The sequence below is a fragment of the Lithobates pipiens genome, unplaced genomic scaffold, assembly GCF_037356315.1.
Source record: "Lithobates pipiens isolate NorthernLeopardFrog02 unplaced genomic scaffold, aLitPip1_a1.2 Scaffold_23, whole genome shotgun sequence".
NCBI lineage: Eukaryota > Metazoa > Chordata > Amphibia > Anura > Ranidae > Lithobates > Lithobates pipiens.
The window spans coordinates 64,816,362-64,888,450 of NW_027507785.1; the positions used below are offsets into that span (position 1 = coordinate 64,816,362).

At 45.1% G+C, this 72,089-nt stretch overlaps 1 protein-coding gene across 1 annotated transcript; it reads right to left on the minus strand.

Moving 5' to 3' along the window:
• Nucleotides 1-14,578: 14,578 nt before the first annotated feature.
• Nucleotides 14,579-56,153, minus strand: LOC143927602 (IgGFc-binding protein-like). Its single transcript, XM_077451760.1, has 8 exons — nucleotides 56,022-56,153; nucleotides 47,551-47,724; nucleotides 35,725-35,898; nucleotides 33,972-34,145; nucleotides 26,391-26,564; nucleotides 24,041-24,088; nucleotides 20,115-21,299; nucleotides 14,579-14,868 (listed from the first exon to the last, which is right to left on the minus strand). The coding sequence occupies exons 1-8, from the start codon at nucleotides 56,089-56,091 to the stop codon at nucleotides 14,801-14,803; spliced, it is 2,067 nt and encodes a 688-aa protein (XP_077307886.1). The 5' UTR covers nucleotides 56,092-56,153; the 3' UTR covers nucleotides 14,579-14,800.
• Between the last annotated feature and the right edge of the window lie 15,936 nt (nucleotides 56,154-72,089).

The following is a 72,089-nucleotide window of genomic DNA, read 5'->3' on the forward strand; positions in this document are numbered from 1 at the left end:
TGACCAGTAAATTCATTCATCAGTGACCGTGACCAGTAAATTCATTCATCAGTGACAGTGACCAGTGCAGGACATTAATACAAAAATTACTGTGACCAGTGTAGGACATTTACCCCCTCCCCCCCCCTCCACCGCCATGCTGCATATTAGAAAAATCAGTCAAACTCACAGACAGTTCAGAATGCAGTCTGGCCCCATCACTGCATCAGCTTAATTTAGTTTGTACGGTACCTCTGGAACTGTAGTCTGCAAATTCTGCAATTAAGTGAGGGCATTGATTGGTTCCTCCTCGGCGGTGCTGCCTGGCTCCTCTTGTATGCAGGCTGCAGTAGCTCAGCAGTAGCTCAGCATAGCATAGCTCAGTAGCTCCGCCCATCGAGCCTCCGGCCGAGTGACGTCACGACGCTGGGACGGGGCTGACGCCGGTGTTCTAGGCAGCCAGAAGCTTGCCAATACCGAGCCCCGGACTACTCGGCAGCGGGTTCTGGCTGAGGGCCCCATTCGGCAGCGGGTTCTGGCTGAGGGCCCCATTCGGCAGCGGTCCCCACTAGGCTGCGGGCCCTATAGTGACTGCGGGCCCCATAGCGACCGCGTGGGTTGCTATGGCGGTAGTTCCGCCACTGATTGTTCCAACTACCACTGCTTTGTCATTCTTTGGGATAAAAGGGATGAGTCTGCGAAGCATCCGCAGTAGATGGTGAGATCGACTGACTACAGATCCTATTTGCGCATCCATTGACATTTGTGCGTCTAAAATAACCCCGAGACTCTTCGCTTTGGTCTTTGGGGAGATAGTCTGCCCAAAGACGGTTGGTGGAGACCAGGAGGTTTTGGTTGCGGGCTTATGATTTGGGTGTAAGATAAGAAGCTCTGTCTTTGATTGGTTCAGCTGGAAGGAGTTGGTGGTCATCCAGTCCTCTATTGATTTGAGGCAGTTTTCAAGTTGTTGTTGGTGATCTTTTTTTCCATAGATCCGGAAATAAAGTTGTGTGTCGTCAGCGTAAGAGTGGAAGCAGAGATCTGAGCATCTGATGATTTGAAGGAGTGGGCGAATGTAAATGTTGAAGAGAACGGGTGACAATGGAGAGCCTTGAGGGACTCCGCAGGTGACTGCCCGAGTTTCGGAGAGGAATTTTCCTAGTTTCACTGTCTGTGACCGATTTCCTAGGAAGGACGCGAACCAATGGAGATCTATGTCTTGGACTCCGGCTACTTCTGTGAGGCGGACGAGTAGAGTATTGTGATCTACTGTATCAAACGCTGCACTTAGGTCTAGCAGTACGAGGAGACACGGCTCTCCGTCATCTGCTGCTTCGAGGGCGTCATCCCAAATCTTGAGGAGAGCTGTTTCTGTTCCATGACCCGGGCGGAAGCCTGATTGCAGCGGGTCCAGGAGTTTGTGAGTATCCAGGTGAAGTTGTAGCTGATGTACTACAGCTTTCTCCATGATCTTAGAAATGGTGTTGAGGCTTGTAATCGGCCTACGGTTGTTTGGATCCTGAGGGTCCAGGTTTGGTTTCTTGAGTAGAGGTTTGACAATGCCTTGTTTGAGGATGCTGGGAACAATCCCTTCGTGGAATGATCGGTTTATGAGGTGGGTTATGGTTGGAGCCACGATGTCGGAGCATTCTTTCAGTAGTTTTGTGGGGATGATGTCAATAGGTGAGGTACTGTCACGCAGTTTATTAATGAAGTTTTTTTGCGGTGTCTACGGTAATTGGGGATAGTGAAAATTTTGGCGGTTGCAGTATGTTGGTGCGGACATCCTCTTTATGTTTTTGCTGGCTGAGGTTGGATGTTTTCTTCTGACAAATTGTTTCCCTGATGGTTTTGACTTTATCGATGAAAAAATCCGACAGTTTGTCACAGTAATCCTGGGATTCGCTTTCTGGGGGTTCTAGACAAACCGGATTCATTGATTGATTAACCAGTTTAAACAGTTCCCGTGGTTGGTTTGCGGCCGTTGAGATTGTATATGAGAAGTGGTCCTTTTTGGCTTTGAAGATTGCTTTCCGATAATTCTCTGTCAGACCTTTGTAGTTAAATAGGTTTTCCTCGGTGGGATTTCTTCTCCATGTTCTTTCCGCTCTTCTGCGTTCTTGCTTTAGTACGGAGAGGGAGCTATTAAACCATCCAGCATTTTTCTTCCTGATGAGAGCCCTGCGTTTTGGTGCTACCGAGTCTGCTGATTGCAGTAATGCCTTGTTCAGGGAGTTGAGTGTTTCCTCCGTAGAGTGGTTTAAGGTTATTGTAGATATTTTTTTGGACAGAGTGGTTTTGAAGGCTTCGGAGTACAGTTTTTTATGCGATCTGGTCCAGTGCGTTGTTACAGGTTTCCGTTTTGCGTTGGTGATGTTGGTAGCGATTTTGAATTTGATGGCGTGGTGATCCGTCCATGGCAGAGTTATGTTGTCGAGTATGTTGACGTCGATGTTCTGTTTGAAAATGAGGTCCAGGGTGTGTCCTGACCCATGCGTGGGAGTCTTTATCAGTTGCTGTAGACCCAGTTCTTCTAGTTGATTGATGCAGGCAGTCGCGAGGGGGTCTTTAGGCTCGTTTGCCCAAAGGTTGAAATCTCTGAGTGCCAGGAAATTTTTGAATTTTAGGGTGTGCATTGCAAAGGATTCCGTGAGGGGTGAAAGAAGATTGGACTTTGGTCCCGGTGGTCTGTAGCACAGTAGAATATGAGTGGTGTCATGGGGTGTTGGTTGAAAATGTAGCGTCAGGGTTTCCATAAAAGACACTGGGTTCTGAGCTGATGGTTTAGTGAGATCAAGGTGACCTTTAAAGATCACTGCTAGGCCTCCTCCTTTTTTCCCTATCCGGTGTTCAGGTTGGGATCCTGTAGTTTTCCGGCACCAATTCGGTGAGGATGGTGTTGCAGTCAGAGGTTAACCAGCTTTCGGTGATGAAGAGGCAGTCTACATTGTTCTCGATGATGAAGTCGTGTACTTCCAGTCTATGTTTGACTGCAGACCTGGCGTTAATCAAGGCGCAATCTAATTGTAGGGGTCGAGTAGATGTCTTCCTGTGGTTGGGAGCTGGTTGTCGTCCGGTTTTTAATAGTTGTTCTCTTTGAAGTATTTTTTGTATGGAAGATGGCAATGTGGTGTTGATGTTCCTTAGTCTGTGCAGAACTTCAGCTGAGTATTTGAAGTAGCACATGGTTTGTGGATGCTGTTGATGGTACTATGGGCCTAAGATGATGATCCTGATCAGGGTATTGATCCTGAGGTGGGGCTAGGTATCAGACTTGCCGCCGTGCTTGAGGCTATTAGCTCGCAAGTTGATCAGGGGATGCCTATATGGATGCGGAAGGAGTTGTTGTATTCGGTTGCTGGCTGTATTCGGTTGCTGGCTTTTCCAGCTGCCTTTACTTAAGGTTGAGGTCTCCGCTTAGAAAAGAAGTCTGGCTGTGATCTGGAATAGTCGTCCTAGGATAGCGTAAAAAATGGAAAGGAGGCCGGAGGTAGGGGTATGCTAACCTATGGTTGTTCCAGAGGAAGGCGAAAAACCCCCTGACAGTAGCAGCCAAATGCACCAGTGGGGCAAAAATTCCTTCCTGACCCCCATAGGCGGTCGGACGGAGTCCCTGGAACAATCACTGGGGGGGGGGGGGGGGGGGGAGTGGAGGTGCGAGCTTACCTGGCTGCGGTTGTCCCCTTTAAACACTCTGGTTCCGGTGAATCTGGCTTGCTGTCAGCCTGATGTTTCTGGAAAGCTGTCTGGTTGCCCCTTGCAGTGGGATCTTTAAAATGGAGGGGAGGATGGAGGTTAGAGACTCCTGTCTTAACTCCTGTTTTCAACTCCTGGTTATTAACTCTCCACTTAGTTCAAAAAATCCACTTGTGTTCAGAAAATCCACATGCAAGCCACAATCAGGGAGCAACATTTTATCCGGCTATGCGCAAGCAGCAAAAAAAATATAAATAAAAGATTTTCCGGCATCTTCTGGAGCAATGCCTTTGGAACGCATATGTCCTATATAGAGCACAGAGTCGCAAGCCTCTTATTCATGCTGATTTTACCTGGAAGGTGGCTGAGCAGATTTTCCTCCAACACCAGACACCATCAGGATCTGGGATCAGACCTGGACGACATGCTGTTGACGTTGTCAACCCAGAACGCCTAAGGCCGCGTACACACGCGCGGACTGTTCGCCCAACCTTGTTCGGCAAACAGTTTGTCAAACAGTCCGCTCAAAATTTGCATGAGCGGACTTGCCCACACACGAGCGGACTGTTTGACGAACAAGGTTGGGCAAACAGTTCGCTCAACTTTTGAAATGAACGGACTCGCCCACGTAAGGCGGAGGCAAGTCCGCCCATTTCGAGCGCGTGTACAGGTAGGCGGGGCCCGCGAAGGAGACGTCGCGGGCTCCGCCGCCTGGAATGGGCTTAAAGGGGAACCCCAACGCCGAAAAAAATCGGCGTGGGGGTTCCCCCCCAAGTCCACACCAGACCCTTGTCCGAGCACGCTACCCGGCCGGCCAGGAAAGGGGGGCGAGCGAGCGCGCCCCCCCTCCTGAGCCTTACCAGGCCGCGTGCCCTCAACATGGGGGGGTGCCTTGGGGAAGGGGGGGGCCGCGTGGCCCCCCCCACCCCAAAGCACCTTGTCCCCATGTTGATGAGGACAAGGGCCTCTTCCCGACAACCCTGGCCGTTGGTTGTCGGGGTCTGCGGGCGGGGGGCTTATCGGAATCCGGGAGCCCCCTTTAAGAAGGGGGCCCCCGGATACTGGCCCCCCACCCTATGTGAATGAGTATGGGGTACAATGTACCCCTACCCATTCACCTGTGAAATAAAGTACAAATAAAAACACAACACAGGGGGAAAAAATATTTTATTGCACAGCCGGGGGTCTTCCGTCTTCGGGGGTCTTCTCGCCGGACTCCTCCGCTATGTGTGTGTAGCTCTTTTGCCAGCGGAGGAGTCCGGCTTTCTTCCTCCCCGCCGCCGGCCTCTTCTCCCGACTTCGGGGGTCTTGTCCCCCTCTTCGGTTCTTCTGCCGGGCCACCGCGCCTGGTCCGGTGGCCCGGTCTTCTGTCGCCGTCTTCCGTTCTTCTGTCGCCGCCTTCGGTTCTTCTGCCGGGCCACCGCGCCTTCTTGTAGCTCTTTTACAGGCGGTGGCCCGGTCTTCTGTCGCCGTCGCCGCCTTCCGTTCGTGTTCTTCTTCTTGTTCTTCTTGTTCTTCTCCAGGCGATGTTGACACGTCGCTCCCTCCGGCCGGAATGCCAGAGCCGCCCTGCGCTGTGACTTATATAGTGACAATGGGGCGGGGTCACATGGTATATGTCACATGGTGACCCCGCCCCCTTACAATGTCATAGTCCCCATGTGACATCAACCCATGTGACCAACCCATGTGACATATACCATGTGACCCCGCCCCATTGTCACTATATAAGTGACCGCACAGCGCGTCCCCGGCATTCCGGCCGGAGAGCTCGTCGAGTCAACATCTCCAGGAGAAGAACAAGAAGAACAAGAAGAAGAACAAGAACGGAAGGCGGCGACGGCGACAGAAGACCGGGCCACCGCCTGTAAAAGAGCTACAAGAAGGCGCGGTGGCCCGGCAGAAGAACCGAAGGCGGCGACAGAAGAACGGAAGACGGCGACAGAAGACCGGGCCACCGGACCAGGCGCGGTGGCCCGGCAGAAGAACCGAAGAGGGGGACAAGACCCCCGAAGTCGGGAGAAGAGGCCGGCGGCGGGGAGGAAGAAAGCCGGACTCCTCCGCTGGCAAAAGAGCTACACACACATAGCGGAGGAGTCCGGCGAGAAGACCCCCGAAGACGGAAGACCCCCGGCTGTGCAATAAAATATTTTTTCCCCCTGTGTTGTGTTTTTATTTGTACTTTATTTCACAGGTGAATGGGTAGGGGTACATTGTACCCCATACTCATTCACATAGGGTGGGGGGCCGGTATCCGGGGGCCCCCTTCTTAAAGGGGGCTCCCGGATTCCGATAAGCCCCCCGCCCGCAGACCCCGACAACCAACGGCCAGGGTTGTCGGGAAGAGGCCCTTGTCCTCATCAACATGGGGACAAGGTGCTTTGGGGTGGGGGGGGGCCACGCGGCCCCCCCTTCCCCAAGGCACCCCCCATGTTGAGGGCACGCGGCCTGGTACGGCTCAGGAGGGGGGGCGCGCTCGCTCGCCCCCCTTTCCTGGCCGGCCGGGTAGCGTGCTCGGACAAGGGTCTGGTGTGGACTTGGGGGGAACCCCCACGCCGATTTTTTTCGGCGTTGGGGTTCCCCTTTAAGCCCATTCCAGGCGGCGGAGCCCGCGACGTCTCCTTCGCGGGCCCCGCCTGCCTGTACACGCGCTCGAAATGGGCGGACTTTCCGAGCGGGAACAGTCCGCTCATTTCGAAAGTACAGCGGACAGGCCCACACACGGGCGGACTGTTCGCTCAAACACAGTTTCAGCGGACAGTTTTTCGGAATTTCCGAAAGACTTTGTCCGTCCAACTGTCCGCTGAAACTGTCCGCTGAAAGCCCACACACGAGCGGACTGTCCGCCCAAACACTGTTCAGCGGACAAGGTTGGGCGAACAGTCCGCCCGTGTGTACGCGGCCTAACAGGTCGTCACTTTGTGGACTACATACCACCAACCGCAAAAAAGGCAGCACCTACCAGGATGTGCGTGGTTTGCTGCTCAAAGAGAGATAGCAGTGGGAAAAAAGTCCGAAAAGAAAGTCGGTTCTATTGTCCGGATTGTGATGTTGGACTGTGTGCTGTACCCTGCTTCAAAGTGTATCACACTCAGGATGTTTATTGAATTTTCTTTGTTTGACAAATTTCATTATTTCACATTACATTATTGAATAAAATTATATTATTTATAAGATTATAATTCATGATTTTGTGTTTCTAACTTTATCACATCTGGGATGTCTACTAGAGCCTTGTTTGGTCAGGTTTTAGTAAGTAATTACTAAGAATTACAGGCCTATGATACATAACACCAAATTTTCATGCAAAAGAATTGTACCGCTTTTGGAATAGAATTCCTGACAGAATCATACCGCCAGGGAGGTTAATATGTGGGTCTTATTATGAGATCAAATAAGAATAGAGAATCAGTGTTTGGGCTCTACACGTAGCAGAACAACAGTTGAAACAATTACTCTCATTTTAAGATCATAAGTACACACTTTTCTGTTTTTTTTGCCTGGGACCCCCCTTAAAATCAATACTCGTCCCTCATCCAGGATGAGGGTCTAGAATGAATTTCTAGAGAGAGCCCCACACCACGTTTTTATAAAATATTTTTTAGTGGGGGGTTCCAGTTTTAAATTCACATTGGACCCTAATTAATGATAAAGATCTGGTATTGATGTTCAGGGAAATCGCTAGCAAAACAGAACAAAGTCAGCAGGAAAGTTTCATTAAGGCCGGGTTCACACTGGTATGACAAACACTCCAACATTGGGAGCTCATCTCGCATGGGAGCCGTCTTAACTGGTTTGACACAAGTCGGTCCAACATTGAAAATGCTCCCTGCACCACTTTCGTCCGACTTTGATCCTACTTCAGCCCATTAAATATCACTGAAGTCGGATTAAAGTCGGACCGCTGTCTTAACTAATCCGACTTTGGCATGTGACTTGTGGTCTGAGGATCTTGAGGGGGTACTCCATGCCAAATAAAAACGGCATGGGTTCCCCCTCCAAGAGCATACCAGGACATTCGGTCTGGTATGGATTTTCAGGGAAATCCCCACATTGAAAAAAATGGCATTGGGGTCCCCCCAAGACCCCATACTAGACCCTTATCCGAGCACACACCCTGGCAGCTCAGGAAAGGGGTGGGGACAAGCGAGCCCCCCCCTGAACCGTACCAGGCCGCATGCCCTCAACATAGGGGGGGTGGGTGCTTTGGGGCAGGGGGCCTCCGTGTCTTCTCCGCTCTCCTCTGATGTCTTCTAGCCCTCTCCAGTTCTTTTCCCTCTGTCCACTATCTTCTCCACTGTCCAGGTCTTCTCCGCTATCTTCTTGCTCTTTTGCTGGGTCTTCTCCGCTGTCTTCTCCCTCTATTCTTCTTCCGATATTGACACAACATTCTCTCCTGCTCTAATGCTGGGTGTGCGGTGTGCCACTACTTATATTGGCATGGGGCGGGGTCACCATGTGATGTCATCCGGAGGCCCCACCCCTTTTGATGTTACTGCCCGGAGGATGATGAGGTCATAACGAGCGAGCCTCTGCTGACCCCGCCTCATGCCAATATAAGTAGTGGCACACCGCGCACCCAGCATTAGAGCAAGAGAGAATGTTGTGTCAATATCGGAAGAAGAATAGAGGGAGAAGACAGCATTAGGCCGCGTACACACGGGCGGACTGTTCGCCCAACCTTGTCCGCTGAACAGTGTTTGGGCGGACAGTCCGCTCGTGTGTGGGCTTTCAGCGGACAGTTTCAGCGGACAGTTGGACGGACAAAGTCTTTCGGAAATTCCGAAAAACTGTCCGCTGAAACTGTGTTTGAGCGAACAGTCCGCCCGTGTGTGGGCCTGTCCGCTGTACTTTCGAAATGAGCGGACTGTTCCCGCTCGGAAAGTCCGCCCATTTCGAGCGCGTGTACAGGTAGGCGGGGCCCGCGAAGGAGACGTCGCGGGCTCCGCCGCCTGGAATGGGCTTAAAGGGGAACCCCAACGCCGAAAAAAATCGGCGTGGGGGTTCCCCCCAAGTCCACACCAGACCCTTGTCCGAGCACGCTACCCGGCCGGCCAGGAAAGGGGGGCGAGCGAGCGCGCCCCCCCTCCTGAGCCGTACCAGGCCGCGTGCCCTCAACATGGGGGGGTGCCTTGGGGAAGGGGGGGGCCGCGCGGCCCCCCCACCCCAAAGCACCTTGTCCCCATGTTGATGAGGACAAGGGCCTCTTCCCGACAACCCTGGCCGTTGGTTGTCGGGGTCTGCGGGCGGGGGGCTTATCGGAATCCGGGAGCCCCCTTTAAGAAGGGGGCCCCCGGATACCGGCCCCCCACCCTATGTGAATGAGTATGGGGGTACAATGTACCCCTACCCATTCACCTGTGAAATAAAGTACAAATAAAAACACAACACAGGGGGAAAAAATATTTTATTGCACAGCCGGGGGTCTTCCGTCTTCGGGGGTCTTCTCGCCGGACTCCTCCGCTATGTGTGTGTAGCTCTTTTGCCAGCGGAGGAGTCCGGCTTTCTTCCTCCCCGCCGCCGGCCTCTTCTCCCGACTTCGGGGGTCTTGTCCCCCTCTTCGGTTCTTCTGCCGGGCCACCGCGCCTGGTCCGGTGGCCCGGTCTTCTGTCGCCGTCTTCCGTTCTTCTGTCGCCGCCTTCGGTTCTTCTGCCGGGCCACCGCGCCTTCTTGTAGCTCTTTTACAGGCGGTGGCCCGGTCTTCTGTCGCCGTCGCCGCCTTCCGTTCGTGTTCTTCTTCTTGTTCTTCTTGTTCTTCTCCTGGAGATGTTGACTCGACGAGCTCTCCGGCCGGAATGCCGGGGACGCGCTGTGCGGTCACTTATATAGTGACAATGGGGCGGGGTCACATGGTATATGTCACATGGGTTGGTCACATGGGTTGATGTCACATGGGGACTATGACATCGTAAGGGGGCGGGGTCACCATGTGACATCAACCCATGTGACATATACCATGTGACCCCGCCCCATTGTCACTATATAAGTGACCGCACAGCGCGTCCCCGGCATTCCGGCCGGAGAGCTCGTCGAGTCAACATCTCCAGGAGAAGAACAAGAAGAACAAGAAGAAGAACACGAACGGAAGGCGGCGACGGCGACAGAAGACCGGGCCACCGCCTGTAAAAGAGCTACAAGAAGGCGCGGTGGCCCGGCAGAAGAACCGAAGGCGGCGACAGAAGAACGGAAGACGGCGACAGAAGACCGGGCCACCGGACCAGGCGCGGTGGCCCGGCAGAAGAACCGAAGAGGGGGACAAGACCCCCGAAGTCGGGAGAAGAGGCCGGCGGCGGGGAGGAAGAAAGCCGGACTCCTCCGCTGGCAAAAGAGCTACACACACATAGCGGAGGAGTCCGGCGAGAAGACCCCCGAAGACGGAAGACCCCCGGCTGTGCAATAAAATATTTTTTCCCCCTGTGTTGTGTTTTTATTTGTACTTTATTTCACAGGTGAATGGGTAGGGGTACATTGTACCCCCATACTCATTCACATAGGGTGGGGGGCCGGTATCCGGGGGCCCCCTTCTTAAAGGGGGCTCCCGGATTCCGATAAGCCCCCCGCCCGCAGACCCCGACAACCAACGGCCAGGGTTGTCGGGAAGAGGCCCTTGTCCTCATCAACATGGGGACAAGGTGCTTTGGGGTGGGGGGGCCGCGCGGCCCCCCCCTTCCCCAAGGCACCCCCCCATGTTGAGGGCACGCGGCCTGGTACGGCTCAGGAGGGGGGGCGCGCTCGCTCGCCCCCCTTTCCTGGCCGGCCGGGTAGCGTGCTCGGACAAGGGTCTGGTGTGGACTTGGGGGGAACCCCCACGCCGATTTTTTTCGGCGTTGGGGTTCCCCTTTAAGCCCATTCCAGGCGGCGGAGCCCGCGACGTCTCCTTCGCGGGCCCCGCCTACCTGTACACGCGCTCGAAATGGGCGGACTTGCCTCCGCCTTACGTGGGCGAGTCCGTTCATTTCAAAAGTTGAGCGAACTGTTTGCCCAGCCTTGTTCGTCAAACAGTCCGCTCGTGTGTGGGCAAGTCCGCTCATGCAAATTTTGAGCGGACTGTTTGACAAACTGTTTGCCGAACAAGGTTGGGCGAACAGTCCGCGCGTGTGTACGCGGCCTAAGAGTGGGAGAGAGCGTCATTATTGGAGGAAGAATAGAGGGAGAAGACAAAATAGCGAGAAAATAGTGAAGAAGACCCGGACAGCGGAGAAGACAGCGGACAGAGGGAGAAGAACCAGAGAGTGCTAGAAGACATCAGAGGAGAGCAGAGAAGACCCGGAGAGGGGAGAAGAACCAGCAGAGGCAGAAGATGTCAGTGGAGGAGACAGAAGAGCTGGAGAGGGGAGAAGAAATCAGAAGAGATGACGGAGCTCTCTTAATAAATTACTTTTAAAACCTGTTTAATGTGTTTTATGTTTGACATTTTATACAATGTACCCCATACTCATTCACATAGGATGGGGGGCCAGAATCTGGGGGCAGCCTTGTTAAAAGGGGCTTCCAGATTCGGATAAGCTTCCCAACCGCAGCCTTGGTTGTCGGGAAGAGGCCCTTGTCCTCATCAACATAAGGACCTGGTGCTTTGGGGTGCCCCAAAGCAGCCCCAAAGCATCCACTCTCCCATGTTGAGAGCATGCGGCCTGGTACGGTTTAGGAGGGGGCGCTTACTCGTTCCCACCCCCTTTCCTGACCTGCAGGGCTGTGTGCTTGGATATGGGTCTGGTATAGATTTTGGGGGAACCCCAACACCGTTATTTCGGCATGGGGGTTCCCCTGAAAATCCATACCAGACCGAAGGGGAACCCATGCTGTTTTTTTTTTTTGTTTTTTTTTTGTTTTTGTTTTTTTTTTTACATTTTGCATGGAGTTCTCCCTAAAGTTTTATACCAGACATAGTACCTGGTATTGTCGAGGATCAAAGTCGGATCCCTGTTCATTGAAGTTAGACGCGTGACTTCAAGTCGCAGGGGAAAGTTGGATCCAAAGTGGTACCACTGTTGTGTCATACCAGTGTGAAGCCAGCCTAAGGTCCAGCCTGTGGATTGTGTAGCTGATTTTTGAGGTCTCAGCTGTGGCAGACCTAAGGGTCTGAAGTGATCTTTTGAGGAGCTGGCTATAGGACTTCACCATAAGGGATCTGGTCTGGAGATGTTGTCTCCCTCACTGGACTGTGTCCGGACGAGGCTGGAAGGTGTGCCGCTGTCTTGGGGACTTGTGAGTGCTGGCCATGAATTGTGATCCCTGGTGACTGTGGGCTTTTGGGATATAAGTGCCAGAGGTAGCTATGGACTGAGACAGCTTTCATAGGGAGAATTTCCTGTTTACAGGCGGCCTCTGTAATAGGAAGTCCCGCCTCCTGTGCTGCCATTGGACAACTGTTCTATCCATCACAAGAGGCGGGACTTTATATAAAAGAGGCCGCTGAGGAAAAACGATTCTCCTGTATGTAATATGTCGGCATTCATCCCGCCCCCTCCCTGTCCACTCCGAGGCTGCAGAAGGGCATGCATCAGAGGGCACTGGTAGAAATGGTGAGTCTGCATTCATGGCAATGGGGGTGATGTATTCATGGTAATGGTGGGGCTGCATTCATAGCATTGGGGGTGCTACATTCATGGCAATGGTGGGGCTGCATTCATGGCAATGGTGGGACTGCATCCTTGGCAATGGGTGTGCAGTATTCATGGCAAGGGGGGTGCTGCATTCATGGCAATGGTGGGGCTGCATTCATGGCACTTGCAAGGCTGCATTGATGGGCACTGACCCTTATTTTGCTTCACAGTTCTTTATTTAAAATTTTTGTTTTTCTCCTGAAACTTCCCTCTTAAAGGGAATGTGCGTGTTATATGCCGATAAATACGGTATATCCAAATAACACACCCAGGCTCATTTCTTCACCACCCACAGCCACAAAGGCAAGAGAATTCTTGTTGGGCAGTGTATTAGTGCTCGAACGAACAAACTTAGCCCAAATTTTAAAGGTTCAAAGAATGTCAGGCAAAATGGTCGGCCCTCACGCATGTTCACTTCATTAAATCTGTCCCTCTTTGAAAAAAGTTTGGACACCACTGCCCTAGACAGAGTTATTGGAGCCGGTGTGTATGTACTGGTGCTTGTGAAGACAGGCAGCCTCTGTTCTATATGAGAAGAAGCACATATTACCAGTGGACCTTATGGGGACAGCGCTACATGTAGATGCAATATTGATCAATTTTGTGTTTTGACACAGTGAAATGTCCTGAGTATTAATTCTAATATTTTCTTTCCTCAGGCTCATTTTTAGTGACCCTCAACCTTGCAACTAACAACTATTTGATCACCTAGAAGTGTAAGAGGATGAGAGAACCATGAAATTAAAGATGCGGCCATGCTTTCTTTTATGGAGGCGATGTCGGCATTCTGAAGAGAGAGCTCCAGTCAGGAGGATCCAAGTAACCCAACCCAGTGGCGTAACTAGAACCTTCAGGGCCCCGATGCAAGAAAACATGAAGGGCCCCCCTGAACCCCAGCCAGGGCCCTTCCCTCCGAGTCCGGTGGTGGAACTCCAGGGCGTGGTCACAGGTATGTGAGCCCTGTAGTTCCACCACTGGTATCAGTAGTTTTTTTTTTATAATTTATTTTTTTATTTTTAGGTGCCCCATTGGGGGACTGTCCCTGGGCAGGATGGGGTCCCCGTCCCCAGAAGAGATGAGGTACTTTTCTCCAGGGCAGATGAAGTTACTGCCCCCAGGTGAGAAGGGGTCCCTGTCCCCAGGGGAGATGGGGGTCCCTGTCCCCACGTGAGAAGGGGTCCCTGTCCCCAGGGGGAGATGGAGGGGGTATGTAATGGTGTGTGGGGGATGTGGTCCTCTAACTCACCATGACCAAGCTGTAGGCCACACACTCATCCATGTTGTCCTGGACTCCATCCAGTGTGCTGGACGGGTGATCAGCATATCTCCCAGAAAGACCTTTCATCATCTGTGTATGACGGGGGAGGAGGGGGGCTGGCAGACAAGCCTGCAGTGTCCTCCGGGGAGCCGGCTCTCATAGGGCTGCACTGTATCTGTGTGCTTAAAGTTTGTTTACCCGGGAGAGGTATGCAGTGCAGTGTGGTCCGGACTCGGGGGGTGGGACTCTGGCTGGGGAGAACAGACATCGGACTGAGCGGCAATGCATGGAACAGGAGAGGGGTACTCTGAGGAGCCGGCCGAAGACACAGGTCATGCGGGGAATGCACAACTAAAGAGCAGCCAGTGCGATAGTCGAGCATGGAGCTCTGCTAGTCACCCTCCACCTCCAGCCACCCGTGTGCATGGTGCACTGGTACCCCTAGCTGCCTATGCTGCTGCCGGCTATATGTAGAGGGGGCTGCATGGGCCCCCTGCATCATAGGGCCCAGTTGCGGTCGCGACTGCTGCACCCCCTATAGTTACGCCCCTGACCCAACCACAACCTTTCTCTAGAAATTTTACTATGTTCTGACAGAGACATCCAACATAGGACGATGGATGTTTAGCTGTTTTTTTGCAATTACTCATCAGCTTGTAAAAAGCTGCCAAAGTTGAACATCCATCAGCCTGTGTTTATTGTGGGGGATCCTGCACAGGGAGCAACTGTCCATTTTTTCCTTTACCAACCACTATCTCCCCTGGCTCCATCTTCATGCCATAGACGGCAACATTATCCTCCCCAGAGCCACCACCTGCAACAGCAGGACCAGCCTGCTCCCTTTCTCTCCCAATCCAGTGTCCCAACCCCTTACATTCCCTCCCAGTCCTCCTAGCCTACTTCCTTTTAACTCTGTTCCCAGTATTCCTCCTCTACCCTACTCCCTATTATTACAACTTCTCAGAAAATGTGATTTCAAATGTGCTTTAAATACTGTAAATAAATAAAAAAAATCAATTTGGATAACAATTTTTGTGCTGTGTATTGATTTACTTAAATCAAAGTAATTTTTTAAAAATGGATGTAACATCAGTAACATATTCAGCGATATAGGTAAAACAACAATTGCACACAATGTGCACAACATGAAGATTAGTAGATAAGAGTATAACAAACTGACAAAAGTAAATATATTTTCAATATTGATCCTATGCCACTGTATATGTAACAAATCAGGCGCTGTGGTTCCATGAAATGTTTTTTGTCAGCCAGCATTTTCAAACCATCTTCTAGCATTCTCCTCCTCCTGGTTGACTGTAGTCCCTTGGGCCCCTATATTGATAAAGATAAACTTGTAATTGCTGTGCTAAATGACCATTATTACAAGGAGAAATATTTCTTATAATTAAAGGACCTTGAGCTGCATACATTTAATCAATATAAATTTGTATTTCTATAGCATTTTTCTCACTGGGAACTCAATGCACCCAGGGGCGGGCTGACCATTGGGGCACTCGGGCACTACCTGTGGGCCCCATGACACTAGGGGGCCCCATCAGGGTTGCCAGCCTCAATAAAACCAGTGACAGTATGTAAAAATCTCAGTTTTTTTAAAAATACCAAGATTATAGCTGCCCCCCCTCTCCAGTACATTTTCAGTGTGTATGTGTATTATGTGTGTATACTGTATGTGTGTGTGTACTGTGTGGCCCCATAATCTCCTATTGCCGGGGGCCCCATAATCTCCTATTGCCGGGGGCCCCATAATCTCCTATTGCCCGGGGGCCCCATAATCTCCTATTGCCCGGGGGCCCCATAATCTCCTACTGCCCAGGGCCCCATGAGTTGTCAGTCCGCCCCTGAATGCACCTAAAAGGTAAGGAAGCCACACTCAACTGAGGAAAACAGAGGTAACCCACACAAGCTATGCCGTTAGTGTCCTGGTCTGGATTTGAAATGAGGACCCTACTGCTGCAAGGGAGAAGTGCTACCATCTAAGTTACTGTGTTGCCCTGTTTGGCCCCTTTCACATGGGCAAGATCTGTTTTTCTCAGCAACGGGTCCATCCGCTGATCCCCTGCTGAGCGGAGTGGGTGGATGACAGGTCCGTGTCTATTTTGCTTATGCAGAGTGGACACAGACATAGCCTGTTCTGCTCTATGGGCAGTCGGATGTAAACGGACCAGCTGCCCATTTACACTCGACTGCTCTCTGATCTAGCCAGACAGAGAGGAACGGATCCCCTTCTGTTTGTTTTTGCTGGATCGGATTGGATTGTAGGTAGGCAAATCTAAAACAAGTCCATTTATGTCCGCTGCAACTTAGCGGAGAATGGAGGATCTGATCGGGTCCGCCTGAAAAACTGATAGGTGGACCTGATTGGACCACTCATGTGAAAGGGGCCTTTAGTGTCTAGGGCTCTCATGCAATTTAGAAAGTTGCCAAAATCCTCCTGAGATTGCGTTAATCATGAGCACATCTGATATTGACACTGTGGATGCATGCAGTTCCTCCCCTATATCTTTAATTTAGTCATGCATTAACCCACATGTAGCATAATACATATTGGTCTAAATTGATGAAGAAATTAGATTTTTTTTTATTTTTTTTATTGGGTATGTTTTACAGCAGAAAGTAAAAAATACTGTTTTTGTTTTCAAAATTGTCTGTCTTTTTTTTTTTTTTATACTGCAAAAAATAAAAATCGTAGAGGTGATCAAATACCACCAAAAGAGAGCTCTATTTGTAGGGAAAAAAAGGACAAACATTTTATTTGTGTACAGTGTCACATGACCGTGCAATTATCAGTTAAAGTAACACAGTGGTGTATCGCAAAAAAAAAAAATGGCCTGGTCATGAGGGAGGGTAAATCTTCCGGAGCTGAAGTGGTTAATTTACTGATGTATGCTATGTATGTTCTCTACAGTCTGTGTCTGATCAGCCCTGATTGGTGCTGTGCCGGTCAGGTGACTTAAAAAAAAAAACAAGTTCAGAAGAGCAATTCAAATATCAAACAATTGTTTTGTAGCTCCCAAAAAATATGTATTGAACATCAAATGTGTATTTTTTCATGCCCTTATCTGTAGTTAGTGGAGTCAAAGATGTTTGACACTAACTTTCACTTTGCTCAGACGGCATCTGCATCCAAGGCTCTTTTTTCACTTTTCACAGCAATTTAATTGATATATTTAATACTGATTTATATTAAAACAAAGCTTTTGTGAGTTTATCAGTGAATTTAATCAATCAGTATATACTATACCCGACCCTAAATTGTTTAGCATTAGGAGGGCATGGAGGAAGAGGGGAGTGTCCTTTACCACTGTTTACACCCACATGTGTGACTCTATAGTCATGTAGACTGCACAGGGAGAAAAAAAAAGGAGAAAATTAGGAGCTTAGAAGAGAACTGAAATTAGAGCATGCTCCGTAGAGGACACCAGCTGGTTTACACAATATCTGCACAAAACAAATGTTTTAGTGGCTTTGTATGAACACTCTGTTATATAACATGTAATGAGAGTTTTTCATAGTCTGGGGTTAATGGCCCTTTAATTTTTATGATAATTTTCATTATTTACAACCTTGCTTGTATTGATTGCATATGCGGTAATCAAGTTTTATGAATTGAGTTAAGTCTGTTTTTAAGTATGTTGATGAAATTTACTGTAATGTCGAATTTGTAATTTTCCATATGCTGGTTTTTGCAGTCCACGTTGCCTTATCACACAACAACTGTGCAAGGCCTTGCTGCTCACTCTTTTTCTCCCCGACTGTTTCAGTCCACTGTGTTATAAGCCAGAACTTTCTCAGGCTAGCTTGACAAAGAGGATGGTGCCCCTGAAATGTGTTGCTGCCTGCCCACCTCTTGACATTGCTCTACCTCTAGTGAGTGAGTTACAGCCTAGAAGCCACTGGCTATCTTTCCATTCAGCGGGGCTGACGCCATTGCACAGCAGCTGTCTGATAGGCAAATTGGAACTTGATTCTGGGACTGCCCTTTCCATCATGCATGGCACTCTGGCCTGGGCATGAGCTTCTCACATGAAAGTATGCTATATTTTAATAAAACTATGCTACATTGCTTTTACTAACGCCTGCACATTGCTGATATGCTTTCTTTCGTGTGCTTCTGAGTGGATCCATCCTAGATCACCATACCAAGAGCTGCAGGATACTCCTGGATTTGTTGCATCCTTATTTTAACCTTCTATCGTGGACTTTATGGACATTTATTTATTTATTTGTGGTTTCTGGAGCACTTAACATAAGAAGTGAAAAAAAAAAAAGTCACTCGCTGATATCATAAAGTAGCATTTGAAGCACAACACACACTAGGTGAAAGCCTTGAATAATGGGAATGTCATCAAAGCAAAAGCATCTGGCTAAAAAGTAGGACAATTGAGGAGGACAGATTTTTGGTTTGGAACGAAGGACAATGCCTTCAAATGAGGATCAGTTGAGAGCTGTGCTCAAACACAGCCCACACAAGTATAAAAGTTATTATTTTTTGTTCTTAACAACTAGACATGATTCATAGAACTTTGCAGTTTGTCTTAAAATACCAATTTCAATCCAGAAAGTTGTCTGGAAACAGCATTGGCTAACAGCTATACCATTAAACTAAAGAATATCCTTTGGGAAGGAGAAGACAAGGCAGACAATTTGCATTTCTGATGTTGTATGAAGAAGAACTTTCCTGCCATCCCTAGATCTACTGGCCTCATTCTTTTAAAAAGAGGAAACGGGCCTGGGAGCAGATCTACAGTACGGGGTCCTCAACTAGTGGCCTGCCACCTCAAACCAAGGAAGAGCATGCCCATGCTCTGGGATGGTGGGACTGCAAGCCAGTATTACAATCAACGCCCTCCCAGAGCATCAGAGTGCATAGAGCCGGCACAGGCCACTTATGGAGCAGGAGCTCAGTAGCACTGGCTCCTATCCCAGGTGGAGGGACACCAAGTGCACTTTGCCTGAAACTTTTATAGTAGCCTGCAGAGCAATGCCAGCAGAAGCTGGAAGAGAAAAAGACAACACATACACTGCACTTTTGCAATGGGCATATTAGCGCCTATAAAAAAAAAAGGATATTAGGCTGCTTTCACACTGATCTGCAGGTGCAGTTTCTGAGAGCAGTTTTGGTGCGCTTTCAGAATGTGCACCACACTCGCAAGATGAAGTCTATGGCTCAGTGCAGCTAACCCCCCAGGAAAGTCGGAGGTGCACTGCATTGCACCCCTGATGCTGGTAAACTGCAGTACATCAGTGTAAAAGCACCCTTTTAGGAGCTCAGGACAGCAAGGGCTCATCTACATTTGCAGTTTGAGGAGGCAGTAAAACCCTATTTTTCATTGTGGCCCACAGTCAGTCACCAAATCACTTAAGGTGCTCTTTAAAATGTTGAGCACCCCTAATCTAGAGGAATTCTGTTATGCATATTTACTGATGTGACTACTCTTTAATCAGTGTAGTTGGCAACACCATTAAATCCTTCAATGGAGAAAAATATAAACATTTAAATTTACAGACGTGTTTTATGTTTTTGGATAGTTAAAGGAGCTAATGCTGGCAAACATATGTAGGCAGGTATAGTATGCTTTTCCACTGCAGGTGGAGTTCAACCGTGGCGGCATTGCAGAGGGTAAAGAAGTAAAGAGCAACTTAGTTCCTCTATGGCAGGGGTGCTCAACCTGTGGCTCTCCAGCTGTTGCAGAACTACAAGTCCCATCATGCTTCTGCTTTCGGGAGTCAGGCTTGTGTAACTGTCAGCCTGGCAATGCCTCATGAGACTTGTAGTTCCTCAACAGCTGGAGAGCCACAGGTTGAGCACCCCTGCTCTATGGTTTCCTGGGTCACAGGGGGCAGTTATCCGATTGAATGCTGGCGCACCATTTGTGATTATGGTGGCCATTTTTGGTCAGACTGAGACTATTTAAGATCCTGGCTCCAAGGCTTGGTGCGCATTTCACGTGTGGCTAGAGTAGGGACAAGTCATCTGTCTGGCAGGGACAGTGTTTAGCATCAGGAAGAGGTTCCAGAGGAGTAGGGAAAGTGCAGAGACATCCCATCCTATCTGGAAGCCTACCCACTGGGGTACAGACCGGCCAAGCTGAATTCCACTCCTTGAGACTGTGGTTGGTAGTGCCTGCAAGCAGTGCAGCTGGGATGAGTTTTACACAAGGAGAGAATACACCCCTGCATGCAGTTTTCCCAAAGTTTTATGCTATTTCCAAGAGGGGCTGGGAGCTCCTAGTCTGTAATGGAATTTTCCTTCTAAATCCACTAAGGACTGTGTGTATATACAGGAGAGAAAACAGATATTGGATATTTTTTTGTACAGATGAAGGAAGTTGTCCCCTGTTGTTCTTGGTTCAAGTTGGGCATCCCATAAAGCCCTTCACTTTGAAGTTGTTACCACTAATAAAACATGAAAAAACAAAAAGGGAATGAGTTCTTGTGTTTCCATGCAAGCGGAGAATGCGGTGTGCCTAGCTGTGCAGGAGTAGGAGAGCCAGTTACCAGCAGCCCCTCATGGACAGCGCTACACTTATATTAGTAAAGAATATACAATTTATTACCTGGATTCTTGGGTTGCAGCCCACTTGTTGTATATCCATAGGAAACTGAAGCTTCAAATCCATAAACATATACGTTGAATGGCAAGCTTTTGTGAAATATTTCATGTACTCCATGAACTTTGCCTAAAGAGACTTCCCAAATTCTGAATCCATTCATCTCTTTGGTGAAGAAGCTGTATTGACTCAAAGGCTTTTGGTCCAGGAAAAACTCTGCGGGTGAAGATGCCTGAGACACAATCATGATATAATTGTCAAAGAAAGAGTCTGTAACAAATTTGTAGTGCTGACTCGTCATTTGGAGTGGTAGAACAGTTGTAAGAAACGGGTCATTTTTGTCTTGAGAGAGATATGAAACCCAAACAGGTTTTGATGAATTTAGAAGAATGCTTTTGTCTACTGTAAGGTGGATGTGAGAACCTGGCTGAAGAGTGTACTCTTTCTGATTTACTTTCACTGTAGTATCTGCATACGCTGCCATTATATCGATGATATCTTTGGTGTGATTAGCGAGTGGAACCACAATAAAGGATTTCCCCCAGTCCCTCACAGGATATAGCTGCTGAAACAGGACATCACATTTTGTATCTGGACCGGCATAACAGACATGACCAGTGAAAACAGCCACTGGTGCTGAGGCCACGATTCTGGTGCCAGTTAAATCGGTGGAACTTTGAAACTGGATGACTTGATGGGGTGCAAGAGAAAAGGAAAAAGTGTCTCCAGTACTGTAGGACTTTCCGTTGTATGTGAGAGATCCTGAGACTGTAACATTTACCCATTCTATTCTGTTCACACCTGTGGCTACAGCAAACTGCTTTTTATATCCTGATCCAGGGGTGAATATGAAATATTCTGTGCCCAGGTCTTCTACAGGGAGAATGGAACTGGCATCAGCAGTTAAGTCAACTATGTTGAACCCAAATACAGATATGTCAACATCTGATTTAACTGTCACAACTTTACCAGTTGCCAATCCATTACCAGTGGCCATGTATTGGTTGCTCAAGGACAACATGGTGGAGTTATTACTTCCAACATATACTGTTTGATGGAATTTTGAGTTTTCGATAGTGACATCGATTTTGGCTGCTTCACTGTAAGCAACAAGATGGAGCTGAAATGTTGAAGCAGATTCTGGGAAATAATTTTCCATAAATACCACAATGAAGGTTTTCTGAGCTCCACCTGTAAAATGTATAAGACAGTTCCATAATAGATAGATTCCAGAAAATTATCTCTCATTATTTTATAAAAAATAAGTAAAATAAAAAGTTTAAACCAACAGTACACAGATAAGATCAACAAAAAAAAACAATTAAAAAAGAAAAAAAAAACATAAATTCAAAGAAAACTAAATAAGCTATACTAAACTACCTAAGTAGACCACCTACACTCCTCAAAAAAAAAACATATCCCACTAAACAAAAAGAACATTTTTATTCAAGGACATTTCATAGTTACATAGTTACATATTTAGTCAGGTTGAAATAAGACACAAGTCCATCTGGTTGAACCAATAAAAAATAAATAAATCATACAATCCCATATACACAAGCCGAAAAACACCCCAGCAAAGCATGTTCCAATTTGCTACAGTAGGGAAAAAAATGTCCTTCCTCATCCCCCCAGAGGCAATTCCCTGGATCAACTTTACCTATAAATGCTAGTACCCAGTTATATCCAGGGCCGGATTAACATAGGGGCAATTGGAGCTGCAGCACTCCTCTCATGTACATAGTGCCCACTGTGTGGACTAGACCATCCACATTCCCCTCCCTCACCTGCACATACTTCCCACTTTTATACCATTCATACTCCTCCCCTATGCCTCTTACCCACAAAAACTGTTCTTTAAAATTATACTGAATATCCTCAATGTTACCAGCTCTAAAATGGGCCCACTTTTGTCAATTCAACTAAAGGAAATCTCACAGTCCTCATATTTGTTCTGCCCCATTATTAGTACTTATTTAATTTTACAATTCTGGAGGGTTTACACATACAGGGGGCTGCACATACAGGGGGTTCTTCCAAAGAAGTGGGGTTCTTTAAATAAGTGGCACTTCTGCTCTTGCAAGATCCATCTGAACATTTTCTTCTCTCTTCACAGGTAAATCTGCGTTTATACCCCCATCTACTTCAAACTGAACATTGACTCTACTACTCACATGCTTATTTGGTAAATCTGTTTGTCACTGCTGTTTCAATCTCAGTCTGTAGGCATGCTCACATTATTTCAATGTTTATTTAGCTATTACCGTATATACTCGAGTATAGGCCGACCCGAATATAAGCCGAGGCCCCCAATTTACCCCCAAAAAACTGGAAAAAATTATTGACTCGTGTATAAGCCGAGGGTGAGACATGCCTGTCCATCCCTGTGTGTCCGTCCATCCCTGTGGGTCCATCCATCCCTGTGTGTGTCCATGCATCCGTGTGTGTGTGTGTGTGTCCATGCATCCGTGTGTGTGTGTGTGTGTGTGTCCATGCATCCGTGTGTGTGTGTGTGTGTGTGTGTGTGTGTGTGTGTGTGTCCATGCATCCGTGTGTGTGTGTGTCCATCCATCCCTGTGTGTGTGTGTGTGTGTGCATGCATCCGTGTGTGTGTGTGTGTGTGTGTGTGTGTGTGTGTGTGTGTGTGTCCGTGCAGCCTACCTGTGTCCAGCCTGCCTGTGTCCGTCCAGCCTGCGTCCGTCCAGCCTGTGTCCCGTCCAGCCTGCGTCCCGTCCAGCCTGCGTCCCGTCCAGCCTGCGTCCCGTCCAGCCTGCGTCCCGTCCCGGCCCGTCCCGAGCCGAGCCTCCGTCCTTCAGCTCTTCGTCGGCGGCCATTCTAGGATTCAAAAGCCGCGCCTCCGTCGGTGATAGGCGGAACACTCAATTTCCCACTGACTGCTGGGAAATTGAGTGTTCCGCCTATCGGATGTCCGTGATAGGCGGAACACTCAATTTCCCAGCAGTCAGTGGTCCGCCTATCATGGACGTCCGCTCATCCTCATACTACGGACGAGGATGAGAGGATGTCCGTGATAGGCGGAACACAGACTGCTGGGAAATTCAGTGTTCCGCCTATCACCGACGGAGGCGCGGCCTTTGAATCCTAGAATGGCCGCTGTCTGTCTGCTCGACACGCTGATCGGGCAGACAGACAGCGATGACTCGAGTATAAGCCGAGGGGGGCACTTTCAGCCTCAAAAAAGAGGCTGAAAATCTCGGCTTATACTCGAGTATATACGGTAAGTCTTAGCTAAATTATGGCTTGTCTTATCTTTACAATTTTGGCCTTTTGCTCCTCTTTCAATTTGAATGTGATGTGAAAAGATTTGCTCTGCTAGCTGTGTGCCCAATATTACCTCCTGATTGATTAATTGCCAGATTCAACCCACACCCAACACAGTATAAAAACAAGGCCTTCTTTACGGGGGAACACATACACTCTGTACACTCTGCTGAGTCTGGCCCTTCCTCTCCAGGGAAGACATTCCCTCCCCAAGAATGACCTGCCCACTTAACAGGGTGTGCAGCAGCCCCCCTTAACTCCCCCAATACTTAGCTGAGCCCCATCTCCATCGAGGGATGTTGCAGGAGTGTCTCGGCTCTCCCTCCTTATTGGCTGAGATGGCAGTGTAGCGTCATTGGCTCCTGCTGCTGTCAATCAAATTCAATTAGCTAATGAGGAGAGAGAGGGGGCAGGGCCAGGCCGCAGCTCTTAACACGAGGGGGGGGGGGTTCCTGGAGAGCCAAAGAGGGACCCGAGAAGAAGAGGATCAGGGCTACTCTGTGCAAAACCATTACACAGAGCAGGTAAGTATGATATGTTTATTATTTTTAACAAAAAAAGAGACTTTACAATCACTTTAAACTGATCTTCAGTATTTGCACATGAATATTGATCTTCAGCTACATTATAAATGTATCAAATTCACTTACTTGGCATCTCAGTTGTAGTTGTTTGCTCAGCATTATGGGCATCATTCACTGTTATAAATGATAACATATAGAACAAGTTTATTGCACATGGTAATATGGGAAGAATGGTGAGGTCTGGATCAGGATACCTCCAAAATACACTGGATCTCACACTTTTGACTAGGCCATAATCTCTTCTAGACCTTTCTCACAATCACAGACTGCTCTGTCTGGACTCCTTCAGATCTCTGGTTCCTTGACAATTGAGGTTCTAGTGATATCTCAAACTTTATCTTCCAAGGCAGGCAAACATAGAAAGGTTTTTTGTGTATAACTTTCCACTCAACTGTAGAAACGCGTGATTATCAGTGTCCTGATTATCAGTGCAGTCCCAACAGTGTCTATCCGTGATGCCTATTGATGCCCACCAGTGCTGCCAATCAGTGCCCACCATTGCTGCCAATCAGTGCCCACCAGTGCCTCCTCATCAGTCTCACGATCAGTGCTGCCTATCAGTGATGCCTACCAGTGCCCATTAGTGGCACTTATCTGTACCCATATGTACCGCCAATCAGTGCCCAGTGCCGTCTATTAGTGCCCATCAATGCCACCTATCAGTGCCCATCAGTGCTGCCTATCAGTACAGTCTCATCAGTGCCTCCTCATCAGTCTCACGATCAGTGCTGCCTATCAGTAATGCCTACCAGTGCCCATTAGTGCCACTTATCAGTGCCCATAAGTACCGCCTATCAGTGCCCAGTGCTGCCTATCAGTGCCAATCATTGCCACCTATCAGTGCCCATCAGCGCTGCCTATCAGTACAGTCTCATCAGTGCCTCCTCATCAGTGCCCACCAGTGTTGCCTTGTCAGTGCTCATAAGTGCAGCCTCATCAGCGCATATCAGTGAAGGAGAAAAATTGCCTTTTTGAAAAATTTTATAACAATGAAAAACATTTATTTTCTCCAAATTCTCTGTATTTTTGGTTTATTTAGCAAAAAAAGAAAAACCCAATGGTGATTAAATGCCACCAAAAGAAAGCTCTATTTGTGTGAAAAGAATGATAAAAATGTATTTGGGGTATAGTGTTGCATGACCACGCAGTTGTCAAAGTCTGACAGCGCTGTAAGGTGAAAATTGCCCTTGACAGGAAGGGGGTAAAAGTTCCCAGTAGGCAAGTAGGCAAGAGGAGCTCCAGACATAATTGTTGATGCTAACTTTTAATAAATAGACATTCACCTGTCCCAAGATCCAGCGCTGTGCTTACCAAAGTCATTTTCCCCATCCCTCTTTGGTCCCGGACATCAGCATCTTAACTGTGGGCACCCAGCTGTGACAGTTGTGGGTTCACAGCCAGGTGCCCACTGCGCATGTGCAAGGACATGTCCCAGAAGACTACAGGATGGACGAGGGAGGAGAACTTCCACTCAGATCCTTTAAGTGTTCCGAGCAGAAGTGGTGAAGTGTCAAATCCAGGTACCTGTGTTAAAATATTATTTAAAATTCATATTTGGGCACTTATAGGTGTTCTATTCACAGCAAGCTTGCAAAACATATTTGGTTTTATGATTAGTCATAATAAATATAGTGTGTATGAATGACCTTGATCAAATGTTCAGTAAAATATAGCCTCATCTAAAGCTGAGCATTGCTGGATGTTTCTTGTGTAGCCAATTTCAGTATGACATACAAGGTATCTTGGTATAGAATGTCATGAGAAGACAAGAATAGATTAGTATAAGTAGTTCGATATTTTTGGTTTATATCTTGTTAAGTTTAGTGTAGTCTCAGTCATATTAATATGTATTAGTATATAGTTACTTTATTGTAGTTTAAAATTGCTAATATGTGTTCATATAGTTTGTTTGGTTATATGACATTACATAATCAGTACATTACTTCAAGTATAGTGTTACATGTGGGCTTGTCAATCAAACTCCATATGACTCTCTGAACTAGTATCTTCTTTTGAATAACATATAGGTGAAGTTAACAGAAATGAATGTGTGTCCTACAAGGTTCTAAGTTTGTGTGATGCTGTCGGCACTCCTGAAACCTTCTACTACTGACACATCATTGTTACATCCTGTGAGTGTTCCCAGTCCGGCTGCCTTCCTGCTGGGTTTGTTGTGCATTGCTGAACTTCAAGTACAATATATTTCTGTTTCTCTGCACTGGGACCCTGAGTGTTTTCTGCCACCACACTGCACTGCATCTACCTACAAATATGCAAATTCCTTAAACAGGACCACAGATAATATCTATAAGATTTTGGGGCCTATACATGACAACTGTTCTGTTAATGTAGATATAAGTGTAGAGTTTTGATAAACCCACAGCACATCATCAGCAAGACCAAACACAACACTTACATTCTTGTGGACAGTATCCCCACTTGTTATCTTTATTATAATCCCCTGTTGTAGCACACCAGAGACGCCCATCAGAGGTTCCAACACCGGTACAGTCAGAATACCACTTGGATTTATAAATAAATGGGAAGACACAGAGCTGACCATTAGCGCTTCCACCTACAGCATATATCACTGGAAAAAAAAGTATAACAGCGTTACCTAGCAAAGGAAAAATAATATACAGAAGCCCTTCTTTATAAACATAATGCATACAAAGAATATATCAAGGAAAAGTAAAAAGAGCCATAATGTGAGGAATTTCATATTTAGACCTTTTATAGCGTAGAAGAACCATGACTGCTTAGAGCAGGGATATGCAATTAGCGGACCTCCAATTGTTGCAGAACTACAATTCCCATGAGGCATAGCAAGAATCTGACAGCCACAAGCATGACAGCCAGAGGCAGAGTGGGACTTGTAGTTTTGCAACAGCTGGAGGTCCGCTAATTGCATATACCTGGCTTAGAGCTATAGACTTAGTTAATCCATTTACATATAGAAATTTGAACTTTGCCCAAGTAATACACAGGACAATTTGGAATGGAAGGGCAAAGCTACAGTGTTTTGGGTTTAGACAGCTCATTTATTGAGGAATATCTTTAATAAACAAACCTAAATTGACTTAAACCCCATAAGGCTGGGTTAACATTATTGCGAATTGGATGTGAGTTTCGCCATATCCAATTCGCATGTCAGGAGACTGTGAGAGGCTCTCTATGGAGTTGATTCACACATCTCCGGGACGGCTGCCGAGCGAATTGCACGGGTGTCCTGTGCATCTTCTGGTCCGTTTCAGATCCGATTTCAGCCAAAAATCCAGACCGAAATCAGACCTGAAATGGTGAACAAGGACACAACGGACCCCCTGATGTGAGCCACTTCATATGGCAGTGTGAACCCAACCCAAAACTGATATGGATTTATTAATTTTTTTTGTCTGAATATAAGAGTCATGTACAATTGTGCTCATAAGTTTACATATCCTGGCAGAATTTATGATTTCTTGGCCACTTTTCAGAAAATAGGAAAGATAACACAAAAATGCTTCTTTCACTCATGGTTAGTGTTTGGCTGAAGCCATTTATTATCAATCAGCTGTGTTTACTATTTTTTAAATCATAATCACAACAGAAACTACCCAAATGACCCTGATCAAAAGTTTACATATATATTATATAATATATTATATATTTATTTGTGGATGAGGCTCTTTATCATCACAGATGGTAAAGCTGCCCATTCCTCTTGGCAAAAAGCCTCCAGTTCCTGTAAATTCTTGGGCTGTCTTGCATGAACGGCACGCTTGAGATCTCCCCAAAGAGGTTCAATGATATTGAGGTCAGGAGACTGAGATGGCCACTCCAGAACCTTCACTTCACTATTCTGCTGTAGCCAATGAAAGGGCGACTTGTGTTTTGGATCATTGTCATGTTGGAATGCCCAAGTACGTCCCATGCGCAGCTTCCTGGCTGATGAAAATGTTTCTGCAGTATTTTTTGATAACATACTGCATTCATCTTGCCATCAATTTTGACCAAATTTCCTGTGTCTTTGTTGCTCACACTTCCCCAAAACATCAGCGGTCCACCTCCATGTTTCACAGTAGGAATGTTGTACCTTTCATCATAGGCCTTGTTGACTCCTCTCCAAATGTAGCTTTTATGGTTGTGGCCAAAAAGCTAAATTTTGGTCTCATCACTTCAAATGACTTTGTGCCAGAAGGTTTGAAGCTTGTCTATGTGCTGTTTGGCATATTATAAGCTGGATACTTTGTGGCATTTGCATTGTAATGACTTTCTTCTAGCAACTCGACCATGCTGCCCATCTTTCTTCAAGTGCCTCCTTATTGTGTATCTTGAAACAGCCACACCACATGTTTGTCCTGTATTTCACCTGAAGTTATTTGTGGGTTTTTCTTTGCACCCCAAACAATTTTCCTGGCAGTTGTGGCTGACATTTGAGTTGGTCTACCTGACTGTGGTTTGGTTTCAACAGAACCCCTCGTTTTCCACTTCTTGATTAGAGTTTGAACACTGCTGATTGGTATTCTCAATTCCTTGGATATATTTTTATATCCCTTTCCTGTTTTATACAGTTCAACTACCTTTTCCCACAGATCCTCTGACACTTTTTTTGCTTTCCCCATGACTCAGAATCCAGAAACATCAGTGTAGCTCTGGATGAAAGATGCAAGGGTCTGTCAGGAGTCCAGAAACTCAACCTTTTATACACACACACAAACTAATTACAAGCAAACAGATCACATATGAGGTAGTTTCTGATGCCATTATGATTTTAAAAAAGTAAACACAGCTGATTGATAATACATGGCTTCAGCCAAACACAAACCATGAGTGAAAGCAATGTTTTTGTGTTATCATTCATATTCACTGAAAAATGACCAAGAAATCATACATTCTCCCAAGGTATGTAAACTTATGAGCACAACTCTATATTCTTACTTGAATGTTGGTGTGCTTTTTGTATTTCTTCCAGATTTGTACAGTGATCCAGTCTGAAACATTACCTCTGTGCTCGAGTAATAAAGACCGGTCATTGCTGCTCTTCCTTGTGCAGGGTGACCGGTCTTGTCTCCACCTCTTCCTGCAGTCTTTTTCAAGGCAACCTGTAGTGAGTGTGGCCTGCTGTCCCTCCTAAAGCTTTGCTCTCTGCGCAGTATGGTGGCGATAATGTCACTGACACATTTACAAGGTAATATCGGTTTTATTTTTCGTTTGGTGCACACAAAGTGGATTTTGTATGTGATTTTGTATGTGATTCTGTGATGTGATGTGATTTTGTTATTTGTAATAGCCCTACAAGAAAAGGGACAATAGAAGAGGAAAGATGGACACATGGACACATGGATTTTGGTTTGAAAATGGAGACAGTTCCTTCCAATGAGGATCAGATGGGAACCTTGCCCAAATACAGACCACATCCTATAACGACATCATCCTTTAAAAAGTACCTTAGTTACAACATTTAAAAAGTCACTTTTCTGTGTTTTTAATAACTGGAAATGATTCAAAGAAATGCCTTAAAATAACAATTTCAATCAAGAAAAATGTCTAGAGAAATGTCTAAATTTAACTTTTTATTTTTTTTCCTATGACAGTAGACATGCAGAACGGAAAAATAAATTTTGTTTCATACAGATTCGTTATGTTACTAATTCCATTTTGTTTATTCATTTCGGGAATTCATTATGTTTTGTTTAATTCTGTTTACTTTCATTGCCTTTATGAATTTTCCAACAAATCTCAAATTTTTGGACTGATTCGAATGTGTGAAGAATAGCTGGTTGTTAAGGAGCGGTCCGAGAAATCGACAAAACATCCTTAACCACTTTCAGACCGGACCATTTTGCTGGTAAATGACCAGAGGTCTTTTTACACTTTGGCACTGCGCTGCTTTAACTGGTAATTGCGCGGTCATGCAATGTTGTACCCAAACAAAATTTGCGTCCTTTTCTTCCCACAAATAGAGCTTTCTTTTGATGGTATTTGATTGCCTCTGCGATTTTTATTTTTTGCGATATAAACGTAAAAAGACCGCAAATTTTGAAAAAAAATGATATTTTCTACTTTTTGTTATTAGAAAAATCCAATAAACTCAATTTTAGTCATACATTTAGGCCAAAATGTATTCAGCCACATGTCTTTGGTAAAAAAAAAGTCAATAATTGTATATTTATTGGTTTGCGCAAAAGTTGTCACATCTACAAACTAAGGTACGTTTTCTGGAATTTACGCAGCTTTTAGTTTACGACTGTCTATCTCATTTCTTGAGGTGCTAAAATGACAGGGCAGTACAAAACCCCCCCAAATGACCCCATTTTGGAAAGTAGACCCCCTAAGGAAATTGATAAGAGGCATGTTGAGCCCATTGAATATTTTATTTTTTTGCCTCAAGCGATTGAATAATGACAAAAAAAAAATTTTTTTTTTTTTTTTACACAAAGTTGTCACTAAATGATATATTGCTCACACATGCTATGGGCGTATGTGAAATGACACCCCAAAATAAATTCTGCTGCTTCTCCTGAGTACGGGGATACCACATATGTGGGACTTTTTGGGAGCCTAGCCGCGTACAGGGCCCCGAAAACCAAGCACCGCCTTCAGGCTTTCTAAGGGCGTAAATTTTTGATTTCACGCCTCACTACCTATTACAGTTTTGAAGGCCATAAAATGCCAAGATGGCACAAAACCCCCACAAATGACCCCATTTTAGAAAGTAGACACCCCAAGCTATTTGCTGAGAGGCATGTTGAGTCCATGGAATATTTTATATTTTGCCACAAGTTGCGGGAAAATTACAAACTTTTTTTTTTTTTTTTTTTTTTTCACAAAGTTGTCACTAAATGATATATTGCTCATGCATGCCATGGGCATATGTGAAATGACACCCCAAAATAAATTCTGCTGCTTCTCCTGAGTACGGGGATACCACATATGTGGGACTTTTTGGGAGCCTAGCCGCGTACGGGGCCCCGAAAACCAAGCACCGCCTTCAGGCTTTCTAAGGGCGTAATTTTTTGAGTTCACTTCTCACTACCTATTACAGTTTTGAAGGCCATAAAATGCCAAGATGGCACAAAACCCCCACAAATGACCCCATTTTAGAAAGTAGACACCCCAAGCTATTTGCTGAGAGGCATGTTGAGTCCATGGAATATTTTATATTTTGCCACAAGTTGCGGGAAAATTACAAACTTTTTTTTTTTTTCACAAAGTTGTCACTAAATGATATATTGCTCACGCATGCCATGGGCATATGTGAAATGACACCCCAAAATAAATTCTGCTGCTTCTCCTGAGTACGGGGATACCACATATGTGGGACTTTTTGGGAGCCTAGCCGCGTACGGGGCCCCAAAAACCAAGCACCGCCTTCAGGCTTTCTAAGGGCGTTACAGTTTTGAAGGCCATAAAATGCCAAGATGGCACAAACCCCCCCCCCCAAATGACCCCATTTTAGAAAGTAGACACCCCTAAATTTAGGGGTACACTAGTGAGACTAGGTAATAAATGGCGGGTGCCCTGAAACTATAAAAAAATAACTAACCAACCAGCGTCACCTGTAACAGTTATATGGTGATCACTGGTGAAAGGGTTAACTAGGGGGCAATCAGGGGGCTTTATGCGGTAGTATATGGGGGTCCCTGGCGCTATAAAAAGCTGCGGCGAACCTAAATACCTACCTGCCTAACTAGCGTCACCTGTGACACTAATACAGCGATCAGAAAAACGATCGCTTATTAGGCTGGGTTCACACTGGAGCGATGCGGGAACGCCACGAATGCGCGGCGGGTTCCCGCATCGCATGCCTCCCGGCGGCAGTTCACACTGCCCTATGCGAACTGCTGGGAGTGTCAGTGAAATGTTAATGACACCCCCAGATCAGTTCGCATATCGCAGTGCGATCTGCAAACTTGGATCGCATGGTGTGAACACCCATGCGATCCGATTCTGCTGCGGACCAAAAAAAGGGTCCCGTGCGAGTTTGCGGCGGGTGCGGCGGGTGCGACACGAATTCAGCCATACTATCTGTATAGCTGAACTCGAATCGCACAGAGATCGGATGTGATTTGCACTGCAGTGCGGTGCGAATCACATCCGTTCTCATAAACCGCTGCAATGTGAACCCAGCCTTAGTGACACTGGCGACGGGGGGTGATCACGGGGTTAAACCTTTATTGGGGGGGTTAGGGGGGTACCTTAGAACTAAAGGGGGCTAACCCTAACTGCCCTAACAGTTATTAGTCACAAATGACACCTGCCGGGTGATCAGGGGGTTAAACCTTTATTAGGTAATAAATGGCGGGTGCCCTGAAACTATAAAAAAATAACTAACCAACCAGCGTCACCTGTAACAGTTATATGGTGATCACTGGTGAAAGGGTTAACTAGGGGGCAATCAGGGGGCTTTATGCGGTAGTATATGGGGGTCCCTAGCGCTATAAAAAGCTGCGGCGAACCTAAATACCTACCTGCCTAACTAGCGTCACCTGTGACACTAATACGGCGATCAGAAAAATGATCGCTTATTAGGCTGGGTTCACACTGGAGCGATGCGGAAACGCCGCGAATCCGCGGCGGGTTCCCGCATCGCATGCCTCCCGGCGGCAGTTCACACTGCCCTATGCGAACTGCTGGGAGTGTCAGTGAAATGTTACTGACACCCCCAGATCAGTTCGCATATCGCAGTGCGATCTGCAAACTCGGATCGCATGGTGTGAACACCCATGCGATCCGATTCTGCTGCGGGCCAAAAAAAGGGTCCCGTGCGAATTTGCGGCGGGTGCGGCGGGTGTGGCGGGTGCGGCGGGTGCGGCGAATGGCTGAACTCGAATCGCACAGAGATCGGATGTGATTTGCACTGCAGTGCGGTGCGAATCACATTCGTTCTCATAAACCGCTGCAATGTGAACCCAGCCTTAGTGACACTGGCGACGGGGGGTGATCACGGGGTTAAACCTTTATTGGGGGGGTTAGGGGGGTACATTAGAACTAAAGGGGGCTAACCCTAACTGCCCTAACAGTTATTACAGTCACAAATGACACCAATGCAAAAAAAAAAAAAAAAAAAAAAAAAATGACATTGGTGTCACTGTGACTGGGGGGCAGGGGTAATTGGGGGGGTGATCGGGGGGTAAAGGGGGGGTGTGAGTGTGCCTGGCATGTTCTACTGTGTGTGGGATGTGTTGGTGCAACTCACTGATCCGCTCTCCTCCGTGTCGGAACGAAAAATACCGACACGGAGGAGAGAATACATCACTTCCTCTCCTGTGTTTACATTACAGGAGAGGAAGTGATGTCACCGGGGATTTCCATTCGTCGGGAGCGATCGCGAGGGGGTGGCCATGAATGAATGGCCGTCCCCTCGTCCGGGATCGCTCCCGAACGAAAACCGACCGCCGCAGGCACCGGGCGGGGGCCCGATCGGGCCCCCGACCCGCGGGAGGCAAAGCACGTACATGTACGTGCTTATGCCTGCCCGTGCCATTCTGATGACGTACATCGGCGTGAGGCGGTCGGCAAGTGGTTAACAACCGATGACTCGTCAGCTGCCCGCTGCCTGCTGAATGTAAACAGGATTGCCAGCAAATAGGAATTCAGAAAGAAAAATCCATACCAGACCCTTTTCCAAGCATAAAAGGAAAATACGAATTAGAATCGTTCCAAAAATTTGGAATTCAAGAAGGAAATTCATGAAGTAAATGAAACTAAACGAAACAAGTTCCAAAACGAAATTAGTAACTTAACAAACCTATCCAAAATGAAATGAAACAAATGTTTCCATTCTTCACATGTCTACTTTCATAGAAAAATTTGAAATTTGAAATTTAATTTGCAAACATTTTTATGTTCTGTAATATTTTATAGGGTCCAATGCTGGCAAACATATACCTATTCCTTACACAGAGCCACAGATAATATCTGTAAGCTTCTGGTGCCTATATATCCCAACTGATCTGTTAATGTAGAAATAAGTATGGAGCTTATCATCAGCAAGACCAAACACAATACTTACAATTAGGTGTATAGTATCCCCACGTCTTATCCTTATTATAATCTGCTGTTGTAGAGCACCAGAGACGTCCACCAGAGCTTCCATCACCAGTACAGCCCCAATACACCTTGGAACTATACTTGAATGGGAAGACACAGGGCTGACCATTAGCGTTTCCACCTACAGCATAGGTCACTGGCAAAAAAAAGTATAATACATTTACCAAGCAAGGGAAAATAATATACATACACACATTTTATATAACTATAATGAATACAAAAATGTATCAAGGAAGAGTAAAAAGAGTAAAAATGTGAGGAATCACAAAATATACATTAGACCTTTTATAGTGCAGAGGAACCATAACTGCTGAAAACTACTTCATAGGCTTAGTTGACCATAACCAAATTACATATAGAAATGTGAACCCTGTCCAAGTAATACACAGAAAGATTTGAATTGGAAGAGCAAAAGCCACAACTTTGTTGGGTTAAAACAACATATTTTATGACCAACATCTTTTTAAAAGCAACATAAATTGACATAGACGTTAGGCGAGCGTTATGCCTCTTTTAGCAAGGCCTCGTCTGCATGTAGTTGGTAGATGGAGTGTGTACTGCTTTATAAGCTAGAGTGGGTGGAATCCAAGTCAGACAGGAGTATGGGAACAAGATATCCCTGAATTATGCTATATAGGTTTGTAGCCTGGAAAAGAGAGGTCCACTTAGTCAGGGCCGTTTTAAGGCAGGGCAAAAGGGGGAGCTGCCCTGGGCCCTATCATTGTTGTGGGGCCCAAAGCAGCTGCCCTTATATTTGCCAACTATCCTGGTTTAAATTCCCTGGCCCCTTGAGGTTTTAGTCCTGTGCTGTGTCCCAATATCTCAGTGTGAGGTGCTGCAACTAAGGCTACCCAACTCTGCCCTATTGTTGTGTACAGATGACTCACCTGCAGACCCCGTGTTTACATGTCAATTACAAGCATTCATATGTAAACAGCGGCAGCATTGATATGTATGTCATGCCCCCCTGAGGTCATATCCACAGTAATCTCTAGCAACCAATCAACAAGCAGAAATCATGTGCTGTAACCACTAGCAACTACTCAGTGAGCCATAATGTGTGCTGTAACCTCTAGCAACCAGTCAGTGAGTGGTAATGATACACTGTAACCTCTGGCAACCAATCGCAATAGCTGCCTGATCCGATTCAGTAAATGATTTTGAGTCTACCTGCTATTTATTGTACGTGTCAGAGCAGGTAGAGAGCTAAACTGCATGGGGGGGGAGCCCCAAGAAAAGTTTTGCCCAGGGTCCAATCAATATTAAAGACGGCCCTGCCTTCAGTGCTAGGCAGACCACAGACTCCGGATGAGGGTGTACAGTAGGCAGATTCATGGTGGAGGGATGGAGAGATGGCTGGACTTTCATGTTTATAGCATTGTAGATTTATAGAGTTGTACTGTATTGCTGGCCTGAAGTGTAGAATTGATAAAGTGCCTATGTGGAGTTGATCTATTAAATCACAGTAAAACTGCTAATAGGCTATTTGTGTGAGCATTCTTTTATTTGTGGAGGTGGGCCTCAAGCCAGGAGAATGTGAAAAGAAGAGGGAAGGTGCCCTTGACCAGCTTTTACTATTCTTTAAACAGTACAACAGATAATATCTGTAATCTTCTGGGGTCTATACATCCCAACTGTCTTGTTAATGTAAAGATAAGTATGGAGATTCTATAAACCCACAGCATATCATCAGCAAGACCAAACACAACACTTACATTTTTGTGGACAGTATCCCCACTTCTTATCCTTATTATAATCCCCTGTTGTAGAGCACCAGAGACGCCCTTCGGAGCTGTCATCACCGGTACAGCCCCAATACGACTTGGACTTATACTTAAATGGAAAGACACAGGGCTGACCATTAGCGTTTCCACCTACAGCATAAATCACTGTGGAAAGAAGTATAACAGAGTTATCAAGCAAAGGAAAATAATATACAGAAGCCCTTCTCTATAAATATAATAGAGATGTGAGTAATCCCATATTAACCATCAGACCTTTCATAGTATAGAAGAACCATAACTGCTAAGAACTATAGGTTTAGTTGACTGTAACCCAGATACATATAGAAATATGAACTCTGCCTAATTAACAAACAAGACAATGTGTAATGGAAGGGCAAAGCCACTGCTTTAGTGGGTTAAAATTGATTTTTTTGCACCAAAATCTTTAATAAACTAACATAAATTGACATAAATTGAGCACCCATAATTGTTATATTCATAACATTCGTTTGAAACATCTCTTCACCATCAGGACAAGTGTCCAGCTAAACATCCAGCTAAAGCAAGGGAAGGTGAGGTAGTTTTTGATTGCTACTAGTCACTTTACAAGAGGTCAGTGTCCCACCCCTCACACACTTTAAGTTGCCACCAACTCTTCCTCCCGCCCAGAGATGAGAAAAACCCAAAACCATTAATCCCTGAGTGAGGCTTTAAAACTGAACTTCAAGATTTGCAAATTGTGTCTAGCTATAAGAGTCGTGTGTATTCATACTTAAATCTTGGTGTGCTTTGTATATTTCGGCCAGATCTGAGCATCAATCCAGTGTTAGACATTACTTCTGTGCAAGAGCTTCCTGTAAAAAGGTCGGTCACTGCTGCTCTCTCTCCTTGTGCAGGGGGACTGTTTTTTTCTCCGCCCCCCTCCTGTGTTTTTCTGAAGACAGCCTGTGGTGGGTTTGGCCTGCTTGGCCCCTTGCACAGCTTTACTCTCTGCACAGTTTATTATTGATGTCACTGCTAAATTTGAGGCTTGTTCACATTGAGGTTAAGAGGTGGTAAAAGCCTGCAGTTGAGCTGTGTTTTTACAACCTACAACTGCTCCCCCTATAGCTAAAGCCGTGGCAGGAATGATATCCCCTGTGCTTTTGGCAGGCATAGAACCTGCTAAATGCAAACAATTAAAGTAAATGGGGCCACTCTGCAAGCACCCCGTAACTGCGTGCAATGTCCAAAAGTATACACCCCAAGAGAGGCATGTTGAGTCCATAGAAGATTTTATTTTGTTGCCACAAGTTTTTGCAAAAGTACAAAAAAATGTTTATTTTTTTATTTTTTTCACTTTAACAAGATATTTCTCACACGTGTCATGGGTACTGTATATGTGGAATTATGTATATATGTGTCTTTCACGCTACTAGGAGTGATAAATAATGGTGTCTATCTGAAAATTAAGTGACGTGATATATAAAATTGTTGCAAAATCGAAGGTGCTCACATTAACACAATGAATAATAAATTAAATATGGAGTTATTTTGCGCAAAAACCACCCCCTAAACTCACATATTCTTTTTTCTTGGGTAAAAGGTTTAATCCCTGCCGCAACTGTTATGCATGCCGACACTCTAAACAATTTCAAAGAGAATGCACAGAATTCACAGCGGCTAATACAGACTTTTAAAATTAGAGATTTTATAGGATGCCATACTGAAGGAGTTGTATATGTATTACAGTGTAGCTGCAATCTCCAATATGCAGGCAGGACAAAAAGGACCCTCAAAGTAAGATTACAGGAACATGTCCAAAATGTCAAAAATGGCTTCCCCAAGCACAATGTATCCAGACATTTTGCCCAGGTACATAACAAAGACCCCTCACAACTCAAATTTTGGGGTATAGAAAAATATAACAAGGCATGGAGGGGCAGCCATAAGGTCAGAACCATTAGCCAAAAAGAATCCAAATGGATATACACCATGAGGACCCTTGTACCTGAAGGTATGAACGTAGAGTTCGACCTCAACTGTTTTTAAGTAATTTTTAACCACTTTCAATTATTTACATGATTACACCTTGGGTTTCTCCCATTAGACATGTGTTGCCCCCTTTTTTACATATATGAGTTATTTTTAATTCTATTTGTTTATTTCATTTTATTTTTTATTATTAAATATAATAGTCCATCTGTTGTAATATGTATATAGATGGCTTATGTTCTATATGTACATATATATATACATTTTTTGATTATTAATATGACAGTCATGTGCACTGTATATTACGTAACTATTATTTATTAATTGTAAGTTCTCTAGGGCGCTCTCTTGTTTCACCTATAACGTACAACTGATTTAGCCCATTTCCATACTTAATTTCAGATTTCTTCTATTTCCCATTATTGTCATGTGACTGGTTGCTATGACATATTTGGGCGCTAGCATGTATGTGATTTTCATAAATTTTACCTTTTATCAACTGCAGTATTTTAGAGTTACACTACACCTGTCTGCATTATATTTATGGAAAGGGTTATTTAAAACCATACCATTATTAGTTAATTCGATGCCCACTGTTTAAGAATGACAGATACATACTACATATGAATCATCACTAAATCAGTATACATCATAAACACAGCAGGATCCACCAAAAAGATGGGCGCGTCTATATATATAGGACACTATTTATTTCCTGCCTAATCCACAAGAAAATGGCCACCATTCACATTACATCGACATCGATAAAATGGTTATGATGTAAACAATACATTACCACAACAAAGATGGGCGCGCAGATACTTACAGTTTTCACGATATATAAACCAGAGCTTTACAACCAATCCAGTTCCCCAGTTGAAGACACATGACGTGTCGTAAACGCGTAAGGAGTGGCTGGAGTCAGACATGTACCAGGAAGAAACGTGAGAGGGTGCTGAGAACGCCATATACAGTCATTCTATTTTGCTAGTTTTTTATGTTACAATGTAAGCCCGTGTACACACGGTCGGAGATTTCGACAACCAAATCCGTCGGAGTAATTCAGACGGATTAATTCTGGAAGAGGTCCGGAAGTGATGTTGCATACACATGGTCGGACTAAGTTGTTGGAAAATCCGATTGTACATAACGTGATGACGTTATTTCATTACGACGGGACTACGTTCAGGCTAATAGCCAATAGCTTTGGTCTAGGAATTTGATCGGAGATCGGAGTAGGCTACACATGATCGGAGTATGTCCGATCGGAGCATTTTGTCTGAAAATTTTACCGGCAAGTCTGAAAAATTGGTCCGTCGGATATTCCGATGGAAACAGTCCGATGCAGACCACACACAGTCGGAATATGCGACAAAATGCTCCGATAGGAAACATTCCGACGGAATCTCTGACCGTGTGTACAAGGGCTAAGAGTCCACTTTTAGGCACTTAATAAATACTTTTAAGTCTTTTTAAACATACTGCACCAGCAAGGGCTTCTTTTTCTCTCTTCCTTCCTTTTGTTTATATTATGGTAATGCCGGAGTGATCCAGGACTTATATGTGAAGGAGTTTGAAAGGGAGAGGCACCCTGGGCATTATCTTCAGCATATCTCTATCCAACAGGATCCTTTATAGAAGTATTTGGAGAACATCTACCATATTTTGATGTGAGACAATGCTTAGCTATAAGGTGATAGTTCTGAGAGACCGTAATTGAGGAAGAGCGTATATGGAATAATATCATCAATAAATCACTATCATTATATTCAGCGATTTATCTGTAATATTTTTGATATACATCGATGTGATTTGGAGGATGCTATTATTTTTCATAGACTATTAATCCATCTTATCTATATTTTTGGACTTTTTAAATACCTGACGTTTTAATTTTTATGCATTTATATTATCTGTTGTCATAGAGGACAATACATTTTTTTCCACCTTTTAGATATTTCATTGATTTATTCTGTTGACACACTTTAGATAATTTTTGTCACTTTTATGCTTGTATCACTCTATGGACAGATCTTTATCAGCACCACGTCACTTTATGTATTGATTTTTGCACTGTGACACTTTATTTATGCAATCAGTTGGATATTTTATTATCTATTTATTAGATAGTACTACACAATTATGTAGTCACGTGGAACATTTTCGTTTGTTTCACTACGTTTTTTTGATTTTAATTGCGCAAAATTACTCCATATTTAATACATATGTGGAATTACACCAAAAACACATTCTGCTACTTCTCCTCAGTATGGGGATACCCCGTGAGAGACTTTTTGGCAACCTAGCCATGTGCAGGGGCCCAAAATCCAATGAGCACCTTCAGGCTTTCAAGGGACATTAATTACGCATTGGATTTGCAGACTACTTATCACATTTTTGGAGACCATAAAATGCCAGGAAAGTATAAACATCCTCAAATTACCCCTTGTTGGAAAGTATACATCCAAGGTATTTGCTGAGAGTCATGTTGAGTCTTTGGAAAATCTTATTTTTTGCCACAAGTTTTTGGAAAATTAAAAAAAATATATATAAATATTTTTTACACAAACTTTTTACTTTACTGAGATATTTCTCACACATTTAATGGGTATATGTGGCATTACACCCCAAATCAAATTCTGTTAGTTCTCCTGAGTATGGGGATACTGCTTGTGTGAGACTTTTTTGGGAGCCTAGCTGCGTACTGGGGCCCAAAATCCAATGAGCACCTTCAGGCTTTCAAAGGGCGTAACATAGGCATTTAATGTCCTGACTACCTATTAGTTTTGGAGGCCCCAAAATGCGAGGATAGTGCAAACATCCCTCAAATAACCCCTTTTTGGATAGTAGACACTCTAAGGTAGTGGCATGGTGAGTATTTTGCAGATCTCATTTTTTGTCGCATGGTTTAGAAAAACTCAAAAAGAAAATACAAAATACATTTTCATTTTCTTTCTTCATTTTCCAAAAACTTGTAGTAACAAACAAGTATAGTTTGGATTGTGACCAGTGTGACAGAACTCACTGTCACTGTGCGTTTTGGAGGGGGATGTGGGCTGGTCTCCTACACACAGACTATGACCCAGCAGAGAATGGGAGATTTGGGGGTTATTTGCCGCCTCCCGCAAACCAGGAGAAGACGCCACCTCCAGGAATTTGTGCCCGTGGCCGCCGGATCATTGGAGCCGGGTGAACGCGGTATCTGTGGCTGGCCTCGTGGAGCCATTTCCGACTTCCTAAACCTATTGGCCTGGCTGGGCTAAATATAGACGTTTATTCCACAAACAATCTTTTAGATGATAAAGGCATATAAAAGATGGTGGTACTGTAATGCCGTCCCTATATAAGTTGCATGCCTTCTCCACATCCTCCCCCTCTTGTTATTGTGTTTAAGTATGTTACGTCTTGGCACGTAGGCAAAAGGTGTGTAGGCACATCCCAGCGGGGATGTGTAAGGAGGGGCTGCCTGCTTGTCATAATCCCTCTATGTATTTCAACTGTAGTTTCTGTTTGAATGTACAAGTGTCGAGTTCCCATTGGTTCTTCCATTGTACCCTACCCCCTCTATGACAAGGCTAAGGGGAGTGTCCCTAACTGTGTTTAAAGGTGTATGTTTTGTACTTAATAAACAGCTAATGCTCTGCATGTTTAACCCTCAACATCTGTGTGGTTTGACTCGTGACTGGGGGTTAAAGGCTGGTTATTGCGAGTCTGCTGGCTGAGGGTGCGTTTGGTAAATAGGAGACACAGGTCTGACAGAGGTGCCCAGGTGGGGTGTCCGAGATCCATCACAACCAGGATACTGACCCAGACAGACACTATACTAGTAATGGCAGTAATCAGTAACTTATAGTGTAACTGTGATAGTGTGGTGGGCAATCAGGGACTGGCACTGCACTGGCTGAGGAGGATGCTAACTGACACAATCTGACATCACTAGTGACCATAATCAGTATTAGTACTGTACACTGATACTGTACCAATGCCACTGGCTGGGTGACAGGGGTGATCAGAAGGGCAATCAAAGGGGTAAACTGTGTGCCTAACAACAAGCCTATGTGTGCTGTGTTTACTCACAGACTGTCTGGCTTTCTTCCCTGATTTAAACTCTGAATGGTAAATGAATAGGGTTGCCAACTCTCCAGGATTGACACGGACAGTCCTGGTTTTGAATCATGTGTCTATGTTTCAGGCCGCCTGAAACCCGGACACATTATTCAGAAAGGACTGCAGTTCCCCAAGTAACTGCGTACCACAACCACCAAGTACATAGTTGTGCGCATGGGCCCGACCCCCATACGTGGACAGGAGAGGAGAGATGGCTCAATCTGCTCCTCTTCCTCCCAACCTTGCCCTTCTGTATGCCCACCAACACTTCAATCCCCGTGTTCTGTACCTAGAAATTTGAAGCTCAGCATACAATGTGAATGTATGGTTATGATGTCTGAGCCTCCATCCTTGGGTGAGCGGGCTCACTATCCAATGTCCGTGAGTACACTAAGGTAAGGGGGACTCAGATGTAAGGGGTGCCAAGTGGACTCTGTTGTAAGGGGGGCTTTGGAAACCTTGATTTAAGGGGGAATCCTGGGAACTCTAAAGTAACTGGGAGCTTTGGTGAGAAGAAACACCCTTACATCAGAGTTCTCCTTTACATCGCATTCATCCTTAAAAAAAAAATGGCCGTGTGCAGCTAAAGTGTTCGGGTTTGGCTTGAAGGAAAGGTGGCAACCCTATAAATGAAATCAGGGAGAAAGCCAGATTTGTTTGTGTGTTTACTAACACACACAGATCTGTGCTGTCATTGGACACAGCAATGAATAGGTTCAAAGCCAAAATCATTGGCTGCGAGTCTGCTGATGAACTTGTGCTGTGTCCAATCACAGCATGAGAGGCAGGGGGCGTACAGATGTACCTGTAAACCAAGGAGTTCAGCTGTCAGGTGAAGCCTCCGGCCAGCAATAAAATTACTACTGGATCATTGGCAAATGTATAAGTGAATAGCAATATATTTCAATACAAAGAGCAAGTCAATATGACTGCAAAAATAAAGGGTGCATGCCCCCTCAAATGTGAAAAAAAATTGAATCAAAACATTATTCTCAAAAGAGGTGATGTGCTCAAATACACAACACAAAGAATGGACACTTTGTCAGTAGAAGAGAGCACTATTCTTTGACGAAACACTTTGGCCGGAGTCTGGCCAGTGGCATCATTATGCCCGCCGATGTCTAGGCGGTGGTGCTTTACATGTCTCTTTACGATTAATATGTTACTTTGTAAAGCACCACCATGGAGACGCCAGTAGGCCAGATCCTACTAAATGCATTTTGTCACAGAACAGAGCTCTTGTCACGGTCGTTCCACTATCCCGATCGTACCAAGGAGACTTACCCGCAGGTTTCCTGTACAAGGGGATCGTCGGTGCCCTCGGACGCGGGTTGGCGCAAACGAACGCACGCGAGTGCATGTAGTCCCCAACAGGCGCACGCGGGTGCGCGTTGACACGAGCGGGCGCACGCGGGTGCGCGACAAGCCGAACGGGCGTACGCGGGTACGCGGGGTCACGAACGGGAGCACGGTTACCCGCGGGGGTACGCAAACGTACCGTGCGACCGTTCTTGGCGCCCAACAGCCTATTTAAGGGATCAGCTCCTGCTCCACAGTGCTGTCCTGTCTACAGCGTTCCTGAGACTTCTGCTACCTGTTCCTGTGTGTGTGTTCCTGATACAGTACCCGGCCTGTTCTTTGACCTTGCCTGTTTGCCGCCTGCCTCCGACCCTTTGCCTGATTGACCACGCTTCTGCCTTCTGCCTCTGTACCTCTGCTGCCTGATAGTTGCCGACCCGGCTCGCCTCTGACCACGCCTGCCTGTCTACCTGAAGTCCAGCACTGACTTCTTCTGTGGTTCCTGCCTGTCCACCTGTGCCAGCTGTCCAGCAGTTCCCACCCAGCGCTGGTGGTGCCTACCGTTCCAGTCTACTACCTGTTCCGGCTGTGCCTGCTATCTGCTATCCGGCCTGGCACTTGTGTCCTCCGGACTCCTGAATCCCTGTCTCCATCTCCAGGGGCTCTCGAGCCGGAGGCTTACGAGGCGCCGCTCCCTGCACATTTGGGCTCTCCAACCAGGTACGTGACAGTACAGGACAGCCATGTCTGAGCCCTCGCAGGGAGCGTCTCCAATGGATGAACTTTGCCATCATCTAGCCGGCCTCACCCAGGCCGTGAAGAACCTGCAAGAAGGCTACGGCCGCTTGGAAGAACGGGTCCAAGCCCTGTCTGCCGCAGCCCCAGCTGTCCCTGGGCCTCCAGGTCCACCTTCAGTGGTAATGATGCCGCCAGAACCAAGGGTCCCTACGCCAGACCGTTTCTCCGGCAACCGGAACAAGTTCAGGGCCTTTCGGAACTCCTGCGAGCTCTTTTTCGCTCTTCAACCCCGGACCTTTTCTCTCGAGGCAACAAAAGTGGGGTTCGTCATCTCTCTACTAACCGACGAACCTCAGGCCTGGGCACATCGTCTCCTAGAACGAAAAGACCCCTCTCTGGACTCTTTAAACGCTTTCTTTCAAGCAATGTCTCGGCTGTATGAAGACCCCCAGCTTGCTGCTACCGCAGAAGCAGCCTTGCACGTGCTCCAACAAGGTCGCAGGCCAGTAGAGGACTATGTGTCTGAGTTCAGGCGCTGGAGTGCTGACACGGAGTGGAATAACTCAGCCCTCCGCTACCAGTTCCGCATGGGACTCTCGGAAGCATTGAAAGATGAACTGGCTCGCGTGGGAACCCCTGAAACCCTTGAAGCGCTCATCGACCTCTCAGTCCAGATCGATAGGCGTCTAAGAGAGCGTCGTCTGGAGCCTTCCTCTTCCACTTCTCGCCCGGTCTGGATGCTGCCATGGGTTCCTAGTTCCAACCCCCCGGTCCCTCCTGTTCCATCTTCTCCGGATTCATCAGAGCCTATGCAACTGGGTCTACTACGCCCATCTCTGACGCCCGAGGAGCGCCAACGCCGAAGAGCCGGTAACCTTTGCCTCTATTGCGGGGAATCAGGACATTATGTTCGCACTTGCCCCGCCAAGTCGCGTAAGTGCCTCCTTATACCTCCTGCTTCTCCTCCTACTCTGCCTAGTACCAGTACCACCTCTCACCTGGCTGTGCCTCTTCTTTTACAGTTTTCCGGAAAGACTATCAGCGTCAACGCGATTATTGACTCTGGGGCCTGCAGCGGCTTTATGGACTTGTCCTTTGCCTTGAGAAACAACATTCCCCTTCGGCCTAGGGTAAAGGGACTTTGATAGGAAGAGAAGAGGGGAACTCGACCTCCAGGTCGGGGACAAGGTCTGGTTGTCTACATTGAATTTGAAGTTAGCTTGCCCATCCAGGAAGCTGGGCCCGAAGTTTGTGGGTCCATTCCCCATTCTAAGGAAGTTAAATGATGTGGCCTTTGAGCTGAAACTCCCGGAGTCGTTTCGGATCCATCCGGTCTTTCATGTCTCGTTACTCAGACCTGCGGTTCCGGACCCCTTTGCCGATCAGAGGGCCAACCCCCCAGAACCTGTGATGATTGATGGGGAGTTAGAATATGAGGTCGAATCCATTCTGGACTGCAGGAAGAGACGGAACCAAACCCAGTTCCTGGTTAAGTGGAAGGGATATGGTCCTGAGGAAAATTCGTGGGAACCAGAGTCCAACCTGCATGCTAAAAGACTGATCCGTGCCTTCAAGAGGACCCATCCGGATAAGATGACACAGTTGGGCATCCGGAGGTTGCCCCTTGGGGGGGGGGCAATGTCATGGTCGTTCCACTATCCCGATCGTACCAAGGAGACTTACCCGCAGGTTTCCTGTACAAGGGGATCGTCGGTGCCCTCGGACGCGGGTTGGCGCAAACGAACGCATGCGAGTGCATGTAGTCCCCAACAGGCGCACGCGGGTGCGCGTTGACACGAGCGGGCGCACGCGGGTGCGCGACAAGCCGAACGGGCGTACGCGGGTACGCGGGGTCAAGAACGGGAGCACGGTTACCCGCGGGGGTACGCAAACGTACCGTGCGACCGTTCTTGGCGCCCAACAGCCTATTTAAGGGATCAGCTCCTGCTCCACAGTGCTGTCCTGTCTACAGCATTCCTGAGACTTCTGCTACCTGTTCCTGTGTGTGTGTTCCTGATACAGTACCCGGCCTGTTCTTTGACCTTGCCTGTTTGCCGCCTGCCTCCGACCCTTTGCCTGATTGACCACGCTTCTGCCTTCTGCCTCTGTACCTCTGCTGCCTGATAGTTGCCGACCCGGCTCGCCTCTGACCACGCCTGCCTGTCTACCTGAAGTCCAGCACTGACTTCTTCTGTGGTTCCTGCCTGTCCACCTGTGCCAGCTGTCCAGCAGTTCCCGCCCAGCGCTGGTGGTGCCTACCGTTCCAGTCTACTACCTGTTCCGGCTGTGCCTGCTATCTGCTATCCGGCCTGGCACTTGTGTCCTCCGGACTCCTGAATCCCTGTCTCCATCTCCAGGGGCTCTCGAGCCGGAGGCTTACGAGGCGCCGCTCCCTGCACATTTGGGCTCTCCAACCAGGTACGTGACAGCTCTCTTTCCCTGATGACATCTGTTCTGTGTGCAGTATGTTTGGCACGTGACCTCTTTTGAAACAATTGTGTTTTCATTCTATCTAGAGCTTGTTTCACATTTAAGGAGACATACACTCTTTATTTTTGCAGTCATATTGACTTGTTCTTTGTAAAGAAATATAATGCTACTTATTTATACATTATGTTGATTCTTGATGCCACTTTTTGTTTATGCACTATTGTTGATTAACAATTATTGATATATTGTATTGAATTAGATATTTTATCTTTGCACTCTCTGACTACAAATTTAAAAGGATTGCGCACCTATTTTTAGTTTATATTTCCTTTATTTTCACCTGGTGATTCTGCCAGTAGCACATTTCCTGTGCTAGGGTGGCTACACTCACTCCTCCACTGTATCTATGGATTGCCACCCAGACTGCCTTCCCTTTAATGACGGGTGAAGTATCATTGAAATGGAAAAATGCCAATGTGGTTCCTATATTTAATGGCTTAAGGACGGCCCCATAGTAGATATACAGAATTATGTAGATATACGTTATTCTGCACTTCCGCCCAAGGGGCTTGCACGTGAGTGCTGCCGTCGGCCTGCTTCTGCTGTTACTATTTACAGCTGAAGCCGGTCTGCAGGTGCCAAGCACTGGATGTTCCCTGGCACCCACCAATAGTCAAGTAGATACACAGAATGGAGATCTGCCTATGTAGACAAGGCAGATCTCCATTCTGACAGGGGAGAAGGGTAGGATTTTGTGTCCCTCTAAAGCAGGGAATAAAATGTATCACTTCCCTGAGTAAAAGCAGCACACATAGTACAGTAAAACACTGGCTAAGCACACAGTTAACTCTTTGATCGCCCTAGATGTTTAACCTCTTCCCAGTCGTGTCATTATTACAGTGACAGTGCATATTCTTAGCACGGATCACTGTATTAGTGTCACTGGTTCCCACAGTGTCAAAAGTGTCAGTGTCCAATTGCCCACTGCAATATTGCAGTTGCTAATTGCCGCTATTATTAGTAATAAATAAATAAGTAAAAATTCCAGTATAGATACCATAGTTTGTAGATGCTATAACTTTTGCACAAACCAATCAATATTGGGATTTTTTTTTACCACAAATATGTAGCAGAATACATATTGGTCTAAATTCATGAAGAAATTCGTTTTTTTTATTTTTTATTTATTGGATATGTTTTATTGCAGAATGTATAAAAATATTGTTAAACCCACAGCATATTATCAGCAAAACCAAACACAACACTTACCTTTTTGTTGACAGTATCCCCACTTCTTATTCATATTATAATCCGCTGTTGTAGAGCACCAGAGACGCCCATCAGAGGTTCCATCACCAGTACAGTCCATATACCACTTGGAGTTATAAATAAATGGGAAGACACAGGGCTCACCATCAGCATTTCCACCTACAGCATAAGTCTCTGTGGGAAAAAGTATAACAGAGTTACCAAGCAAGAGAAAATAATATACAAAAGTCCTTCTCTATAAACATAATGATACAAAAACGTGTCAAGGAAGTGTAAAAAGAGTAATAATGCAAGGAATCCCAGACTAGCCATCAGACCTTTTATAGTGTAGAAGAACTATTGGCTTAGTTAACTGTAACCCAAATACATATGGAAACGTGAAGCCTGTCCAGTTAATGAACACATTGATGCCTTTGGGGGCCATTTTAGGTTGGTACACGAGAAGGACCCCAAAAACCTCATTTTCTATGGAGCAGATAAGGTCAGCAGACATTGGAGGGGCTCGAACCGCCCCAGTGCTATCAAACTGGGGCGGTGCGCTTACGGGATGCTAGAAAAAGTCCTGCAAGCATCATCTATGGGTGGTTTGGGAGCGCTGTATACACCACTCCCAATATGCCTCTACCCATTGCAATTAATGGGCAGTGCGTTCAAAGCACCTGAAAAACGCTTCGGAAGCGCCACAACATGAGTGTTTTTAACCCCTTCTTTGGCTGCTAGCGGGGGTTAAAAGCATCCTGCTAGTGGTCAAAAAGTGCTGCTTACACAGGGATATAGCACTGTTAAAACAAGCTGTGTTTTACCACTAACACATGGGTGACCCCAGTGTGAAAGGGGTCTAAAAAGGGAGATATCCCATAATGAAAGGAGTTGGATATGATGGCCTCCCATGATCGCGCCTGCTACTGGGAACACAGATTGAGGTAAAGAGGCAATTAGCAGCTCTTTACCATGTGATCAGCTGTGCCCAATCACAATGGATCACAAAGTCAACAGAAGCTGGTTACCGGCTCTCTTCACCGCTCCTTCTCACGCTGTCAGTGCATGGAGAGGAGCAAAGAGCCAGTCAGTGCCACCTATCAGTGCCCCTCATTGCCACATATCAGTGCCCATCAATGCCACCTATCAGGACAGCCTATCAGTGCCTCTTCATCAGTGTCCACCAATACCACCTCATCAGTGCCCATCAGTGCTAACTCAGTGATGAAGAAAAATTACCTGTTTGAAAATGTAATAACAAACATGAATGACATTTTTTTTTCAAAATGTTCGGTTTTTATTTGTTTATTTAACAAATAATAATAAAAACAGTGTTTATTAAAAACAAACAAAAGAATGCTCTATATGTGTGAAAAAAAATGATAAAAAGTTTGTTTTGGTACAGTGTTGCATGACCGCACAATTGTCATTCAAAATGTGACAGCACTGAAAGCTGAAAATTGACCTGGGCAGGAAGGGGGTGAAAATGCCCAGTAACCTTTTTTCAGTACCCTGATTTAACTATTGGCTTTAATGAGTTTATATTTAATGGTACATTGTAATGTTTTACATATTACAGATTCATTATTTTTTATAGAAATGTCCAACTGAATTAAAATGTATACCCTTTTTTCCTATAATCTTTTGGAGCAGCTTGTAAAGGAAGTAGTGCCTATATTTCACCACAAGATGTCGCTAATGATAGATACAATACAATGAAGGGGAAAGATTCTTGGCAAATAATAAATGCAGCTAATTGGATTTTATATCTTTCTATTCGCTAAACATGTATACCGGCTTACAGTAGGTATAGACAAGAATAACCCCCCCCCCCCCCTTTAAAATAATCACATTTTGTTGCTTTTAAAAATTACACCATATCATGACCCAAAACAAAAATGTAATACCTTGCAGGTTACTAGTCCTTAGATGTGGTGGTTGCATTTGTTTTCTTTTTCAGACTTGTGTTCCTTCATTTTCATAATCAAAAAACAAATTCTTAAAGGGATTGTAAAGTGAATTATTTTTTTTTTTTTAAATAACAAACATGTTATACTTACCTCCACTGTGCAGCTCGTTTTGCACAGTGGCCCCAAACCTGGTCTTCTGGGGTCCCTCAGCGGCTGTCTCGGCTTCCTTCCTCTGATGCTTCTCACGTTCATGCGAGCTCCCTCGCATGGTGAGAAGCATCTGCGGGCGCACTCCCGTGATACAGCCGGCGGCTATAGCCGCTCGCTGTATCACACGGCCCGGCGCTCCGCTTCAGTGGATGTGATTGACAGCAGTGCAAGCCAATGGCTGCGCTGCTTTCCATCCATCCACTCCAGCCAATCAGCAGCCAGGCTGAACGGTGGAAAGGACATCGGGGGACGAGCCCGGGACATTCGAGGGGTGAGGTAAGTAAAACTGGGGGGCTGGGGGCGCCGGCACTGTCGGATGTTTTTTCACCTTAATGCATAGAATGCATTAAGGTGAAAAAACATTTACCTTTACAACCCCTTTAACATGCAGTGTATTTAAGATGAAAAAGCCGCACACTATCCAAATACAGGATCAAAAATATATACTAAAAATAGATGTGCTATCTTTTTAAGCACTTGCTTGCTGGGCACTTAAACCCCCCTCTTGCCCAGACCAATTTTCAGCTTTCAGCACTGATGCAATTTGAATGACAATTGCAGTCATACCACACTGTACTCAAATGAAATTTTTATCATTTTTTTCCACAAATAGAGCTTTCTTTTGGTGGTATTTAATCACAGCTGGGATTTTTATTTTTTGCTAAACAAAAAAAGATGGAAAACGTAGAAAAAAAAATCATGTTTAATAGTCTGTTATAAAATTTTGCAAACAGGTAATTTTTCTCCATTATTGATATGCGCTGATGAGGCTGCACTGATGGGCACAGATAAGGCGGCACTGATGGGCACAGATAAGATGGCACTGATGGGCACAGATAAGATGGCACTGATGGGTGGCACAGATAGGGTGGCACGGATGAGTGGCATGGATAGGTGGCACGGATGGGTGGCTCAGATGGGTACCACTGATAGATGGCACTGATGGGCCCTGATAGGTGGCACTGATGGGCACTGACACTTGGAAAAATTTGGAAGAATTGGTTAGGAAATAACATTCATCATATTAATTCTTTCAGCAAGACAATGATATTGGATTTGTACAGTTTCCATTACATATTAAACTGAGTGACCATGCAAAATGGATTCCCTTGAACCAGAGATTTTCCTTAAAAAATTAAATATTTTCCCTGGAGGCAATCCCAGATACCGCTGCAAAACTGTCCACACCCAACCCTCTCACCACCGAGGGGGAGGGGCAACCCCCAGAATCAAAGGCTTACAAGGGGTCACAGAATAAAAAGGGCCACCACAGGAAGGTAGAACAGAGGGAGGAGCACCTGAAAACAATGATTATGAGCTGTTATGCAGCGTACACACGATCGGAATTCTCGTCGGAAAAAGCTCTGATGGTTTTTCAGACTGAATTCCGATGGGATTTCGCTCAAGCTGTCTTGCCTACACACGGTCACACCAAATTCCGACCGCCAAGAACGCGGTGACGTACAACACGTAAAAGGGGACTGGAAAAAGGAAGTTCAATAGCCAGTAGCCAATAGCTTCGGTCTCGTAGTTGAATCTGAGCATGCATGAGTTTTTTTTTGTGTGTCAGAATTGCATACACACGATCGGAATTTCCGATAGAAAGTTTTTCCGTTGGGAAAATTGAGAACATGCTGTCAACTTTTTTCTGGCGGAAATTCGGACAGCTAAATTCCGATGGAGCATACACACGGTCGCATGGTGCGTGAAAAATCTGTCACTATTTATAGGCGATCATATGGTGATGGAAGGGGGATTAAAATGTGACCAAACCATGAGTGAATAAAAACGATGATGGTGATAAGTGCGTATTGGAAAACAAATAGAAGAGTGAAGTAATATGTGAAAAGATAAGAATAATCAAGTGATATAAATTGTAACACTAATAACTTGTTAGGAAAAAAAAAAAAGTTCAAAGAAGTACAAATATTCCAGAGTATATAAATAGAACACTGAAGTAGTCACTACACCTGTCAGCATCAAATAGTTACCTGATGATATAACGTGGTATGCATATGATGGGAGCCCGAAGGAAATGTGCAGTACCTCTGTAGTTATAACCAACCAGAGTAAAAACTGCATCTAAATTACAACAAAGTTTTTCATTAAAATAGCCGTCCATATATTACTTTGTTGGTGTAATCTAAGCTCCTTTAGCCATCCGTACACATCCATCCGGATACGTGTATCGCAGTGCACTCACCAGGAAGGATCCTGGCGTGTGACCCACCTTATATTGTTTACTTGTTAAATTAGTGTGACTATTATAAGGGGAAAGGGGACGAGGGAAGGGTTGGGGCTTTGTGTGAAGCATGATTGTTAAATTAGTGATCATTCGCAGGTGACCATAAAAGCTCCGCCCGAAGTGATCCCAAATAGGGCAGCCACCTGAGCCGCTAAGCGAGGCTCTTCTGTGGCCCCCTCGGCGTTCCGGGAAGACACATTGTGTTTTGGACCTCCGTCGCCTCCGACGCAAGTGCGTGACGTCAAAGGCGGAGAATGTCTGCGCATGCGCGGAGAGAGCCATCCACAGATGGACACTGATGGGCTGCACTGATGGGCACTGGTAGGTGACACTGATGGGCACTGATAGGTGGCACTGATGTGCAGCACTGTTATTGAGGCACTGATTGTGGGCACTGATAGGGGACACTGTGCGCACTGATAGGTGGCACTGTTGCCTATTGCTAGGTGGCACTGGCAGGGGACACAGGTGGGCACTGAGGATCTGGTGGCAGCTTGCCATGATCGGGACTGATGTCCCTCTCACGGTCGCCGGTGATCTGATTTTTTTTCTCATGATGTCAGCGTGAGGAGAAAAAATAGCCGATTACCAGCTCTGTTGACATCACATGATCAGCTGTCATTGGCTGACAGCTGATCGCATGGTAAGGGGTTGGGATCGAGCCCTTACTCTGATCTGTGATCCAGCGAGTCTCATAGAGACAGGGGGCGTGCAGGCTGCTCGGGCACAGGAGGACATCAATGTACGTACTCTGGGCAAAGCAGGTCCGTAGCCGTCATTTGGCTTTAGCATGGATCTGAAGTAGTTAAATTAATATTCAGAAAGTGCAAAGACAAAATATCTAATTTAATACAATATAATTTAATACAATATATCATCAATAAATGTTATTCAACAATAGTGCACAAAGTGGCATCAAACATCAACGTAATGTATAAATGAATAATTATTGAACAAATCAATGTGACTGCAAAAAAAAGAGTGCATATCCCCTTAAATGTGATAAAGTTTAGAAAGAATAAAAACATGATAACATGATTGTTTCAAAAAAGGTGATGTGCTCAAAAACACTGTGCACAGAGTGGATGTAGTCAAGAACACCCCCTGGTTCGGTTCGCACCAGAAAACCTCGAACAGGCAAAATGTTCTAGCAAACATGCAAACCCTATTAAAAGTGACAAAAGTGACACTCTAACAAAAGTGCTAATTTTAAAAGCTTATATGCAAGTTATTGCCATAAAAAGTGTATGAGAACCCGGGTCCTGTCCCAGGGGACAATGCAAAAAAAAGGGTTTTAAAACAATCATTTTTTCAGGTGCAGTGATTTTAATAATGCTTGTAGTGAAACAATAAAAATTTAATATTCCTTAAAATATCATGCCTGGGGGGTCCCCTTTGACTGCCTCAATAGTGGCGCATCTGTGCGATGTGTAGAACAGTGCCACAGCAATAATGACATTTCTAAAGGAAAAAATGTCATTTAAACTTGCTTGTGACTGTATTGTATTGCTGGCTCCCGGGAATAAAGATGAAAAAAAACGGCGAAGGGTCCCCCCAGTCCATACCAGGCCCTTCAGGTGTGGTATGGATATTAAGGGAAACTTAATTTAAATGTAAAAAGAATATCGGATGAGGTCACTTGACATCAGAAGGGGGCTGGGTCACTCGGTTATGTCACTGGGTGGCCCCGCCCTTGCCTATATAACCGCTGTCAAAGCCAAGAGACCCATGGAGGTGGAGCTTTTTTAATTTTTTCTATTTTCCGGGTCCATCGGGCGGCGTGATTGAAGATGGAGGGACATCGCGGGATGCTTTTTTTTAAATAAAGTTATTGTCAAAAACTGTCTGTTGTGGTTTTTACCTTTTGATACTTTTTTGGTGAATGGGTAGGGGTATGTACCCGTTACCCATTCACATAGGGGGTGCCAGGATCTGGGGCCCCCCTTTTTAATGGGAGGTTCCATATTCCAATAAGCACCCCTGCCTGCAGACCCCGACAGGGTTGTTGGGAAGAGGCTCTTGTCCCTATCAACATGAGCACCCCAAAGCACCTTCCCCATGTTGAGGGCAAGCTGCCTGGTATGGTTGAAGAGGGGGGCTCCCTCACCACCCCTTTTTTCTGGCCTGCCAGGCTTCTTGCTCGGATAAGGGTCTGGTATGGATTTTGGGGAGAACCCCACTTTTTTTTTTTTTTAACATTTTGGCATGGAGTTCCCTTTAAAAACTAAGCCAGATCCAAAAGGTCTGGTATGGATTTTGGAGGGACCCCACGCTGTTTTTTTTTTTTAAATGTTGGCGTGGAGTTCCCCTTAAAATCTATACCAGACCAAAATGGCCTGGTATGGATTTTTTGGGGGGGCACACCATTTTTTTCTTTGGAAAAGAAGTATTCCTGCGCTACGTCAGGGAAATAGAGGGAAATAGGGTACTGCTGCACACACTGAAAGGGAAATATCTGAACCCCGGGGAATAATGAATAAGAAAGGTAGTGGTGCGCTGTACACAAAAAGGATATATCTATTGATAAAAGCAGTATATAAAATTCGCAATGGGGGGATGTCCAGTACACAATACAGGCCTGGGTATGTCTATGTGACTAGTTTAAACAGCAACACTCATTTCTACTAATAGTCCACAACATAAATACATAAAATAGTGAAAATTCATATACAATCCAAAGTGCAACGTGTTGCGATCCTGTAGTCGCATAAAAGTGCAAATATTTACTTTAGAATGTGATATTTTGTATTAACCTTAAAGCTTAATTTCTATATTTGGCAACTCTTGGATATGAGGCTGCTTTTGTAAGACTTGGTATGGTTCCCCATAGGCCTAGCAGGCTGTTTACCACCAACATCTCAGGCACCTTTTTACAGGTGATTATGTTGTGTATTTTCGATCTACATTAAGTAATTGATTATGTTGTGGAGTTTGGAGACTGGTAGTCTTTTGAGGCATGTTCTGGACTCTGTACTACAAGTCCCAGCATGCTATGGCAAGCTCACCTCCCCAGAGCATGCTAGGGTGTGCTTGGCTTTGAACTTTGTAGTTCCACATTAATAATTTTATTGGTTATAAAAAAGGTATGGAGGGTGGAGTGCACAAGGGAATGATAGGCTGCTTTTGAGTGAGGCCTAGAGGGGGGAAAAAAAAGAAGAAAATAGCGGAGGGTCGGCATGAAAAGGTAAACAGGGCATGTAAAGAAATGAGAGGGCTTACCTGATTAGGGGGTAGCCCGAAGGAGAGGAGGGGCTATGTGCATTTAAGGAGATTTACCAGCAACATAAGATCCACACACAAAAACAGATCCCTGCCAGTAACAATAGATCCCCCGGCAGCCAGCATCAATAGGCCTCCAGAACACCCCGGCACCCCTTGCTATTACACACATTCAGTGCTGGAAGTGCAGGAACTACATTCCCCTGCGCCCCTGCTAAAAAAAAAGCCCTGGATACTACTATCCTCCCCACTACCCTTCCACCTTACTCCAGCCTCTGTCCCACCCTCATTCTCAGTACCACTAATTTTCAAAAGTTTCCAGGTATGGTCACCACCATACCTGCATACTCCTCCCTTTTCCCACAAATCTTATGTTACCACCATGCCTGCATATCGCTTTGCACTTCCATGCCTGCACTACCCTGCATAGCCCATATCACCACCATGCCTGCATGCACCACCTGCTCACCCCCACTCAAAAACAAAATCTGTTACTTCCACATTCACAACCATGCCTGCACTCCCTCTTACACTACCGTGCCTTCACACCCCTCTAATGAACACTTCTCTCACTGTCATACCTGCATGCCCCCTCTTTCAACTGTGCTTGTACACCCTTGTACGCCCCATCTCACTACTGTGCCTACATTCCCCTGTACATGCCCTCTCATTGCTGTGTCTAACCCCCATGTACACCACCTCTGACCTCTGTGCCTATACCTCCTTGTTTAGCCCCCTAACCACTGTACCTACACCCTCTCTCACAACTGCACCTACAACCCCTTGTAAACCCTATTTCACTACCATCCCTTTGCAATCCCCCTTCACCCTCACGCCTCTGCACTTGCTCACCTCGCCATTCATCCTGTTCAACGGATGGACACACTGTTAGTTATCGATATACTCACTTGTGTCGGCTGCATGGGAGAGACTCCATCCACAGCACATGAAGAGCACAAAGCTAAAGTGATGGTTCATCTTGACTATTTACCTGAAAAAGCCTTCAACATGCATTCATATAAAGGCTGTCAATTAGACAAGCCCATTCACTGGAAAGGTTGATTCACAGACTTTGATATTCATAAGGTGATAACGTTTACAATGTACCAGTGAAAAATGTTTTTGCCAATATGTACATAAGGCTTTTATTACAGAAATTATAGCTAGTAGTGTAAAGGACTAGGATAAATAAGTTACTGCAAATATTAAAGCAATATAAACCTTTACTTAGCACCGTGTCTTATGTACAATGATTTTCCTGTAAGGTGGGGTGACAGCAGTGCAATGGCATTATCATACCGGAAGGACCATTTGTCCAATATAACTCAAGTGGTTTGGGGACACCCTCACACATAGCTTACACCATATATTCTCAACCTTAATTATACCAGGGCCTGGTAAATACTTCCAGAACCTTCTGTGCCCCTACAGTAAAAAACAAAAAGTTTATACACACGCAATAAAAGTATGGGAATACAAAATATGTATCAAAACTCTAGAAGGTTCTGGGTGGGGATGAGTGACACTGTTGGGAGATGAATGTCCTGGAGGAGGTTAGGGGACTCTGCAGCAAATTTGGTGATCCTGTAGGGAATGAGATCAATTATGGGGGGTGGGGTCTCCATGGAGGCTGGGGTCTCCCCAGGAGGCAATGAAGATGATTGGAGGGCACTGAGGGGTAAAGGGGCTAAAGGGCAATGTGGTATGCTTTTGGAGGTTCTATGAGGGCTGGAGGTCCTGCTCCCACAGTTGTGGGATGTTGGAAGACACTGTGGGAACTAATGGCTCTTAGGGGGCCTTAAGGGGCACTGAGAGCCTATCTGGGCGGTTGGGTGGCACTATGGGACCTGGGAGGCACTGTGAGCAGTTGTTAGATCTGCAGGTAGTTGAACCAGGAGGAGGAAACCCACCAGTGGACCAAGGCCCAGCTGTTGAGAACCACTGGTTTAGACCATAGTCAACTCACCCAAGAGCCTCTTGGGCAAAATACCCCCAGAGTGCCCAAGCTCATCTTTAGCACATAGTGGGTTTCTGAATGGGGAACTCTGATACACAAGCCCTTACTTTTCTCTGCAGATTATTACACAAATCAGATAACAGACAGGTTGTGGCTGATATATACAGTAGTAGAGTGATGCATGACAGTGAAGAGATGGGTTTTAATATTGTTGGTACTGTTACTGGATTACACTTGTGCTGACTGTTGATCAGAAAGCCAAGGGCTGTTGGCGTGTAAAGAATTTACATTAACAACCTGCATTAAAAACAGAGGTTTTGGGTGCACATCTGTAATGAATTTGGAAGCCACATTGCAATATCAAGGTCCTTCTATATAGTGCTTCCATTAAGAGCCTCCATCATGGCCTGATCAAGGGGGTGCTGGTTTGGGTAACCAATGGACATTGTGCATCAGTAGACGCTTTCTGCAGTGGTTGGCTGCATCTGTAAAGGTTGAGTGTCTGTGACAATCTCACAGAGCCCAGCCAGCACATCCCCTAATCTTAGATCTTCCCTTCAGATCTACAGTGACTGCACTTCCAAGTACACTTCCAGTGGACAGTGGATTTGCCTTTAGTAAATAAACCCTTAAAAAAATTTAATTTCTTCATAATAAATCCCAATAATTGTATATTAATTGGTTTGTGTGAAAGGTATAGCGTCTACAAATTATGATATATATACTGAAATTTAAGCAGCTATGACGCTATACTTGTAATGGAGGTGATAGGTGATTTATAGTGGGACTGTGGCGGGAAATCTGGCGCTAACAGACCCTCGCTGGGAGGTACACTGATTAACTGACAATGACATCAATAATCACACGTATACACTGAGTGATCAGATATAATACTGTACACTGTATTAACCACATGACTTCCGGAAGATTGTACCCCCTTCTTGAGCAGAGCTGTAGACAATTCAGTCTGTTGGTAAAACACAAATAATCTGGAAAAAAAAAAAGTTTCAGCTGGTCGGCACTACTTTGAAACATCTGGGGTACTTCAATAGCAGGTCTACCTGTTATATTCATATATTATAATAAATTATTATTGTATACATTTTATAAAGTAGGTGTCATGTATGCAGCTGTATTGAAAGCTTAAGGTTTAGGTCTAAATCCAATCACTAAATTCTCATATAAGCTTTAAAACGCTATTGTCATTTCAATGTTTTACCAACTTATCTAAATATGCACCATTAAAAGAATACCTAGTGATCATACAATGAGTGTCCTTGTTCACATAACTCTGTTGTAGAGTGCACTTCTAGTAGTAACTACAAGCACCCGTAGCAGCACATGTTGCACAGGCACAGTCCGCCAATGTCACTATCTGGAAGTCGGTCCAGAGTGCAGCAGTGAAGTGAGTCCATATTGATAGGAATTGAAGTGGCTGAAAGAGGCTGGGAGTTGCTTAGTTAGCAGTTGAGATGCAAAAAATGTGTTATAATACACAAATCTTTAACAAACTAAATGCCAATGTCATCCTTTTAAGGATCTGTATCTACCTAAATAATTTCTTAAAAATGCCTTACAGATAAAAAAAAAAATTTCACTTCAGTTTATGAAAATTTAGACTTAAAATAAATAAATAAAACTGAACAAAAACTTTATAACTTGTCTGTAAGGTGGAAACTTCTTAAATATTTTTGCATCATTCTCCAGCCAAGATATTCAAAGTCCATTTTAAATGCTCTCTAGACGTTTGATCAGATTAAATTGTGCTATTTCCTTATTCAACCCAGAAAGCTAATAGCATGCCTTTGTTTGTATATGTATCTAGTTTGTGAACAATCATCTAGTTGAATATTATAATGCTTTCCATTGGCTTACAAAGGGTTCTGAAGTATTCTTAGGAAGAGACTCACATTTACAAATATTAAAAGCACACGACGTATGGTGAAGTGATTACAAATCCCACCTTGTATGTAAATGACGTTCCTTCCTGGGAAAAGAAGACTAAGGCCGCGTACACACGGGCGGACTGTTCGCCCAACTCTGTCCGCTGAACAGTGTTTGGGCGGACAGTCCGCTCGTGTGTGGGCTTTCAGCGGACAGTTTCAGCGGACAGTTTGACGAACAAGGTTTTTCGGAAATTCCGTAAAACTGTCCGCTGAAACCTTGTTTGAGCGAACAGTCCGCCCGTGTGTAGGCTTGTTCGTCAAACTAAGTTCCGCGCATGCTCAGAAAGGCTTAACACGCCGAAAGTTATAATGCAGTGTATAGGACGTCGTATTTTTCGTCCCGTCGTACGTGCCGTTCACGTCATCGCGCACGGTTTCAGCAAACTGTTTGTTCGTCGTGTGTGGCCATGTCCGTCCATGCTAATTTTGAGCGGACTGTTTGCCGAAACTGTTTGACGGACAAAGTTGGGCGAACAGTCCCCGCGTGTGTACGCGGCCTTACATGTTGGTGGGAACATATAACAGGACTACAATAAGGCTGAAACAGATGAAGGATCAGGGCTAGGCTAGGGTAAATAGGAAGGTTAGGATTAAACTACTGGAGATGGTGAGGAAAGGATTTGATTTTGGTAGATAAAAGGGTGGGCAAGGTTAGAGTGTAAATTAGGATTGGGCTGGGACAGATGGGATTAGACCAGGGCAGATAGAAAGGTTGGGATTAGGTTACAGCAGATAGAAAGGGTGGGATTAGACTAGAGTAGATAAAAGTTTAGGCTAGTACAGATTGTATGGTATAATTAAGTTTGGGTAAATGGAAGGTTAGGAATAGTCTAGGGATAGATAGGAGAGTTAGGATTAGGATAGTGCAGAAGGGTGGACTAGGAATACACTAGGACAGTTAAAAAAACTGATTATAGGTTAGGGTCGATTGGAAGCTGGATGGGTTAGGAGGATTAACATAGGGCAAATGGGAGAGTAGCATTAGGCTAGGACAAAGACGATGGTAGGGTTTGACTGGGGTAGATGGAAAGGTTATTAGCGTTGCACAGAGATTAGGGTTATATCTAATGTTAAGGTTAGGATCATTTAAAATTGGTTAATGGCTAGGGAGGTTTTGGGTTAAGTATTGCGTTTTATTTTTTAAGGGTTAGATTAAAATATCATTAAACCCACATCATTAAAAACTATCAATAACTGCTGTTTTACTTGCTGTTCATACTCACTCAATCACTATGGGATTCACCTTCTGTATTCTGCAAATAGCTGGTTAATCCTGCTGTTTCGACCCCTCCAGTCCATGTCGCCACTGCAGTTGGGGATTTTGCAGAGCACTGTTGCCAGCTTTGCACATGCTCAGTTTTCAGTGTATTTTCTACTCTGAGCATTTCCTCTCTATCACATCTGAGCAGCCCATGTGACTATAGTCAGACATGTGGATTTATACACAGTGGTAAATGACAGCCCACTCCCTCCCTCCTTCTCCATGCTCACTAACCAGCTAAACAAAAAGGGGTCGAGATATTACATCTTGACTGATGGAGACTTCACCTCCCTGGAATTCTTAGACATAGGCTGGAGAGGCGTGACACAGCCTGTGACTGGTAGAAATCCACCCACACCATGCTATTGATGAAAAATAATAAAGATTTAATTTCAAATATATACAGTATTTGTGTGATGAGTTAAAACAGTTTATTGATATTAAATAATACTTTTACTCTGTATTCCAAGGGCTGTTTTTTTTATCTTGAACGTGTGACCAGCTAGAAGACTAGGACTAGAGGACTAGAAGCTCCTCCTGCTTATGTCTCCCTGCAAACAGGCTGGGAAAGAGCTGGGTCATGTGACAGCTGTATATTGATTAGGAATTCAATTATTTAATTTTTTTTTAAATAACAGTGTCATCATCCATATACAGAAAGAGAAGGCATAATAACAAATACACAGTATGTGTTTAACACCACTTTAGGGTTCAGGGTTTTGGGAGAGGTTAATGGTTAAGTTTTAGGGTCAAGTTAGGTGTTACTTTTCAGTGTCAGGTTAAAGGGTAAGTGTTAAGGGAGAGAGTAAGCGACAAAGTTTGATTTAGGGGTTAAGTTGTGTGCTATTGCTGAATCGGACGGAATTTAGGCTTTGGGTGCCCCAAGGCCAAACACCCTCTGGCAAGTAACACTACAGATGGCTCTTCAGAGGGAAAAGACATCTTTAAACAAGCCACTAATCACAAAACTCAGCCATGAAGAACTTCTGCAGGTCCAGAGTACAAACAAAGCTTGGTCCCACTTTCTGACAGTGCAAAGAAGTTAGCCTGCAAGGAAGAACTTTGAGATTAAAGAATATCTAAAGCCAAAAGTTTTTTTTCTAGCTTTAGAAAGAGTGGGGAAAATTAGAAACTTATGTCATGGAGGTGGGAAGAAGTGGGCTGTCATTTACCTCTGGCTGTTGTAAATGGAAATGAGAAATCCCAAGGATTACTGTCATCAACAGAACCGCAAAAACTGCTCTTCACAGATATATTCAGTCCATGTGCAAAGAAAATTGGAAGAGCCTCCAGCCTTCGGTTCTGTTCACACCTGAGAGAATTGGAGCATGATTTGAAGCTTCACCAGAAGATCTTCAATGTTTGACATTAGGATCTCCATTATATTCAGTGCTGCCTGTTCACACCTGAGCATTTGTTTCACTTGAAGCTTACAGCAAAAAGGGACATTAGATTCTTTTGTGACAGAGTCGTGTATTTTGGCTCCAGTAGACTTTAATTACTTTTATATGTGTTTTCTTGCTTAATTACTAGCTTTCCATTAATTTAAAATATTTAAGAAAACACTCAAGCCTAAAATGCTCTGTACAGATACTCAAAAATATGCCGAAAGATGCTCAACTCAAGTGTGAATTGGTCGTCAAATCAAAATGCAGCTTGCCAAATAGCAGGGCCTCTGTCTGGTCTCAGAGGTCAAACAATGGATGACATAAACCATTTAGAAATGCCAGGAAGCCCTCCATCCAGAAAACTCCACCGATATTCAAGCAATATTAAGAAAGTCTCCGATTTAATCTGCTAACTTTAGAGGTCATAAACAGAATGATAAAGGATTCTAAATTGCTCAATGTTTATTAAGAAAGTACCTATTCAAATATTACATTTGAAAAGCACACCTCTAGACATGACAGCTCCAGAAACTGTATACCAATAGCATCCATCATCACCAGTGATTGCTCTGCCCTATATATTTTGCCAACCATGTTGGGCGGAGTTTGGGCCAGTGACATCATCGCGCACGCAAGCTTTGTGTCACGCTTATCCCTAACACAGGTGGTCAGACACTATAGCTGGCTTCTGTGTTCTTCACCTATAGCACCCCCCATTACTCATAAGGCAAGCAGGTCCACTGGTACTCAGTTGTCCCCAGGACTTATACACAATGCTATAGTGCCTGGCTACCACACCGGGGCAGGCACGGACTGAGCACAGCAAACAGGTATGTGTGGCTGGCAGATAGGCCGAATGGTTCAATGGCAGCCTAAGTACAAGGCAGGCAAGGTTCAGAATAGTCAGGGTCAAAATCCGAAGTCAAAAGGCAGTCAAAAGGCAGGCAGAGTTCAGAGAATAGTCGATATCGGATCCAAGGGCATCAACAAGGTAATCCAATAAAGCAGAGCAGGGCAAACCTTAGTTATAACAAGAAACTTGCCACTGCCCTCATCTATAGTTGACTATCGCAGTAAGCAGCATTGGAAGGCTAAAACAGGTAACAACAAAGCCTGGGGAATGCCCAGGAAAAAACCCAAGCCTACTTACCAACCAGCTCACAGACAACCGAACTAACTTTCATTTATTTTATTGTGCTACACTACGAGATTTGCTTTTTATTTCTCCTTTACGAGATTTGCTTTTTATTTCTCCTTTGCCTCATATGCTATTTGATTGAAGCCATATTATATCAGTTTGCTGTGAAGACTTTAGAGCAATGGGACAGCCAGACATGGGTGTTGTCTGAAATTCTGACATCTGCTATACCAGATTGGGTTACCGCGGGGAGTGCATAGCCGTACGACAGCCAAGTGCCGCTGATCCTATTGTTTTGGGATCTTGGCATCTGGTAAACAGTGTGTGAATACTGTCAGCATTCATGTAGAGCGCACAAATGTTTGAAGTGGTTCACATTTTGCAACTAATATCATTTTGCACTGTAATTTTTTTTTCACGTTTATTTCACGTACTGGACTTTGATGGTTCACAACTTTTTATAAATCATTCCATATTTGTGAGGACTTTTTTGTGATATTAATTTTCATGAATCTGGAGAATTTTGCACAGTTTTATATTGAATTATTACTATGTATTATGGAATTCCAGGGATTTGTTTTTATAACTTTTGCCGTTTAGCTTTAATGGAAAAAAATATGAGGTTACTCACCTATGTAATGGTAATCGCATTTTTTTCTTATGTATTAAATTCAAGTTAGTTTGAAATTTGAAATACTCCAGCACACATGATTTTTTAAAGGTTCCACCAAAAATTGTAAGGGTCAATTCACACTTTATGTTATAACCGCAACTTTTTCTGCAGCACCCTGGATCACATGTAACGTAAAAGTAACATACATTTATCATGTGATTTTTTTTTTTTTTATAGAAATGCATTGCATTTCAATATACATTAAAATGTAAAAACCATAATCATATAGTCACAAGAATATAACACCAACTCTCCTGGAGTTTATTTTCAGGCAGATATTACAGATAATGATGTTCAAGTCTTGTAATAACTGGAATTCTGACAAGGTACCAATGCGTTTCGTAGACAACATCTGCTTTTTTCAGGACAATAAATCAGGTGTCTTATCAGGATTTATAACAGTATATACTGTTATAACAACTCTATATCTCTGTGCCCTGCTTCCACCCCTCATCGCTCAACTATACAGCCTCCAAAAACAGCACCTGTGAGATGTGCTCTAAAGTATTCCCCACCTAGGAGTATGTCAATGGTCAAAAGGCTATGTTCACACTAGTGATGATGTCAATTCTAATTTTACAAGGTGATATCTGGGTTTGCAAAGGCATTTGTACACACAAAGTGGAGGTACATGCTTTCTAGCAATTGAGTAATATATTTAGATTCTAAGCTGTCACAAGCAGGGCTCTCTTAACCTCAGGTTACCATTTGTCACTGTTTCCAGGATTAGCCTCCCAGGAGCTTGGCACCCTAAACTTTTGCAATGCAGACTTCAACTCATCACACTTCACAAGTAGCAATTCAAAAATGCCACCACTAGAGCAGCCTGCACATGCACAGAAATCTCTGTTGCCATGCCGATGCAGGATGCACCATCATCGCCGTTTTGGACTGAGGCTTTCCGAGTGCATCCGAGTGGCTCCGAACAGTCTCTGAGTATTTTCGAGTCTCCCCGGTGCTCCCACCTCTGGCCACAAGTGGTACTACATACAATAGAAGTCAATAGGGAACTAATTATCTTTGTTTATATTGACTTCTATGGGTGGGGAAACTCACTTTGTATGTGAGTGCTTTGGGTTAGAAGCATTCTCCTGAAATGGATTATGCTCGTAATCCAAGATTACACTATATATATATATATATATATATATATATATATATATATATATATATATATATATGTACAGTGTATATAAGTGTAGTCATTTTTTTTGACTCATGACTCATGGTAGTTGCATGAGTATGTCAGTTGCATCAAGGTTCAGATTCAGGTCAGGCTGCAAGGCTCTACAGACCAGGCTCTATTGCCTCCCCCTGGTTCTGGAGGTTTAATGGAAACTTCTAGAAGCTAGTGGGCGGGGGTATAGAGGCAGGGTTTTGAATATTTATGGAAAACTGGCAAATCCTCAGGCAGGAGGGGGAACCTTCTGTACCATCCCATAAATATTAAGGAGCCTGGCCAGCAGGGGAGTCAGGTGGAAGAAGGGTGGTTGAGGTGCTGCTGTGTAGTTTGTGAGGGCGCCCCGGAGAAGGGGGGTTCTGTTTCCAGGTTGGAGAAAGGAGGAAAGCTGAAAGAGGGAGCTCCACTGCCCTGAAGTCCACTGGAGAAGGACAGCCTGCATAGCCTGGAAAGGAACCAGCCCAGCAGAAGGCCTGAAACAGTTCTATCCATAGCTATTGGTCAAGGACAGTGTGAGTACCTCCAAACCCCCAAGACCTATAATGGTGAAGCAGCCTGCTAAATGGAAGTTCTTGGCAAGTCTTCAGGGAACAGTTAATTGTTTACCAAATCCCTTACCTCGGGATCAGATACCAGAGCCAGACGGGCTTGTATTTTTCTTCAATGGGACCAAGAGCTCCTACAAGTTGTGACTTTGCTAAAAATCCACTCATGGGCACATCAAACTCCTAGGAGGGGATTACCTTGCTAAAGACTGTTGCTGTTCCAGAGGAAATACAGTCAAGTATCTGTTGTTGCAGTGTGCCAGAGAAAAGATTTGTCCTCATTTTTGTTGTTTTTTTTGAGTCAAGTTGGGCATCCCATAAACCCTTTTACCCTATCCAAGCTGAAATCCCAAATAAATCCTATAAACAAAGCCCGGTAATTCATTCAGTTAGCTGCCCTATCAAAAAGAAACACGAAAAAAGAAGTGTCCAGTCTTTTTTTTTTTTTTATCACGCTGCACTGAACCGCATGGTCCGTGTACAAAAATGCACTGTGGTTGTCAGTGCATGGGGTGCTACTAGGAATTATTTGCAATCACGTGCATCTGCTAAAGTGCAGCGTGTTTCTCTGCGGGCCGTTCCCCACACACAGAGATATGAACCTAGCCTAAGCTCTGCTGTACAAGGACTGCAAGAACCTGATACCAAGTCATATCCAGATATTTATACTGCTTGCATAAAAAAATATGTTTAGTAATGTATTGAATACTGAACTGCATTAATTTACTTTTTATATCAGCCTGGAGTTTTTTTCCTGAGATACTTTGCTTACAAACCATAATCCACAAGAGGGCAGTACAGGGCAGATAATAAGGTTTTACTGTTTTACTTTAAAGCGGCGTCCAGGTTGGGATTAGGTTACTTGGAAGTGCAGTCGCTGTAAATCTGAGAGGTAGATCTGAAATGAGGGGAAGCTCTGCTGATTTTATTATCCAATCATGTGCAAGCTAAAATACTGTTTTTTATTTTCCTTGCATGTCACCCTCGGATCTGAAGCGACTTCACTTCCAAGTGCACTTTCAGTGCAATTTCAAGTGCACTTTGCACTTGTAGTTTGCACTTGTAGTGCAAAGTGGATTTTTACATTTTGATATAATAAATATCCCAAATTTAAAAAAAAAAAAAAATTTCCCCAGTTTAAATTCTTCTACATATTTTTGGTTAAAAAAATGGTGTATATTGATTGGTTTGCGCAAAAGTTATAGCGTCTACAAAATAGGGGATACTAGGGGGCGATTAAGGGGTTAACTGTGCTCCCTAGGTGTGTTCTAACTGTGGGGTGGTGGGACCGACTAGGAGAAGAGAGAGATTGTTGTCAAAAGGCGAAGAAACCTAAGGTAACTTTGTTTTACCCAGGCTGGTCGGGAAGGGGTTAAGTATTGAAATATGGTATTTTGTAATAAGAGCTTGTGGAGAAATGTGATTATCATCTGTATAAATCATATATTGTTGATATTTAAAAGTATATCTTTTTGTATTATCACCAAATATACCTGACATTATTTTGCACTGAATTTTTAGTTAATAAATATATATTTTCAGCATATTGTTGTTATCACTTGTCTTCAAAAGAGCGTGGATAAACAAACTTGAATTACTTGATTGTATTTGTGCAAAAATGTAAAAATCTACTGAAACATAGATGATTGCATAATTCCATAAATATAATTTAATTTTTAGTATAAACATTCTGACAATACCACCAAAAGAAAGTTATATCTGTCCTAAAAAATTATTACAATTTCATATGGGTACAGTGTTGCATGACCGTTCAGTTGTCATTTAAATTGCAACAGCACTGAAAGCTGAAAAATTGGCCTGGTCAGGAAGGGAGTATAAATGCCCAGTAAGCAAGTGGTTAAAGAACTTACATACATTAAAAATAGAGGAGCTCAGTTATTAATTTCATATCAGTGACACGTCCTTGAAAGACATAGTCTTTTCCTCTGTGTCTGTCACGTTTTCTTACCTTGAGGCTCAGTTCTGTCAGCCTCTACCAATCCCTACGTTTTCCCTGCCTGGTATGTGTCAGTTTGGTATGTGAGATTCTGCCGTGTTGTCTGTCTGCCAGTCACAACATATCTCATATCTATGTCTTTTCTCTGGAAAGGCCAGCTCCCCCAGATTATCACTTCTCCTGTTTGTATTTTTCTTATGTAATCTTAAAAGAAAAATAAAGATAGGCTAAGTCAAAGTAAATATACTGATTTACCAGTGCATGCAACCAAAGCTGAGAATATGGCTGGCCTGGATTTCTTCTGTATCTCAAGGATATTGGTGGGATTTTTTTGCTATGTTCCCAAATCTATATAATTGCTGTACCCATTATGAGGGGTCCCACCATCCCTGGTGGATTTTATAGGAGGGATAATGCGAAAGGAGAAACTGGAACAAACAATGATGGGTGGTAAAACCCAAAATGCCCAGGTGGACAGGAGCAGAGTCATAAATGACAGTGGGAGGACCTCACTGTTGGAGACTAGTAATGAGTTAATGTTTAACCTGAACCCAGTTCAGCCCAAACCCTCAAGAAGCTCTCACATGATAGCAGAACACCAACCCAATCAGCGGGGAATCCCCTGCCCCACAGTCCCATGTAACTAAGGGGCAGGGATGCTGGTGACATCACTGAGCTAATATGACTACATGACATTATTTGGTCAGTGCTATTGTCCAGATGTAGCCATGTAACCACAATGGGTCAATGATGACACCAGCATCCCCACTCCTTTGCTACTTGTGGCTATATTCCCAGGCTGCAGCCAATTGAGCTGTCATGTGACAGCCCCCCACAGGTTGTGGCCTAAGTGGTGTGGCAGCAGGCAGGTAAAGTCACCTGGTTGTATCCAGGATGGGAAATATGTGTGCCCTAGATTCAGGCTTTATGCAGACTTGTACAACTAGAGGGGAAGAGTTAATGAGCCCAGCTGAAGTAAGTGGGCTCATTAAGACCTCTACAAAAAACCCCAGCATGCTTAGGGAGATGCTCCATCCTGGAACCAGTTTTGTGTTGTATAGACTGGGGAGTGTGACACCTGTTCTGTGCGGTGAGTTAACGCCTGTGTGGCAAACCTCTACAACAGGGACAGGGACTGGTGCAGCACAAGGCTGCACTCAGTTGTTAGACAGGGAATCTAAGTGTGTAGTTAGAGGTCGAGCTGACCAGGATTTATTTTCATGTTTTATTTTTGTTTGGCTGTTATATGTATCACTGTATGTAGCATAAATAAACCGCTTCTTTTGTTTTTTTGCACCTACAACGCTGTCTGCTGTGCCTGATTTTGTGTTGTGAACCCATCCAGGGGGTCACACACACCCGCTGCCGAGCTAACCCCTCACAGTTGGTGGAGAATTTTGGCAGTTTTTTTTTTTTAAGGCCAGCATGGAGGAGATACTGAGACAGCTGGCTCTAGCAAATGCAAATCAGCAGCAAACAAATGCAGGTTTACAAAGGAGCCTTGCAGCTCAACAACAGAGCCTTGCAGCCCAGCAGCAGACAAATGCAACTTTGCAGCAGAGTCTGGAAGCTCAGCAGAAGGCTCACCAGCAGAGTCTGGAAGCTCAGCAGAAAGCTCACCTGCAGAGTTTGGAAGCTCAGCAACAAGCCCAGCAGCAATCTGAAGCCCGCTTCATAGACCTGTTGCAGAAGCAGGAAATTTCAACAGCAAATAGAGACATTGATACAGCAATGTCCGCAGACCAATGAAGCAAGTGGTTACAATAATACCGCATCCTTTGGTGTGAGCCGTTTACTGACAAAAATGACTGGAGAGGATGATCCGGAGGTGTTTTTGACCACATTTGAAAGGACTGCTGAAAGGGAAAAGTGGCCTAAGGAGCAATGGGCTGGACTGGTGGCCACTCTTTTAACTGGGGAATCGCAGAAAGCTTATTATGACCTAGAGCCTGACCAAGCAAAAGACTATGTGGTACTAAAAACAGAAATATTGGCACGGCTGGGTGTCACCCTGGCCGTCCGGGCTCAGCGTGTGCATAATTGGACTTTTCAGGTTGGAAAACCCCCCAGATCTCAAATGTATGATCTCATTCACCTGAGCAGGAAGTGGCTGCAGCCAGAGATTTTGACCGCACCAAACATTGGGGAACGTGTTGTTATGGATCGTTACCTGATAGCTCTTCCTACTGCCATCCAAAAATGGGTAAGCCATGGAGACCCAGAAAATGCAAATAAACTTGTGGATCTGGTTGAGAGGTACTTGGCTACAGAGAACTTGACCACCTCTTCCAGGGACTCACGGACTTTCCATCCTAAGACCAGATCATCCCCAGTGGCGGGTAAGATGACTCCAAGGGGTGAGGGTGGAGAGAGTGAGAGGATGGGAGTTCTACCTAAGGTCTGGCGGGAGCAGCCCAGGAAGCCCATGCTGCAAGAGGCCGCGAAAAAGATTATTTGCTGCCGCTGCCGGCAAGAGGGACATATCGCAGCCAATTGCCCAGTTGTGGATGAGCCTATGCAATGTGACTTTATAAGGGAGAGACGTCAGTCGCTGTTTGCGACAGTTGCATGCACTGCCATTCGGGGACCTGAGAAACATTTATGTAAAATGTGTATTAATGGTAGAAATGTTGATGTGTTGCTGGATTCAGGTAGCCTGGTAACATTGATAAAAGCTGAATTAGTTACTACAGAGGTCTCTGGGAAGAACAAGGTGGCTGTTATTTGTGTGCATGGGGACACCCGAGAGTATCCTGTAACTTCAGTGTTTTTTGAGACCCCCAAAGGTAACCTCTCTCATCAGGTGGGGTTAGTGTCTCACTTACCACATGATGCTATTGTGGGAAGGGATTTTCCAAAATTCTGGGAACTCTGGGATTGTCCTGCGCCCCCCACTGGTGCCCCTATAAACCAGGAAGATGACCAGAATTCCTCTGGGAGTGGTGAGGACTCTCCTGAATTTCCCTTGTCGGTATTGGCGGGGGAAACTCGAGAAACTGGGGAGGAGCCAACATCCTCAGATGAAAACATGCCGTCTGTGGAGTTTTCGGATCTTGAGGTTCACAGGGAAAATTTTGCCACAGAACAGTTAAAAGACCCCACCCTAATAAAGGCACGGGAAAATGTGGTGAAAATAGATGGCGAGTTAGTGAACCCAGATAAGACTTGCACTTATCCTTACTTCACTATGGAAAGGGACCTGCTGTATCGAGTGGCTCAAAGGGCAGAAGAAACCATTGAGCAACTTGTAGTGCCCAAACCTTACAGGAAGTTGGTGTTAGAATTGGCCCATGGGCACATTCTGGGAGGTCATCTGGGGGCCGAGAAAACCAGAGAGAGGGTACTGCAGAGATTCTATTGGCCTGGGGTCATGAAGGAAACAGAAAATTATTGTTCCTCCTGCCCTGTGTGTCAGAAGTCGGCACCTATGCCACATTTCCGTAACCCGCTGGTACCTCTTCCTATCATTGAGGTCCCCTTTGAGAGGATCGCAATGGATTTGGTAGGTCCGATAATGAAGTCTGCTAGGGGGCATCAGTACATTTTGGTTATATTGGACTATGCCACCCGTTATCCGGAAGCAATTCCTCTTCGAAATACCTCGGCCAAAACCATAGCCAAAGAGCTATCTCTTGTTTTTAGCCGCGTGGGTATTTGTAAGGAACTGCTTACGGACCAAGGTACACCCTTTATGTCCCGGGTTATGAAAGAATTATGCAAGTTGTACAAAGTGACACAATTGCGTACATCTGTGTATCACCCCCAAACAGATGGGTTGGTTGAAAGATTCAACAAAACCCTAAAACAAATGTTAAAGAAGGTGGTGGATAGAGATAGAAAGAATTGGGACTGTCTAATACCCTATCTGATGTTTGCCATTAGGAAGGTACCCCAATCCTCTACGGGTTTCTCACCCTTCGAGTTGCTCTATGGGAGACACCCAAGAGGGCTGCTGGATATCGCCAAGGAAACTTGGGAAAATGAGAGGTCTCCTCACAGAAGCGTGATTGAGCATGTCGCCCTGATGCAAGATAGAATTGCACAGGTAATGCCAATCGTAAAGGAACATTTAACCCAAGCGCAGTTAGCACAGCAGAGAGTGTACAACCGTGGGGCCAAGACCCATACTTTTTCCCCGGGGGATAGGGTCTTGGTGCTAGTCCCTATGGTTGAAAGCAAATTTCTGGCCAAATGGCAAGGTCCATACGAAGTAATTGAAAAAATTAGTGAGGTGAACTACAGGGTTAGACAGCCAGGAAGGCGAAAGCCGGAGCAGATCTATCACGTCAATCTGCTGAAAGCCTGGAGGGATAGAGAATCCCTAGTCGCAGAGACTTTGTCACAAGCACAGCCTGATTGCTTAGTTCCTGAGGTTGGAATAGCAGACACCTTATCGAAAGCCCAACAACAGGAGGTTAAAGAGTTTGTACTTCACAACAAAGAGATTTTCTCTGAGCTGCCGGGACAAACATCTGGCGTAGAGCATGACATTATCACCCCGCCAGGAGAAAGGGTAAAACTAAAACCTTATAGAATACCAGAGGCCCGACGGGAGGCAATACGTGGGGAGGTTCAAAGGATGCTGGAATTGGGTGTGATAGAGGAGTCCCAGAGTGACTGGTCCAGTCCTATCGTACTAGTGCCCAAACCTGATGGGAGCTGGCAGTTTTGTAACAATTTTCGACAATTGAATAAAGTTACAAAATTTGACACCTACCCCATGTCGCGTATAGATGAGTTGATTGACCGGTTGGGAACAGCCCGATATATGACAACTCTTGATCTCACCAAAGGGTATTGGCAAATTCCCCTGGCCGAGTCGGCCAAGGAGAAAACTGCGTTTGTAACCCCAGATGGGGCATTCCAATATAAGAGAATGCCATCACATTTGCCAAAAGTACAAGCAGTCCTAGACTCTATCCGGGAAGCTG

Coding starts and splice junctions, on each gene's coding strand:
- LOC143927602 (XM_077451760.1), bottom strand. CDS start 56,091: ATGAACCATCACTTTAGCTTTGTGCTCTTCATGTGCTGTGGATGGAGT. Junction 24,089..26,390: donor GGGATACTGTCCACAAGAAT/GTAAGTGTTGTG, acceptor CATTTATAACAG/TGAATGATGCCCATAATGCT. Junction 14,869..20,114: donor GCTGCAACCCAAGAATCCAG/GTAATAAATTGT, acceptor TTATCAATATAG/GGGCCCAAGGGACTACAGTC.